The sequence below is a fragment of the Elaeis guineensis genome, chromosome 12 (assembly GCF_000442705.2).
Source record: "Elaeis guineensis isolate ETL-2024a chromosome 12, EG11, whole genome shotgun sequence".
NCBI classification, from domain to species: domain Eukaryota; kingdom Viridiplantae; phylum Streptophyta; class Magnoliopsida; order Arecales; family Arecaceae; genus Elaeis; species Elaeis guineensis.
This window is the reverse complement of record NC_026004.2, coordinates 17,684,435-17,756,523: the sequence shown is the minus strand read 5'-3', so window position 1 is coordinate 17,756,523 and position 72,089 is coordinate 17,684,435. Positions and strand designations below refer to the sequence as shown.

General features: G+C 40.4%; 2 protein-coding genes across 7 annotated transcripts; both read right to left on the bottom strand.

Moving 5' to 3' along the window:
• Positions 1-14,599: 14,599 nt before the first annotated feature.
• LOC105054979 (protein transport protein SEC16A homolog) lies at positions 14,600-31,733 on the bottom strand. Of its 2 annotated transcripts, none has more exons than XM_019854133.3 (13): positions 29,714-31,733; positions 29,242-29,565; positions 21,262-21,390; positions 21,050-21,172; positions 20,713-20,880; positions 20,218-20,343; positions 19,981-20,115; positions 16,910-17,037; positions 16,728-16,839; positions 16,331-16,642; positions 16,004-16,135; positions 15,605-15,906; positions 14,600-15,505 (listed from the first exon to the last, which is right to left on the bottom strand). In XM_019854133.3, the coding sequence occupies exons 1-13, from the start codon at positions 31,424-31,426 to the stop codon at positions 14,965-14,967; spliced, it is 4,245 nt and encodes a 1,414-aa protein (XP_019709692.1). In that variant the 5' UTR covers positions 31,427-31,733; the 3' UTR covers positions 14,600-14,964. The 2 variants fall into 2 exon arrangements, with proteins under 2 accessions (XP_019709692.1, XP_019709693.1); XM_019854134.3 differs by having other exon boundaries at positions 14,666-15,505; positions 16,004-16,123; positions 29,714-31,641.
• Positions 31,734-51,106: 19,373 nt separating this feature from the next.
• Positions 51,107-57,831, bottom strand: LOC105054978 (zinc finger protein ZAT9). Of its 5 annotated transcripts, XM_073247021.1 has the most exons (3): positions 56,409-57,831; positions 53,701-56,294; positions 51,107-51,582 (listed from the first exon to the last, which is right to left on the bottom strand). In XM_073247021.1, the coding sequence occupies exon 1, from the start codon at positions 57,542-57,544 to the stop codon at positions 56,471-56,473; it is 1,074 nt and encodes a 357-aa protein (XP_073103122.1). In that variant the 5' UTR covers positions 57,545-57,831; the 3' UTR covers positions 51,107-51,582; positions 53,701-56,294; positions 56,409-56,470. The 5 variants fall into 5 exon arrangements, with proteins under 5 accessions (XP_073103122.1, XP_073103120.1, XP_073103121.1 ...); XM_073247019.1 differs by having other exon boundaries at positions 53,701-57,831; XM_073247020.1 differs by having other exon boundaries at positions 51,107-51,572; positions 53,701-57,831.
• Between the last annotated feature and the right edge of the window lie 14,258 nt (positions 57,832-72,089).

The following is a 72,089-nucleotide window of genomic DNA, read 5'->3' as shown; positions in this document are numbered from 1 at the left end:
GCACCAACAGCTTCCATGTAATTATGTAACATTATATAATAGATATCAGGTTCCATGTAATCATGTAACATTGTATAATTGATTATTGTTATAGTTTAATTATGAAATTAATTAAAGTTTGTTATTATTGTTTCTTGTTTTAGATGGCTGATTTTGATGTTTATATTTAGATCTTTCTTGTGATGGATTAAATAATTCAGATTAACATTTTAAACAGGTCCAACAGTATTGGGTCTAAAGGCCTAACATTCGTAAATAGATTAAATAGGTTAGAAATAAACAGGTTAAATGGGTTACAAATAAACAGTTAAATGGGTCGGGTTGAGTTGGACGGGTAAATAGGTTATTTGTTTAATAAATATGTTAAATAGATCGGATTGGATAACCTGTTTATTAAATGGATCAGGTTCATATTTGAAAATCTGACATATTTAATAAACTGGTCGGATTCAGGTTTGGTGTTTTCTAACCCAACCCGCATCTGATTTGATCTGTTTATAATCCGATCTGACCCAATTACCACTCCTACTTATAACCCCATATCATACATGGGATGCAATTTTTTTTAAAAAATATTTTATTTTATTGATTTATTAATATCTATTCTGTATACATTTCAAAAATAATTAAAATAATAAAAAATATATTTTATGTATAATGTGGATTATAAGCTATTTATTAATAAGCTATTCTTGCTCTTTTTTATTTATCTTTTTTTTAAAAAAAAGTACATTCATGATGGTCGATTTATTTGCTTAGTCACCGCATATGCACAATTTTTCTCATATGAAATTAATTCAATTTTTTTAAAAAAATTATTGTTGATGTTTAATGAACGTGAAAATTAAACTGATAATATAACATGATGTTCATCATATTAATATATTAATTTTTTATAAAATATCATTTATTCATAATTTTAGCAAATTTGATAAGTTCAAAATCTTTAGTTCAATATTTAATATTTTTCGATTCTAATTTTTAATATATTAATGTTGGTTTAAAAAAAAAATAATGATATTTGATGTTAATAAGTAGCAATAAATGTAAACGCTTTATCAAAGGCATGTATATATATGCTCTCTTGACACGTGGTTGCACCCAAGTCTTCAGACATGAGGCCCAAACCCATTAAACATGCCATGTTTAAGATAAAGTAGAGGAAACTATTCATTTGACAATCTCACTTGTTTATCCTAGACTGCTATTTATACATTCCCTTAGAAGAATAAAGTTCGTACCAAACTAACCTCCAATTCTTCTAAAGTCCAGCAACTCTTATTCTGATATTCTTCTGTTCTTCGTGCGCTCGAGAATAAAGATGGTCAATTGCTTTGGCTGACAAATGCTCCCGTGCCAAGAATAAAGTCGTCGGTCGGTATTGCTTGAGTCGACAAACCTTTCTCCCAACTGGACTCTCTACTGTCGATCTGACCACACGTCGATGACGGACCAATTACGATGAGAACTCCACCGCCGCAACCGACTCCCTCCACCAAATCCTCAGTGATGCTCGGTGATGGAAAATCGGAAACCGACGAGAGGAGGGAAACCCAGGGCGGATGTAAATGAACTTAAAATCGGAGTGTAAAAGACTTATTTGCACCCAAATCCCTTTCAAACTCGATTTGCCGAGGAGGAAGATGAGTCCTAATCGGACTCATTCTTCTTCCATTGTATTTTTTTTTCGAAATAAGGATTTTGTTCGAAATAATTGTCACTACGAGAAATTTGCACTCAAATCTCTCTCAAATTCGATTTGCCGAAGAGGAAGATGAGTCCTAATCATCGTGGTGAGGCTTACAATTATTTAATCAGAAGTCTGTAAGATGGGAAATCCCGTAGGCCTATGAATGGTCTTCAACAATTAGATGGTAATTATATTGAGTTCCTTTTGAGAAAGATCCATCATTAATTAATTTTAGCTGGACCCCACTTATATGTCATGCAACCACTCTGTTTATCTATCAGTTCCACCTGAAATTAATCAATTAATTGACTGATCATTACCTTTAAAACTTCAACTTAATTCTATATTATATAAAAGGAGTTATGTATAGGGGTGGCAATCGGATCGGATCGGATATAAATCGATCGGGTCAAATATAAGTCCAGTCAAAAATTTGAAATCCGGATTCGACTTGTTTATTTAAATAGGTCAGACTTTAAAATCCAAATCCGACCTACTTAATAAACAAATTACTTAACCCAACCTATTTACAATCCATTTATAATCTATTAAAAAAAATTCAATCTGTTTATGACCCATTTAAAAAAAAAAAAATTTAAAAACATGCTTCACTGAGATCTGTACAGCTCATCGAAATTCATCCATCCATCGTGGTCCTGATCGATAGAGTAGATCATCTCGTCAACCTAACCCCTACCTCGTTGAGATCTCGACGGCTTGTAGATCCTTGCGATGTTCTGGGCCTTCGAAAGGCCGAGCTTGGCTAGCACAACCTAGAGCTCTGCCATCGAGATGAAGCCATCACCATCTACGTTGAACACTCAGAACACCTCCCTTATATCCTGCTCCTCCTCCACCCTTGCTGTCGGGCCTTCATCGCTTGGTGCGACGGCACCGAAGAGATCGTCGCTGAGGAAGTGATGGAGAACCTCCAAGTCATCGAAAGTGAGGCTGGTATTGCCAGGAGGGATATGGCGGTGATGGTGCAGTCGATATTGTCATGATTGATGCCTAGGATGAGGCAGTTAAGAGAGAGGGCGAGCTCGTCGACGATAATGGAGGTGGATGGTGTTGAGGCTAGGGCTCCGAAGATGGAAGGATGGCGACGGTTCGTGGAGGGCCAGCCGCCGACGAGGGCTCCCACCTCCTCCCTCCATTGCAGTCGGGGAGGTAGCGAGAGAGATGAGGTGAAGGGGATTTGGGGCAGGGATGGGAAGGGATCCGAGCATTTCGGAAGAGATCCAGAACGGCGATGGACCAAATCCTACCGTCTATCGATGATTTTTATGATGCCGCCGAGCTCGCGGCCTATTATTTCCTCCGTCGCTCTTCGAAGTTGAAGCACATGACCAAATTTTCTTTTGCCACGTGGCTTTTTTCTATTTTTTCCAAAGCCTCAAGTGTCAAACAGAGATTTCTCAAAAAAACCTCTATTTTAATATATATATATATATATATATATATAGAGAGAGAGAGAGAGAGAGGGAAAGAGGTTTTAATGTCAGTTTGATATGCATCACATAATCTGACGACCCTGCGTACTTAAAGTATTAAAATCAGTACAATGTTGTCTACCATATTATCAATGTAATATAAACTTGTATTCTTACAACACATTTATTATTGTATTATGTATTACCTTATAATTCTATTTATTTTTATATAATATTATTGATTTTTAAATTGTATAAACATAATGCTGTCAATGTTATTTAATTTGGCATATTTCTAATATTTATATTTATATTCATTATTATACTATTTAGTATATTATAATTATAGCTGCATTATACATGCTGATATGATATAGTAACATTAATATCATGTGGCTATTGTATTATAGTAATATAATAGTTAGCTGTTACATATCAATATAATACTACTGTAATCTATGTACTTTGGAGGTGTGCTCAACCAAGATGCACTTAATAACTACAAGCGAACTAGTGATCAAATAAGATTGCTTTTTGAAGAAGAAGGACCAGAAAAAGTTAGTACTCAATTGCCTGCATCTAAGTGATTCGCAATGAAACCTCTGCAGCTGGCTGCCTGTAGATTACTTGCAACAAACTGGCGTACAGCTAAGTGAACAAAGGGACTGCTTAACTCCTTTTTGGACTTTGTTATGTAGTGTGGAACTATTTGCTGTATGTTGTGTTCCAATAATTTACCAAAACCAAAACAAAGCTGCCTTTTTTCCTTTCTTTCCTCCTCTATAAATTCATAGGGCAGTACCCCTATATTACAACGCCATTGGGAAAACAATAGAACCATTCGTGTCACACACAGCCTTTCATAGAGGGTCAAAGAAACCAATTTCCAAGTCCCAAGCTCCTCACAAACGGGAAAAGGAGACCTTCCTTGGGGATAACCAGGAGGTTGATTGTTCTCTAAAACTATGATAAACAAGAAACATGTAGAGAGGCAAGACTTGGAAGAAGGTGAAAATTGCAAATTAGTACCCTCAGGGAGAATGGAACTATCGATTTTTAGGCGGTTGGTGATTAATTTTGAGTCCTCTAATTCCTCCATATATAGAGCTTGTCCGTTCCCAGTCCAGCACCACTAAGGTTGATGCTTGGTGATTAATTTTGAGTCCTCTAATTCCTCCATATATAGAGCTTGTCCATTCCTAGTCCAGCACCACTAAGGTTGATGCTTAAATCCAACATGACCAACTTGTAGGCCTTACAGTTGGTGGTTTCTCTAAGTCACAAGGTAATCTTGACTAGATGTTTCCAATTCCACTACTTTCATTTTGAATTCAAATTTGCATTAAGTGTGAGACACGAAATGCAAAATATATGTTCGTCTCAGTAGATTTTTTTTTTTTTTTTTTTTTTATGATGATCAATCGATTTATTCTTTTTGTTTCTAACATTCCAAAAGCTTAAGCTAATAGATAAGGTTGTATACGGACCGAGCTGCTTATGAGCAGCTCAGGCTCGGCTTGAAACTTGATTGCTCAAACTCAGTTCAGCTGAAGAGCAAGTTGAGCTCAAACATTCTCCGAAAGTCCGGCACAGGCTCGGTTCAAAAATAGTGTGAAAACTCAGCTCCTCGGTTAAAGCTCGATTCCCAGCTTATTAGCCAAGATGAGCTTGAGCAATTATCCAAAGATTGGCTCAAGCTTAAGTTGAGCTCAAGCAACTCTAGTAATATACCAACCTGAATCAAGCTGATCGACTCAGCTCAACTTGAATGTGATACTCTATTTATGTGCAGCTTGGATCAAGTATTTGGTGTAATAATTGTATCAAGATAGACTATCAACTGAAACAAAAAACTAGAGCTGACAAGGAAAAGAGTCAACAATATATATATCAGGCGTAACAAATTAACACAAAGCTTGTGCGATGTTGAGAAATTCTCGATGCATTCATGAAGAATACTTTATGTAACGCCTTTTTAATTTTCATAATCTTCATTGACTGGAATTATTCTATAATTTTCCGCCTGGCACACCAAAATTTCCCTTGCATCTTCCAGTGAATGGTGAAGAGTAAATTATATTACTGAACAATCTCATACATCAAATTAAATTATACTTCAAATATATAATAGCACATGCCCTGTATTCTCAAGTATATTTTTTTATTAGATTCAAGAGTGACATTTTTCTTGTTGGTCAAAATCTTTTCAACACTTGTAATTTCAACAAGAATGTCCCAACATGTCAAAAAAATTGAACAACAGAAATTTAACATTGCACTAAAAGGTGCAACAAAGAAGAACTAAAGAATGACGAAAAAACTAATTTATCTTACATTATATCAAGAATGAATATTGTATCAAAGTTCATGGTTATGCAATTCTTGCAATACAAGAATAATTCACTTGTATTCAATCGATTGTTTGATAAAATATTGGTAGATTTTGCAGTAAGTTGTACCTAAAATCCGATCCACGATGGAAAAAGAATTTTTTTTCTCCTTCTAATAATGCTTTTATGTTGAATTATATTGCTTCCGGAAGCAGCTGGCCGTAGAGTGCCCAAAAAATAACATAGAAACTAACGATGAAGCAGCTAACTATGGAAGGACTTTCTTTTATTTTATTTATTTTCTTTGTTATGTTTTGGTTCGTCTAATTTATTTTGGCACCTACCAGAACGACGAACAACTACGAGAATGAAAAACCAAGTACTTTGGTTTAATATTAAAATAGTAAATATTAAAATAATATATATGGTTAGATGAGAATAGATTATGGGTTTAAATTAGGAAAAACTAATAGAAAATATCTAATTGAGTTTAAACTTAAAAATAACTGTTCACTTGAGTTTCAAGTAAAAGATTCTATCCATTTAAAATATAACTTAAAAGCAACTATCCAAATGGGATGAAATGAGCCAATTGCCCTTGCAGTTACAAAGCAATACTATACTATCTATATAATAATAGTAAAACGATATAAAGATATTAAGGATGATATTTTTTGTTAATACGTAAGGTTATTTGATAATCTCCCGCAATGCCATGTATCAATTTTTTTATTTTTTATATTTTTTAAATAAAAAATAAAAATATAATAGTATGATAAAAAATAAAAAATATTTTAAATCTATATAATAATAATAAAGCAAGATATGAATATTAAATTTTTTTTAAAATAAGAAATAAAAGCACAGATAGTATCTATATAATGATATCTATCTGATAATATGAAAAATAAAAAAATAAAATTTGATATATAGCATTGGGAAAGATTATCTTATAATCTTACGTGTCAACACAGAATGCCACCCTTAATACCTATATATCGCTTCACTATCATTATATAGCAGTTCCGATTCAAGGCTTGTGCAAAGTGGGGAAATTAGAGGATTCTGTTGAGTACTATATGGAGATGTTGGATATCGGACATTTATCAAATGCAGCAACTTTCACTGGTTTAGGAGGTCATCTTTGAAAAGAAGAACTTTTGGAGATCCTTTTGATCTCATAATGGGATTAATCGGTGAGAACAATGTTTAATGTAAAATATTATCATTATTATCAATTAAATTTTTACAATACGAGGATTGAATGCTAGTTATAAAGTAATACTATAGTATTATAAAACAATACTGCACAATAATAAAAGCAATACTACAATATTATAAAGTAATACTATACTATTATAAAGTTATACGATACTATTATAAAGTAATACTACATTGTTGTAAAGTAATACTACAATAAAGGAATACTATACCATGATAACATAATACTATCTTATTGTAAGGAATACTACATTAATATAATACAATAAAGCAACACTGTATTATTATAAAGAAATATTATATTAATATAATATAATAAAACAACACTGCATTATTATAAAGGAATACTACACTAATATAATATAATAAAATAATACTATATTATTATAAGGAATACTATATTATTGTAAAGGAACAAGGCACTATGATAATGTAATACTACAGTATTTTAAAGGGTATCAGGGTATAAAGATAATTTCAGTCAAAATAGATAGTTGCTTTTAACTTATATTTGGAATAGATAAGTATTTTTACATATAACTTATTTAAGAAGCTGCTTTTAAATTGAAAATAAAATTGGAGGTTTATCTCTAATTCTTTATTTAAATTATTTTGTCAAAATAAAATAAAATTATTTGATTAAAAGCCAATTAATTCGATGTAAAATAAAGTTACCCACAAATTCACTTTTGCACGACTTATCCCACCAACCCAGGAATATCAAGGAAATAGTGGACAACCGTAATCGTTTGCCAACCGATCGGGGGAAGCTGCAAAGGGATAAATGCAGTCCCGAAAGTTACAAATATTTTGAAGACCAGCAAGTCCATGGTTACAGGTGTGCTACTCGGAATCCATGCGATCACAAGACTGATAAAAAAAATGCCATGACAGATTCCTTCTACCAAACCAAAAAGGAGAGAAAAAAAAGAGAGAAGAGGAACAAAATACTCCTCATGAATTAATGTAGTAGTTGAAGGCGATAAAAGAGGAGTGCAAAGATGAACATCCCCTGGTTGAGCACCAACTTGAAAAGATGAGCATTCCCATGGTAAAGATCTGAACCAACACCATACTCAGGGGGAAGGGTGATGCTCTCAATGCTCCACTTCAAGTTCCCATCTTTGCTCTCAGTAAAGTATGGGGTCATGCTCCACTTTAAGTTCCCCATCTTCGCTCTCAGGAAACTATATGGGGACAAAAGGAAAAACAGAGGGAAAAGATGGAGAGTACACAGGAGGGAACTGGAGAGAGTTGTCAAATACTTGAAGAAGTGTAAGAGTTTGGGACGAATGGGCTACGTATGAGAGGGATTCTCGGATGTTACGCGATTAGTTGGAGGTTTGTTACGCGTGAGAGGAAGGCAGGAGGAGTGTGTTCACTAATTAGGAAGTCTTTAGGTGAGAAGTTGTTGTGTGTGTATATGTGAGAGAGAGAGAGAGAGAGTCCATGATTGACTGCGATAGATAGATCTCTAACTTTAAGGATGAAGATATTCTGAGAGTGGCAAATCCCATAGGACCTTATCGGGCTCTTGTATCTCTAGCGAAATTCTTTGTGCGGGTGTAGAAAATCTAATGTGAAGTGCAGCGCTTATACAATTAGTCTATGTAGTCATTATTTTTCGATGCCTATTTAATATATATTATTTTATTTTTTTAATTTAAAAATTTTGAATGACGAAAATACATCTATTCTTTGAAAAAATTTATGACATTCTATATCCATATTATAACATCCTGCATGTAAAAAATTATAAATTTGATGCAGAATGTCATAATATGCCATAGAATGTCATAATTTTTTTCAAAGAGTAGGAATATTTTTGTTATTCAAAATTTTCAAACGAAAAATCAGAATTGCAAACATTAAATGCGCGTTGGAAAGTGATTGGACAAAAATATCCTCTCTATATTATGACATCCTGGATCATATTATGACATCTTGCATATAGAAAGTCATAATTTAATATAGAATATTATAATATACCACAGGATGTCATAATTTTTTGGATCATATTATGACATCCTGCGTGTAAAAAGTCATAATATGCTACTGGATGTCATAATTTTTCAAAAGAGCAGGGATATTTTCGTTATACAAAATTTTTAAATGAAAAAATGGAACTGCAGGAATTAAATACGTGTTGGAAAATGATGACTATGTGGACCAATCACATAAAATGATGTACTCTACGTCGGATTTTCTACACCACCTCCGATGCAGAAAGAATATCTTTATATCTCTATTGCCTAACTACATATGATGGAGTTTGGAGACGAATGGTCTCTCGTTGGATCTTATTCTTGACGTGCCCGGAGAACAGGCACCTGAAATGGTTCCATTCCCAAATCGATGGGGCTGGAACCTACCCATCCCACCAAAAGGGGATGGGACAAAATTCTTATTGGGACTCTTCCAAAGTGAAGATGAATGCTATAGCTCCAATTGTAGTGTTTTTGAATGAATAAGGGAGGAACGATCCACAGCATTTGATTTCTTTTAGTTATTTTTGGAATATGATATCGTAGTATAATTAATTGCAATGGATAAAAGATTTCAATCATCAATTTTTTTGTGCATATAAAATGGTTCACTTTAATTAATTATGGCCAAACAAAATGTCTTATCATTAATAGCAGTATCAATTCTATCTATTTTTTTTTTGCCAATCAGTTGTAGCCCAAGTGGAATAGGGCTTTGTTTCCATACGATGGATTCGGGTTCGAAACATGCGCGCATTGATGCCCTGTGGTGGGATCTTAAACGAATATTTTTCGGTAGAAGGAGGTCCTTATGGTCACGCCCAGAGGAAGTTGCTACGCGAGTCACTCCCCCTTCTTTTTCTATATCAAAAAAAATTCTATCTATTTTTAAAATATAATATAAAAATTTTAAAAATATAATAAATAGAATATTTTAATATTTATATTTTTATTGTATATTAAGTAATAAATTTTAATGATGACCAAGCACATTAACATCAATATTATTAATATATAATACATATTAAATAGTAAATTTTAATGATATCTAAGTACATTAATATCGATGCCATTAATATCGATGCCATTAATACCAATATCCATATGGAGAATGGAGAATTTAACACTAGCTAAACTTCCATTTTAGATAGATACTAGCATATAACCCATATGATGCGTAGGATATAATTTTTTCTCCTTTTTTCCAACTATATTTGAAATATAATATATAATAGATTTTATAATAGAATAGATAATAAAAATAAAATAACATATAATAAATATAATAGTTTAAATATTTTTTAATTAATTTTTTAATATCGATATTAGGATGTATTATCATTATAATAAATTATAAAAGTATGTATACATATTATAATGAAATAATAAGATCATAATCTAACATGTTTATAATAAGAAATTAAAAAAATATTGTATGTTTTGTCACATTTTAAATGAGCTAGAGAACTCAGAATCCTCAAGAAGGTGGGATAGTCAATGTAGAGAGTGAGTCGTTAAGCTTAACTAAATGAGATTCAGATACATACACAGACATACCACAGGCATTAGACTAGCCGAAAAGATAGAGGCTGAATAGATTATATAGAGTAGCATAAATCTAAAACTTTCACCATTGTTACACCATCATTCAAGAAATATGAAAGTGGATAGAAGTATAGCATTAGACTACGATGAAAGGGTGTCGTGCTAAGTTATAACAATGATATAGCTCTACAATCCGGTATTTTTTCCTGGGATCAACCCTCCTGCTAAACTAAACCTGAGATATTTGAGTATTCACATGCTGACCAAATTGAAGACAATAACTTTGGACAGTATTTCAAAACACCAAAGCATTACTTGGCGTTGCCTTGGGTTGTAAGAGGAGATCATTGGCAAACATTAAACGAGTTATGCAAACACCCTCAGCACATGGTTTGTAACCAAATAGAGAGCCCATTTTGAGCAAGCTGTTGCAAAGCACCTGATAATAGAGTAAAGAATAAATAAATATGAAGATAGAGGACATCCTTGTCTTGATCCAACTGTAGAAGAAAACCAAACTGAAGGCTAGCCATTAATGATGATTGAGAAATGGAGCTAATGTACACAATACATAATCCATTGAACAAATCTGTTACTGAAGCCAAAGTGTGACCATACATTATAAAGAAACCTCTAAGAAATCTTGTCATATGTCTTCTCTATGTCAGCCTTAGTGGCCATCAACGAGTTCCTTGTGGATGCTTTATGTGTAGCATAAAAAACCTCTTGCGCCAACATTATATTGTGTGAAATGTTCCCACCATGTACAAATACCCCCTATTCCCTTGACACCAGCAATGGCATAAGAGCTTTCATCCTATTCACAATGATCTCACCCCTCAACTTACATAAGGTGTTACAAAGACTAATAGGATGATAGTATTTAACTTCCTTTGGGTTGACAACTATAGCAATTAACACAAGATGAGTATGCTTCCAATCCTTAGGCATTATAGCATTCCTGAACACTTCCTGAACTGCTGCAATCACATCCTTTCTAACAGTAGATCAAAAATTTTTGAAGAAGAGAGCTTGAAATCTATCCAATCCAGGGGCCCTATTGAAGAAATTTGAGAAAGACCTTCAATAATCTCATCTTCAGAGACTGCCTGAGTCAAAACCTCATTCTGATAGTCAATGACTTTAGTTTCAAGAGGAAGATGAATATTGACTTAGCGACTTTGATTGTTCCAATGTTGTTCAAAGAAATTGAAAATGGTTTCATTTACCTCCCTTTCATCTTCAGTTAAAGAGCCATCTTGCTGAGTTACGCAATAAATTCAATTCATTCTCCTTCGAATGATCATCGACCTATGAAAAAAAAGAGGTATTTGCATCACCTTCAAGAAGCCATCTGATCCTAGATTTCTGGCGCTAGTAGGTTTTTTGCAATTTAAGAACTCTGTGATATCCGACAATTTTATGAGATAAAGTAAGCTATAGATGAACATTGGATCCTCCACTCTGGATATCCTCATTCTAGAGCCATTGGATTTGAGATTCTAGCTTATTTGATTTCTCAAAGAGATTTTCCACATATTCTTTGTTCCATCGACACAATGCCTGGCGTGTATTCCTCAGAAGTTGAACCATCCGAATACCTTGAGAAGTATTACTTGGACATCTCCAAACCCATTTCACAACCTCTTTGATAGCAATAAAAGACAACCAAAATTTATGAAATGAAGAATCTTATTGTGGTTTTGGCCCACTTTCACTCTGATTTGGAGAAACAGGAGAGAGTGATCAAATTTGATGTAATAGAGATGTATGAGCTTTGATTCTGGATGAGCAATTAGCCAATCATTCATAAATACATAGCATGATTTTTTGGTAGCTTATAGAGCAACCAAAAACCATCTACTACTGGTACGATAGAAATCCATGTGCTCCAAGTTCCATCTCTATATAAGCACTATTCCATCATACAGACCATTTGAAGGAATAGAGAACATAGTCCAATGAGCATCAATTTTCTTATGAAGTTTATTAATAGAATCTCAGAGAGTCTAGTCTCCAGAAAGTAGAAAATATTTGGTCGATGATTTCTAACTAATATATGAAAATTATTAATGAAAGACAGCTTTGCCGCCTCTCTGTAGTTCCACATTATAATATTCATCAGGCAAAAAAAGATGGCAAGGAATCATATACTTGGCCGTCATATTGCACTAGCCTCTGCATCATCACTTTTGGAGGAAGATTATTGGCCTCCACTTCCACCAATGTATCCAACTCCTCTCTTGTTTTCTTGTTAGAAACATATGACTCATCATCCATTTATAAGGTACAATTGGTATGAGGCTCAATCTTCTTTCGAAGGATAAAAGCATGAGACTATGTTGCTTTTAGATAGGAATGTATGGTCCATTGGTATGATGATGGTTATCTATATCATCACCAACTTCATGCGGGGCAAAAGACTCTATTTGCAATAATGTTAAACTAAGTTCACTTGCTTTAATAACAGGTGCTTCAATTGGAGATTTTGATTGGATTAGTCTTTGTTCTTTTGGTCTCCCAGTAATAGAACTTCCCAAGCTCCCAATGTTGTCATCTTGGATTACGATGACCTTTGGTTCGGGCCGTGGAGGGGATGGGCTCTCTTGCCTTGGATTATCGGTATAAGTGGGCCGTTTGTGTTTATCTTGTTTTAGAGCCTCTAAAGGAATGTTTAAATCCTGTGAAATAATATCCATTCCCACCATCTCAAGATTAGTAGCATTCAAAATGCCAACTTCCTCATCCATATCCCGCAACATCAGAAATTTTAAAGACGTGCCCACGTTCCCATCCCTATTGGTTATGTAACCAAATTTGCCAGCTCTCCCTCTACCATTGGATGTCCTCCAACAGCCTATCATTCCTCTGATTGCCCAGTCTGTTGATTCATAGATTTGCCCCTGGACATGATCCAATCTCCTACCAACCTCAAAGCTCTTTCTCGGCTTCATGACGGTGCCATCTATTAGAATTCTTGAAACAACCATCCATAGCCCATAGACTCTGTTCTCCTCCATCCTCAACCTCTCAGCTTCTTCTCTAATTACATGACAATACCTATCCTCAAGATGACCAACTCTACCACATAGATAACATAACACCGGAAGGTTTTCGTATTGAAAAAATTACCACCATTTCCTTCCCTTCATAATAATGTCCACCACTAGATGCTGAGGCTTTGAGAGATCGATTTATGCATAAGCTTTCACAAAACCATCCCTAATAACTTCTTTAGTGAAGTTATCAATGAACTTAAAAATACTAGCAGTTGATGCAATACAAAGAAGCATGCCCCTCTCCCACAACTCTATTGGAAGATCCGAAAATTTGATCCACCCTATAGCAAATGAGATGGACTCTTGCCCAGCACCAAAGTTAGGCCTCTATGATTCTAGAGCAAAAATTTGGCCGGCAACTATTTACGGACCATTCTTCATCATCCAATTCTTATGCTCCTCTATTTCAAAACAAATAACACAAGGGCCAACTGAGAACAGGATGACCTTGAACTTACCATTCTCAGACCATCGTAGCTTTAGTTCGAAAGGATGACTTTGAACTCACCATTCTTAGACCATCGTAGCTTTAGTTCGAAAGGATGACTTTGAACTCACCATTCTTAGACCATCGTAGCTTTAGTTCTTCAGATAAAAACTACAGAAGGAGCCCTTTACCTAATAGCTTTCCTGTCAAGGAGTTAGCCCACCGTCTTCTTGCACCATCAATCTCTTCGTCAGTAAAAACAATGGACTTTGTGAATCTCTATTGCAAATGGGTAATCTCAACCTCAAAAATTTCTCATGTCTCCCAACAATATCTTCTCCTACCTTGAAGAACATCAGCAAAGATCGATCCCATTCATCTTGAGATTGCTCCTTGTTTTATTTATGGTTGCAGTCCACAGTGCCACTACTTTTAGCTCCCCTTGGATCCAGAGGAGGAGGCTGTCCCACCATCATCGAGGAGGGGCTGAACAAACATCGACCTTGATAGAGATGAGACTGAGTAGCACTATGTAAATGATTAGATCTTATGCTCGATTTATGCCTTAATCCACCCTATATCCATCACCTCGTATTGTTTTGCTATGGGATTTCAGACTTCACACAAACCAACTTCCACAAACGCAACAGAACCAGACAGGAACCACAGCAAACTAGCAAACGCTTCTTCCAGCAATAGGTGAATTGCCAGACAGTTCATCAGATCACAATTATAGCACAAATCCATAATTTGAGCATCTCCCCAGACGATGGTGAAAGCCCGGGCATAATCAAGAATGGTTATAAAGTTGGTTAACTGGAAATATGCCAAAAGCCATCAGCATCAAATCCATGCAATTGGACAAATTAGATGAAACAGATACAAAAAATATTGCCAAATTAACAAGCCTTGTCACAAAAGGGGGCCAAAATAAATTAGCACGGGAATAAAGTATATTGAAACGAATAATAGTGCTTGGTAAATACTGTTTTGCTTTTCATGAAAAACTTCCAAGCACCAGAAGTATACAATTGCAGTTTTCATACTGCATCCCAACTATTTAGAACGCCACACTACTTTTTGCCTTTATGGTTGCGCCATGGTAAAACCATCGGCCTTGATCCTGAAACACAACAAAATTCATAAAGGTATTATATCGCCACCTATTTGTGCTGCTTCCCTTCAAGAATATGGAACTGGTAGAACTCAGCTCTCCTACTACCCACTTTTGGGAGAGCGGTAAGGTCTGCAATGATTGCAAAAAATGCCATGCATCAAAGTTCCACCTCATGAAGGTCATCCCCTAGAGATCCACCATTAAGCTGTACAGATGAGCTGCTGCTTGAACGAGTATGTGAAGTGTTGTTGGGCATGAAGAACGATGGCACAGTCTGTCCATCACCTGTGGGCTTAGTTTCAGCCACTTTAGGATTGAATGCATCCGTGTGAGATCCACTCCATGATGCTGCACGAGTCCGTGATAAGGGGCCATTGCCACTTTGGAATGTTGCCCCAGAACCCTTTTTCCCAGGAGTAATATGGTCCATGCTTGGAAATCGTTGCATGGATGGTGATGATGATGACGACGATGCCGAAGAAAATGATGCATCATTTAGAACTGATACAGACGGCTCTTCATGAATGGTGGCTTCTTGGCTGTCTTCTGCTATTGCTTCAGTTTTTGGTTCGTCAGATGTTGCAGGTGCTGTAGGGATGAAAAACTTGGCACCAGCCGCTGGCTTTAGAGATGGAGCTGAAGGTGACTGGAATGAGTTTGTCAAAGCTCCACCACCCTTATTGAACGTATCAACATATCTGACACAAAAAGAAGCAGTTGATATGTTTTGGTCCGATCATTTCTACACCAAATATAAATCTTGGAGCAACAGCAAGAGAGAGAGAGAATCTATCTACCTTGATCGAACTCCCATTCGACTACGAGCTGAGAATTGGTTTTGGGTGGGTGGAATGGGTGGGATCCCCGAACTATGTTCTGTGGGAGCTGAGGATTTCACCTCTGAACTACCACTAACAGCAAGACTTTCACTGCTTCTGAAGGCATTGTTTATGTTATAATCTGGCATACCATTCTGGACTGATGCTGCAGTTGGAGGTGGTGGTAGGGCAGCTTCCTCAGCTGGAGGCTCAGCACCTTCCTCAACCCATCTCTTAAGCTTTTGATCATAATAGAACTTGTTTTGTTCACCCAGTTTTGCCTTTGGTCATATGATTTAGCCAATGCATGACATACAGATGTATAAGTTCAAGTCATGAAACAAGCTGGGAAAAATACAAATGGATTATATCAAGTACCTGGCGGTGGGATCTTGAGACCCAACCCATAGTTTTCTGAAGAAGACTTGAGCCAATGCGCCCAAAACGTGATCCCTCTGCTACTGACACTTTGCTTTGAGGACCATCTGAGCCTGCATCCTTTGATGAGTTCTGTGTGAAGTCAGCAAAGACCATTGAATTTTCTTTTTCCAACAAAGAATTCATCATAGTATTGCTGAAGATGATTAGCAAAGAAAGCAAACAATAATTTCACAGTAATAGACCTATACAGTGCAAGTCATCAATTTACAAGAAGAAGTTGAGTTGCAAAACAACAGCTTCTTTTATCTGAGCAGAGAGGCCCACCTGCTTAGGGCTTCTACCAAAATCTGGCTCAGAAATGCTCCTGTTGTGCATACTCTTCCTACCACTATCACTTGTCCACTCACTCATGGCCTCCACCGAAGCTGATGGAATTAAAGATGACATGGCCATTGTTGATTGACTATTTGCCACTTTTGGAGCCCCAGAGTAGATTTCTTTATCATTCACACTGCCTTGTGGCATCGGCGGCAGAGGCACTGGTGGTGCACCCATCATGCGGTGAAGGGATCTATCAAGCGAGGTAATAAATTTACCTACAAGTTTTCCTGGGGCCAAGTTTGTGCTGTATCCACCCTACAGAAGTAACAAGAGAATGATCAGAAAGACAACAATATGACTGGAGAAGCTTACAATCAAATCATTCACTGCTCCAGATTACCTGCTGGTGGGTTTTCAACCGCTCCTCCAGGGATGAAAACAGCAATTTCCACATTTCCACCTCAGGAGTGCGGCCAGAATTTTTCAGCAACTTTAATGAGGCTTGACAATACCTAAATTAACCATCCAAACATAAGCTAAAGCATAAGTAATAATGAAATGGAAACAAAAACTATGACCCACCTTAATGACTCAGGAACCTTTCCCATGTCGGCCAGCATGTAGGCATAGATTAACTTGTATGGTTGAAAAGGTAGGAGGACAAACTGTGAGTTCCCAAGCACCTTTGAGTATTCATATAATTCTGTTCTCTGAACAGGTATTTTACAGGTTAAGTCAGTCTATAAATCAATGTACAACACAAAGTAATAAAAAATCTTGAATATGATGAGAATCCAAGCAAATAATGAAACATCAATACTGCTGTTGCAAATTAACAGACAAGAATCGGATAGGAATTGAAAGAAAAATAAATTAGGAGGAAATGATGGAAAAGAATTTCTAATTCTATTGGATATACTTGCACTGTCTGGCATATAAAATAAAAATGTTCAGCCTTATCCCTTCTGCATGGAGTTGATATCATGGCTTAGGGGTGTATGATCCAATAAAGTTTGAGAAAAAATTTACAACAGGTTCTTGATGTGATGTCAACCATTTAGAACTAATGTCATACTCCTAGCTCAAGAACTTGGGCAAAACATAGGCCTATCATGAAACATAGATAAGGGCAAAGACCACCTATACTGGTCACATAAGATAATGCAACTACAAAGCACCTCTCCAGAATCCATCTGGACTTAAAAGAATATAGAAGAAGAGGGAAAGGTTTAAAAAGAGGATTACATCATGGGGCCTGAATAATTAACCAAAGCAAATAAGAACACAAATTATGAAAGGCTAATTGCATATATACTCATCACAAGCACAATCCTGCACATGTACAAGTGGTTCATCATGGACACAAGATGCCTTGCTTAAGTTCCTCCCACCTTGTGCGATAGGGACCATCAATTTTCCCCATTCTCTTCCTATTACGTTGGACTGAACCCTAAAATCTATACATTTACTTGGGATACTTTACATGAAATATAGCAGGGATAATTCTTCTAATACATGCTGATACAAGGTATTAGGTATGTCTCCCACGTTGCCTTAAAATATCTGGTGAACAGCTTGAATTTTCCATGGGGTGGATTGGAACATTCTAGACATGTGGAATTTCTATACAAGCAGAAATGACAGTGGGAAATACCTTCAAAAGACTGAAAAAGGGTACTATGCCTTGGATTACAGTGGCTATTTCCGATAAGCATCAAAATCAAAAGTTCGCACAGGCACATCGATCTATCTTATATTAAATTGATCAACAATGCGAATCCATATCAAGAAACTACTGTCAAGATGAAAGATGTAGATTCCGCATGTATAACATGTAAGCGGTCCCCTGAACTAAAGAACACAATTATCCCATGGATGCCAATGACTTTAGGGTGAGCTAACACAGCCTGGTGAAAAGTAGGCTGCATTAAGGGATCTTTTGAGGCTGATATAATTTCAGATTTCAATGATAATTTATCTAAAAGGAAAACTTCAGTAAATAAATAATAAAATTAAAAAAGAAAGAAGAGCTGGGCAATAAGGAGAAGAGGGAAGCATAGGGAGACCAGGAAGGGAGAGAAAAGTAGAGAAGACAAGCACCACAAAAATGGGGATTATCTTGCTCCATGCCAATAGCATTGAACCCTATCTAAAGCAAATCCTAACAAGCAAGCAAAAATGATATCTCCAAAGTCCACCATCAGTGGCCAGCTAGAGGTTCTTACTTTATTGGTGGAGAGAAAGAGAAAGTTAAGGATGAGAGGGACTAGGAGGGGGGCATCTGACTATTTAAATATTTATGTATTATTTCGGCAATTTCACATTGAAACAATTACAAATTCTTTGTAAAATAAAATGTTCAGAGAGTAATTTTGTATCGACCATACCACTCATAGTCTAACACATGATATTAGAAATGTCCAATTCAAGATAATGAATAACCAAACCTGCAACAAAAAATTTACTCGCTCTCCATACCTCCTTTGGAATCCAACACCAAAATGCTTCTAAATGTTTGAAAGACATGGAAATTAAAATTTAGACCAGAGAAAATGCTCCCCAACATTTAAAGAAATAAAGAAAAGAAAAAAAATGGATTAAACAACCTATATATGCATCACAGTCAGCTGCATGAGTTATTTTCAGTGGAAGTTCCAGGACCAAACCCAATTTCACTGGTCCATGCTCCATGCTGAAACTTAAATTTTCGCTTTCTGTTGCAGAATTTCCAAACAAAATTGCAAACCATGACTCTTAAGGCCTGCCATGGCTGAGAAAAATGCAATGAATCTAGCATACAAGACTAGCGGGATGAACATGGGAAGCTCCGACCAAGGGAAACATGCCAATGGTGGCAATTTGCAGGACAGCTCTGCCAGGGTAGCATGGCTAGGGCTATTGTTGCTAATGGAGTAGAAGATCTGGACTCCTTCAAGATAAAGAACATTCTACGGCATTGACATAGCACCAAGCGGCCAGCTCTGAGAAGAGGAGGCCATCAATAACATTGGCGATGGTGCAGCCGATGCATGCAAGAATGCTGAAATTAGGCCAGCTTGAGGAGGACTGGAGCTTCTAGACGACAGGCAAGAAATGGTGGTCATGGCCTAAGAGATGGGAGGCGAGGAGGAGGGAGTGGCGGTGACATGAAAGGTGTTAAGGTGAAGGCAGAGCTTTTGTGACAGTGGGGTATAAGAAAATAATATGGCAATAGGAGCAACAAATGGAAGGAAAGATAGAAGATTTGCTGTTGGGTGAATAAAAACCTCAGGGTATTTCAGTATATAAATCACCAAAACTGACCAAAATTGATTTACTCTCATGGTGCAAACTTTATCGTCTCACAGAAGGAAAAAACATGGGGAAGGGAGAGGGAGCGATATTGTCGAGTTCCCCATGCAACATAACTGTAGTCCCTAAACAGAATGGTAAGCATATATCACATCTTCATATCATGTTAATACTTTACGATGCCAGTTGGATGTAAGAATTACAGGGAACAGAAGGACCATACAAAAAAAATGTAAATAAAAGAAAGCAAGCTAGAATTATTTGAGACCATAGAACTTAATATAACCCTGAGAAGCCACTAACCCTAACAAAGAAGGAGGTGCACATGCAACCAAATAAATTGAAAACATACTAGACAGGACCTGAATAGCTTCTGGACTGGCATAAGTTCGTGGACATTTCCAGTGGTCAGAACCAATAAGGCACAGTCTTGCACTGTCAGAATATGACTCGAAGTTCGCCTCTGCAACCAGGTAGCAGGTATGTGCAGCAGTTACCTATAACCAAAGAAATGTGTAAAATGTATCATATTAAGTACATTTCAGTATAATATTTTTCAAAAAAAAACTTTATTAAAGAGAAAAGGATAAACCACAAACCTCTCCTCTCTCTTTCCACAGGCAATCTCCAAGATGAATTATTACCAGTTCATCATCCTTTGTCCTATTTGCAGTTATTATGGCCAGATTCTCCTCCCAGTCATCCAACATGCCACTCGCCTGAGTCTGAATCTCATTAGAGAACATGAAATGAGCTCACAAATGCCATGCAATCATAAAGATATTAAAAAGACAAGATGCTAGATCAATCTTAGATCAAGTTTTAGCATCAACCTCCAAGAAATCAATATGTTCAGTTTGAATCTTTGAAGTAGGATTGAACAAAAGATCACCCAAGGGTTAATAATGTTATCCTATCTTACCCATGAAAAGTATTCACATAATTGAGCAGTTATTGCCCATAAAGTAACACATGTTGAAGATTCTGTAGAACAAGATATCCATGTAATTCAAAAAGCATGGATTAAGGAGCAGCAGAGACAATATAGGCTACAAGCAAAATCAGCGATTGGCTGTTCGAAGAGATAAAATCACCTCAGCAGGTTGTTGATATATATTTGCTGCAGCATACAAACTACTGGAGGAGCTTCCTGCAGAAAAAACATCTGCAGGCTGCCCAGCAATAAGAAGGCATAATGTACGTAAAGGCGATCCAGATATAAACTGATGATGTGCCATTTTCTTCACAGTATCAACATAAAACTGCAGTTCAGTAAAAAAAACAAATGAGATATAACGATTTTCAAACAAAAGAAAACAATAACTTCATTTTTTTAGTGAAGATGCATAGAGCAAGAAATTGGATAATAAAAAGCAAAACCAGCATAAGATGCAAGCAAATAGCATAAAAGGTTGAAATAGTGTCACAAACCTTCTCGCCAAGCTGTGCTGCAAGAACAAGGGCAGGGCCCCACAACTGACCTTCTTGTGCACATTGGAGGGCCTCTTTCCTTCTACCAGAAACAAGAAGGTTTTGTACCTCAACTGCAGTTGCCTAAAACAGGTAGAAAATGCAAATTGATGTCTGAAAGAGCATTTTATGAGAACACTTCAGACAATGTAGATTTAAAATTTAAGAAATACCCGGATCTGTCCCTCAGAAGGAAGATTTTGCATACAATGTATGAAGGATCCATACTCTCTCAGCCGAACGCTATTCCTTTTAGTGGATGCAAAAAGCTTAGTTACTGCCATTTCTGGACCATCAGTTTCCTGCCAAGAGGGAAATAAAATGATTGAAATAATAAACTGTTAAGAACTCAAGACGTACAAATGAAGATATATCTTGGCAATTCTCAAACGACCATAAATACATTTTTATAGAAAGTAAAAATTTCTCACTTCATATATACCTTTGTCTATAATAGGCAAAGATCATAGATCCCATAGAAACAGCTGGCCAAAAACAAGCTATTGCTTTAGATAGACCAAATGACAACTCGGCTGGATTTCCACAATTTCTTTCGACCTTTTCCTCATCAAAGACCATATATTATTATTTTTACTTCACAATGTTCACATTGATCGCCAGATCCCACCACCTAGCCCACACATGTTAAGCATCCACACCTAGTTTTAATCTCACACATTTTTGACTTGACTACTGCTTAAAAGCAATGCTCCACAACTTTGCCAAGTCATGGAGAAAATTGGTCAAGGGTTGGATGGCTCATTTCCTTTCCCTTTACATAGATTTATCCTACTTACTGCCCCATCATAAGAGCATGCAAGTTTCACGATAGAAAATAAAGACACTAATCCATCTACTCCAACTCTTCAGGAAACCAAATTTGCTCAGCATGAGCTGTAAACACAAGCTAAAGAAGTTCATGAAATCACATTTGAATATTAGGCCCAGTAATTATCCTTAGATCTCATATTTCATACATCTAAATCAAGCATAGATATCTCACAGAATCATGGATTAAGGACAATTCTGAGCAAGCCTGCTAGTTTCACTGAGCACCTTGTTCCCTAGGAGTTTTATAGATTACATATAGACTACAGAGTTTAAGCAAATTACTACTTTGTATGCTGATATTCCACCTCTCCCTTGTAGGCTGATCATAGTGAGATCACTTACACGGTTAACTCTGAACAATCATCGAATCTGCTACATGTTTTAGTATGTTGAATCTGTATCATATGTAGTATAGATATTAGTGATCTGACTGTTGTGCCTTGTATATACAGTTCAATTGATCACCATCCAAATATCCTCTATAAAACTTGCAAGAGTCTGCACCATGAAAATGGCAGCCTCCAACACTCTCCCCTAAGCTGTCATACAAATTGTTCACCAATGCTTCTAACTAGAAGCTATAATGGCAGTCTCTTAAAACCTGATATTACCATGCACAAGGAGCTCTTTTTATTCACTCCAACCCGCAACACAGATGTTCCATGACATAATATTTATAAGCACACAAGCTTGCCTTTGTTCCTTAATATGGGCAACTTTATTAAATCACATTTCCTTTTGCATCGATAGTTAGCGGTCTTAAACCTAAGAAACTGATCCTCTAAAAAGTGTACGGCATTTTGATAAGGCTGTTCTTGCTCTAAATTCTAAGTAGTTCCACCAACAATCAGTTTTTCCTGTCAAATATAAATCCGACAATGTTGCTTAAATTCAAATTTAACTGGTCTAAACATTTTCTAGCTTTTTAAAAATAAAGATCCACTTCCCGAAACTCCAAGCAAGTCAAGCTAATGAAGTCCCCGAGGGCTACTAATGCAAATTATTACAGGTCTAATCCACCATTTTCAAATAATCTCCTTTGTGATGTCTTCCATCTCAGAATTTCTGACTTTTCTATCATAATGAACCAATCCCTACTTCCTATTTAATGCATCTATTTAATAAACCATAGCACCTTTTATTACCCAAAGCAATCAGTGGCATGCTTCAACATACCACTACAATGTAAGAAATGGAAGCAAAGGTTTAAAAAGGGATAAAGGGGACAAAGTGACAATAGAAGATCTGTTTTCGGAGCATAAGGGAGCTAACTTAGGCATGGAGCAACAAGCTCTAGCATTGACCAGTGTATTTTGACTGCTTAGAAAACAAGTTCATGATCAAGGTTTTGCTTTTGTTACACAATAGGTTAAAGGGGCTTCTCGTAATAGTCTATACAGTCTTTTAAGAGTCACTTGCTATAAGGCAGGTTGTTAAGGGGCTATAAAACAGTAAGGGCCCATTCTTTGGTGGATAAGTATTATGAGAAAGTTGGTCAATTTTCTCATTAACCAACTTATCCATGTTTTCATGTTTCTCTAGATAGGTAAATTATTTTCTTATGGATAGTATTTACTCATGAAATGGGAGAAAGTCATGCTCTCATGTTTCTCTAGATAGGTAAATTATTTTCTCATGGATAGCATTTACCTATAAAATGGGAGAAAGTCTTATCCACCTAAGAAGTGGGTAAGTCATTTTCCCATCAACCGAAAAAATAATCTTTTTATTTCATTCTTAATGTATTCCTCACCTTATAATAATAATATAATTATATACAATACTATCTTATATAATATAATATTATATTATAATAATAATAAGATATAATATAATGTAATAGTATATTGTTTTAATAAATTAATATTATATATTATATTATAATTATAATTTATTTTATATAATTTATTATTTATTTATATATAATATATTATCTATATTATTGAATATATATTATATAATATTATATATTATAACATATAAAATATAATATATTATACTGTATCATTATATATAAGAATATTTATATAATAAAAGATATTATAAAAAATATGTATAAATCTCAGCAACTTATCGAGAAAACTAGTAATGCAAAAGAACATGGATAATAGATTCTCTAGTCATTTTTTAATACATAAAAGAACATAGATAAATTATTTTGCTGTCTAAGCCTTGCCTGAAAAATACTTATTCAGAAAAATATAGATTCCTGAGTAAGCTTTTTACCCTCAAAAGAATAGGCCCTAAGGTAAAGTGATAGATACCCACATGGTGTGCCTTAAAATACAATAAATAAATTAATTAGAAGTAATAAATATATTAAAATAATTGATTGAAAGGAGAGGAGCAATTTAAGAAAACAATTCTTCATTTATTTGAGACCAAATGGCATATCAAGCAGAAAACTTAGAATTTCCCCTACAAATTATACAAATGACATCAACTATCCACAAGGAAAATGCCTCAGTTATTCAAGTTAGTGCAGCAAATAGCAATACCAAATGATGAATCAAAGTACAAATTTATAAGTAAACAGCTGGTCAAAAATATGAATAGCTTGTCACTAAAGTCTTAGGACACCAAAAACAATGAAAAAGCATATGTAGTTTGCTGCCCTTTCATGTTAAATAGTATACTCCAAGCATTGATGGGGCCTAGGGGACCCACAAAGGGCATTTGGTATGAGGTGATCCATCCATGATTAAGGGTGATACGGGCAGAGGTGATGAAATCACCGTATTTGGTTGCACTATGGTGATCCTATGTGGCGGTGATTTCAAATCATCCTCACTCTTCAAATCACCCTCCACACCAGTGATGAAATACCCATCCTTGAGATCAGAAATCTAAGATCACCATCGAACAGTGATCTTGGGCTGAAATATAAGGACAAAAATATCCCTCAATTTAGCAAAAAAAAATTGATATATCAATATACTGTTAATATATTATATCGATATTGTATATCTACTATTATATTATATTGATATTATATATTAAATTATAATATATTATCAATCATGTTATTGTCATATTATATTCAATGATAAATTAGAGTAAAAATATCTTATTATACTTTATATTTATATAATAAAATATTTAATATATTACTTTTATTTGCCTCATTTTTCTAATCAAAATAAATATTCATATTAATAAATAATATATTATAAGTATAAATAAAAATATTAATTGTATAACAACAATTAATATATTTTCATAATATTAACAATTTATAAGACTAATATATATATATATATAGAATCTACTAATTATTAATATATTAATAAAGTTATTAATATTTTATTTATAATATATTATATATGATTAATAAATATATTTTTATGGAATATATTATGCATAGTTTTGATATTATATAATTAATAATCTTGGGTTCCTATGGAATACCAAACAAATTACTCGTGGATATCCAAGGATATTTAATCACTGGACCATGACCTACCAAAAGCAGTGATCTCAGATCAATAGTAATCAAATCACCACAGAATTTGGATCATTGGTGATTTTAGATCACCGTGATGATCCCATTTGGGTCAACAAGTTCACGTCAAGGTTTTGCTTCCATTACAGAATAGGTTAAAGGGGCTTCTCGTAATAGTCTATATGGTCTTTTAAAAGTCACTTGCTACAAGCAGGTTGTCAGGGGGCTGTAAAACATTAAAGCAGCATGGCAGATACCCACATGGAGTGCTTTAAAATACAATAAATTAATTATCTAGAACTCATAAATATACTAAAACAATTGATTGAAAGAAGAGAAGCAATTTCAGAAAATAGTTCTTCATTTATTTGAGACCAAATGGCATATCAAGTAGCAAAAAATTACAATTTCCCTTACAGATTATACAAATGACATTAACTATCCACAAAGAAAATGCCTCAGTTATTCAAGTTAGCGCAGCAAGTAGCAATACCAAATGATTTAGCGCAGCAAGTAGCAATACCAAATGATGAATCATAAGTACAAATTTATAAGTAAACAGCTGGTCAAAAATATGAATAACTTGTCACTCAAGTCTTAGGACACCGAAAACAATGAAAAAGCATATGTGATTTGCTGCCCTTGCATGTTAAATAATGTACTCCAAGCACTGATGGGGCCTAGGCAACCCGCAAGGTGCTGGGTTCAAGTCCCAAGTGGTGCACTTGGGGATTTGGCCTGGGTAATTAAATTTTGGATGGGTTCCCCCCCTACTTCTACCAAAAAAAAAAAAAACGGGTAGCTCAGGATTTAACTGGTGAGATTGGACCTTCCAATAGTACACTGTATCTTTGACCCTATATATATATATATATATATATATATATATATATATATATATATATATATATATATATTTGTTTTGATCCTTATGTAGCATAAGCAGCAAACAACTTTTCCTAGTTAGCCTTACTTGTCCAAGTCAACTTTATGCGACCTAACATACCAATCACTGTCAGCCCAATCCTTGTCCTTCTTTTCCCTTTTAATCTGAGTGTGGAATGAAAGATTGTCTCTCATAACTGCAGGATCTACTTTTAAGTCCTATAGGGTGTAAAAGGAAAAACAAATTACTGCACAATCAGATCTATGACTACTTTATGAATCTATATCTTTTCCTTCTTCTTTCACCTTCTCATAATTCTCTCTTTTGGTTTCTATTATCGACTTATGGCTTCGTCTTCACCTGAGGAACCTGAGAGATGTCTTCCTGCTTCTTTCACATTTAATTTCATATTTAGGCTTTGATAATGAAGATCAACACAAAGATCTACATGCAACATAAAGGACACAGAAACTAAGCAAGGGGATTGCACTTTGTTTTAAGTTCATTGTAGAAGTTTGGACCAAACCACCTGCTCAAAAAACATGAAGTTTCAGTTATTGACACTGAAATCTCATAGATAAAGTAGCTTGGTTTTATACAGTTATTGACACTCCTTTGTTCTCCTTGTTTTATCAGCACCTAAAAGGAGGTACAGGTGAAGAGTATCCTTGAATAGTTTCCAATAACAGCAATTCTCCTTTTCAACTAGGCCGAAGATATGAAATAGATGCCCTTAAATCTTGTTGCTTCTTTCTTTCACCCTCGAGATGGGATGGAGATGGAAGAACAGGTCTAGAACAATTCACAGTTGTGCCACCAGCGTTCAAACCAAGAAGGATGGATGGTAGTGGGTTCTGCTGCCTTGACCTTCAAAGATTTTCGCTACCGGGGTGCTGCTTTCTCAGGGAAGGAAGCAGTAACTATGATGCAATTGCATCAGCTATGAGCTAAAGGATAACTAAAAATAAAGAAAAGTAACTGGAAGATAAAATTATGTATTAGTCATTTGATTGCCGAAGGGCCCTTCTTCAAATTACAATTTAGTATTTATACATCTCCTTATTAATCGTCAGACAATTGCCCAGAACTGGAAGATAAAATAAAGTATTAGTCATTTCATTGCCGAAGGTCCCTTCTTCAAATTACAATTGAGTATTTATACATCTCCTTATTAATCGTCAGACAATTGCCCATCTCTTGCATTGGCACCTGTCATCTCTGGTTATCATCACCTCTCACACTTTCTTTTGATGGTTTCCATAGTCAAAACTAGTTGTATGTCCCACTTTCCACATCCTAATGCTTGGGTAACCGCCTCACATTCCGCCTCTGCTCTTCATCCTATATCTGGCCAATGACTTAGTTGCGTGAATAATATAAAACATTATCAGCCTTTAGATCAACACTTAGCCTCTTGACTAGGCTATAATCACCCATGCTCCCGCCCTCTTGGGGACTCAACTATGCCTAGAGTAGTCACTCGGCCTATCTTATGTGATGCCACATAGTAACTCAATTGGCCGACCCAGTCTATCCTCAGTCCATCCTTTAACAACTCGACCTTCCTCAAACTTGGTTAGGTGACATTGTTTAAGCCGATCTCTATCATGATGTAAGATGTCTTCAAAACACTTCCCATTAATAGCTTCCCAACTCGTCCTGTTAAATCAAATCTATGCACTCAGCCAACCATTCAATATTGAGGTTAAAGGTTATTATTACTTAGCTTCCGGCACCACCACATGACCACTATCTAATTGGCCTTTCAGCCACCACAACCAGTTAGGATGTGATATAAACAGTGCTTCATGCTTCTTATAAATAGGATAGAGGTCATTCATCCCATTTATTGATCATTTGATATAGCACGAATACAACACAAGGAGATAATACAAACAGCTTGGAACACACATTCAGAGTCAAACATACCCACACAAAAAAGCACTTATTATTCTCCTTTTTTATGTTAATTATCTTCTAATTCGCCCACATGGTTCATCACATTTTATTGATTTAAAATTCACAATTCTCTTTTAAAGTTTGAACGATCCGATATACAGATTTATCTAGTTGGTTGTTACCTTATTTTTCCCCTATATTAAAGGCACTTTGTTCAGTCTAACTGCAACCCAAGAAGGTGGACAGCTAATGCATTCCTGTTCTCCTCTTAATTAGGTTGGGAATCAAAAGGCAAAAGGTCAGAGTAGTTTATTCTTGATTAGAAGAACTACATCATGGAGAAAAAAGGCAATTTGTTGTAACATTCATGCAGTTTCTGAAAGACTTAAGGTCAGAGGCAAGACATTTTAGCCTCAGAAGGTGAGGCTTCAGCCTCAAGGTGGCTTTAGGCATAAAATTAGATATGTAATTCAGATAAACCATAGACAATGTGATAATAGCATGCAAAAGCCTTGCATGTTGCTCCATACCATCAGTTGTCTCCACTGATGTGAAGGAGAAGAAGGGCTCTAACATTGGCTTGGGATGGTCATAACTTTGTTGTTGGATGTAATAGAAACAATGAAAAGAGGAGTTTATATCTCTTGTTCAGACATGATATTTTTAAAGAATTGGCCAAGTTCCAGCACAACCTCATATTTTAGTTTAAAAAGAACTTACACAAGAATATAATCAGGAATAGAGGGCACTTTTACCCCAGAAAACATTAGAAGGTGTACATCTTGCAGACGGAAAATGAGTATTCCCGGAAAACAATGAAAATCCTTAATTTGACAGAAAATTACAAAAGGGGAATGTGTGGAAACTATCAAGAAGTTTATGAATGATCCAACATATCACCATAATTTTTTAAAAAACATACAAAGAAGAAGATCGAGAGGAAAATAGGTAAACTATGAAACATAATTATACAAGACAAATAAAAGCATAAAAATCTAAATCAGAGTTATAATTTCAAGATGCCACCATTCAACTAGAATAAGAGATACTAAAAATTTTAACATTACATTAACGTGGAAATAAGAGAATGACTACCTCTAGTGAAGGATCAGATCCAAAAGGAGATCGAAGTTTTCCATAATGTTGATACGATATTTTCAGCAATGAAAGAAGTAATCTCAGAAGTTCTTCTTTCTGGAAGTCCATGCCAAGAGATTCGCAGCTGGCAATCCTCTCATCAATCCATTTGTTTATATCTTTTGTTGCAGCATTCCCACCAACAAGCGGACCAGGGAAGGATTGTTGGCATAAAGCACGGAAATAATCAAAGGCTCCACCATTAATGGTGCTGGATGCATCAGTTCTATCCATGATAACTTCTGCTAAGTTCATAATTGAGACTGTTCCAACAGCAGTGCCCTTAATGCACAAAAAAACAAAGTTTAGTTGGAGAAAAGCTATTGAAAAAAGATCTGATAAAGTCAACTAGTAAAACTTGAGAGTTTCTAAAGCAACCCAAAAATGATTCTTATTAGCTAGATTCAAGTGAAACATGTTTAAAGCCCACCTGGCTTCCATAATCCAATTTTGTGCCAAAAGAGTTGACATCTTTCATGATTATGAGTTTCCCACCAAATCCAAAAGTGACCAATGCATGAGCAGGGCGCCCAGCCGATGATCTCCCTTCATGAGGAGAGGCAGAGAACTGAGAATAAGATGCATTAGCACCCTGAAATGGTTGCTGAGAATAGCCTATCGAGTTCTGAGTGCCATAGTAACTATTAGATAAATGTGACTGCAGGCTCTGCTCCACTTTCGGTTGATTAAACTGGTATGCCCTCTCAGCAGGAACAAAGCTCTGAGACCCGGCCATGCCATTACTTCTGCCATCATTATGATTTATAATGGGCTCAAAGGTCTTGAAACCTATTTGTTGATCTGTTTGACTTCCTGCATGTCCCATTGAGCTATAAAAGCTATTCAACTGCTGATTTCCAGGGAAACCTCCAACTTGTTTACTATTAGCAGTTGGTTCAGGCTGCCACATACTCTGTTGCACGTAGTTGCTTGTGGAGGAATTCCAATCACCTCCAAAATCTTGGCTACCCTGGCTCTCAACAGCGTATTGTTCAGATTGGCCAACTTCATCATATAAAGTTTGGTTCTGTTCTGAAAAACCAGCTGAAGAATGGACATGTTGACTCACCTCATCCTGAACTGTAGTTGATGCCATCTGTGTAGTCTGAGTATATGTCTCAAGAGTATACCACTGCTGGGTGTTTGTGTCATAATACCATCCTGGATATTGAGGATCAAATACCATATTCGGTGGATATTCTGTACTCACCTGAGAAGCTTGATTCCAGTTGGAAACACTACTCAATGTACTATCCTCTGCTATGGTCTCCAACACTGACTGAGCACTTTGCTGCAGATAAGAAACATCAGACCTCTCCGAAATAGACCCATCAACAACAGGCAGAGCCTTGTCTTCAAAGCTCACTTTGGCTTCATTCGCTGTGTTGTAGCTGCTCATTTGTCTGGTCATGCTTGCATCATAACCATCCACCTGATACCACTGCCCGGTACTCGGGTCATACTTCCAGCCTGGGTAAAGGCTCTCCCAATAATGAGCACCATTTGTCTCTGTAATCTGCTCATCACCTGAACCATAGAATTGGGTATCTTGTTGTTCAGAGGAACCAACATATGTATTTAGATTTTCTACCGTGTTTCCTATAAAACTAGTATTCAGGTCAGCATCAGATTTCAGCTTGTTAGAGGACCCATCAGCACCCACCATGGAGAAGTCCAAGTAGGGCTCGAACCCACCATTGTCAAGTTGTTGCGAGTTGACACTGAAAGCACTCCATTGCACCTCCTTCACAGTGGTTCCCTTCAATCCACCACTCTTCATTGTTGATGAACCTTGCGAACAGAATTCCATTGCAGGCTCTGCAGAACTTTCTAATTGGGCAACCTTATCATTGGAAGAATTGGAAGGCATACTCCCTTCTGCATCCAAATCATCCTTTTTGGAAGCCTCAGAAGACTCCAAGGTCCTGTTTTCTTGCCGGTCTTCCACTTCGCAGGCGAACCCAGCATCCCCCGAATCCTCCAACGAAGTACCGACGTCACCTAGGCTGAGATTAGACAAATCCCTTGCCATATCTGTAGCCTTAGAACGAGATCCATCGATCATAAATTCATCATCCACGAGCTTGTCGAAGAAATCCTCGTCCGTCTGGTCCTCCGCCTGGAACGGAGGAGGAGATGCCATCGGATCCCCAGAAGAAAACCACCACCTGAGCTAAAATTCCTTATCACCCCAAAGGTCAGAACTGAAGAAATTCCCCGAAATTAACAAACCACTGATCTACCCATCTGAAAACCCTTAAAGAGCGATTAAAACCCGTACCAAATCGAGCTAATCACCAGCCCAATCCCGGAACCTCCTCTCCTATTCCACCAAGATCCACAAAAAAACCATAACAGATCTCCAACTTCGACAGAAAAATTAAGGATTTCTTGGAGAAAAAACAATCGGGAAACCCAAAACGACAGAGATCTAGGGTTTCCTCCGATGCCTGCGAATCCGACACCAAAAGGATGGGAAAAAACGCAAACTTCCCGAAATCCAACAGGGAAAGCGATTAGATTGCGAGAAATTGAAGACTTACCGAAGATCCGGGAAGGCGCGGATAGATCAGATGAGGAGGAGGAGAAGAACACGGGGAGACGAAACCCTCGCTTTGAAACCAGCCGACATCTCACCATTCATCACAACCTCCGTTTTTTTTCCATTTTTTTCCCCTCTTTTGCTGTTCCAATTTTGGTTATATATATATCATTTATTATATATTTAATTATTCTTTCTTTATTTTTTACCTCCAGAGAATAAAACGGCAAACGAGAGTTCGACTTCTTGGAAGGACTTAAACAGAAATAAAGGAGAAGAGAAGGGGTTTCATTGAAAAGGAAAATTTAATATGGGGTGTTATTGAAATCACCAAGTGAAGAACTACTGCCTGAAATTTTAGACCAGCACATATCAACATGCCTCTATTTACTTGTAAAAATCAAGTTTCGATTTGGATATTTTTGTATCAAGTTTGCTGAACCAAACCCAATTGCTGATTGTAATCATGCTAAGAGATCGACCGGCCATGATTCAAAAGTCTTGGGTATTGGGCAGGCCAATTAAAATCTTATGTGGCATATTCTTGATCATCGAAGCATAAGAGTTGATGGACAGACAAGGCAGGGAAGCCTCGGAAAATTTCAAAGGTCCAAAATGGTTTAGATATGATCATGCCAGCTAGAATGTCAAAGTTGTTAATAGTGTTGAACAACTAACTGAATTGGACGGCGAACTAGGAAGAGCTAAGACTAAAGAAGATGAAGAAAAGGTGAGAGGATTGAAGAGAGAGATATATATCATGAATAGGTCAATGAGAAAAGCTTTACTAGTGGATTACTTTGAAATTATTAAGTTATTAGGCTTTAATATGCAACCTCGTACCATGGTATATTTTTTATAGGTGGAATCTGGGTTTGCTGGGTCAAGTTGGAGGTTAGCATAAGCCCAACCCAGCATTCGAAGAATTCTGTTTAGAGTCTAAACCAACCCAAAGTCCTAAATCCACCCAACCCAATCTCAATTTTTTGAGTTTAGATTCCAAATTAGATTTTGGTTAGATCAATTTAGCCAAGTTACCAATAGACACCAATATAGAAATATGAGTATAATGTAGATCCCAATTTCAAATAGTTAAACAAACATTTGTGATATATTTGAAAATCAAAATGCATCATTTGTGTGTGTGTACAGAGAGAGAGAGAACGCGCGCGCTTGGCTCTACTCGAGTGAATCCCTACTCAAATCCAATCAATTTTATATATATCGATGATCCAAACTATTAGATGTGACCTATTACCTCTAAATTACTTATATACTAAAAATTATGTAATTTTAAAATCTTTAACTGCATATCAAATGGTTAAAAATTAAGTAGTCTAAATAAAATTAAATTATATTTTTTTAATCACATATTTCATAGACTAGAAACTTTTTAAATCATATAATTTTTAGTATATAAGGTCATATCAATAGTTTGGATTATTGATGTGAAATCTCTATTGTTCAAGGAAGACTTAACTTATGCATACATACACATATACACACATACACACATACATATACAAATATATAAATAAGTAGATATATAAACACACACATAAATATATATATATACACGTACATACAGATTCGAAAGCAAAACTGATCACTTTTGGAGCCATCCGATCCCGCACCAATCTTGAAGTAACGAGGGTCCTTGTCAATATATTAATGGGAATTGTTAAGAAAAAAGGAAGCATTAATTAGATGCTCATATACTCTCCCTCTTTCTCTCCATTTACAGCAGTTTCAAAATAAAAAAAATACATTATTAATTGCTAGGATTCACATCTCTAATATTTCTATGATATTTTTATTTATTACCATAGACTATGTGTTTGTTCTGGAGTATTTATATTTATTAATAAAGGGTTGATATTTACTTTTTAAATATTTCTATTTATTTTTGGAGGAGAGCATGAGAAGATAGTGAACACCTTGCAGGTTTCAACTTAGAGAAATTTTTTATGCACCGTGGGTGGTGCAGAACGCACGCACTACCCACGATGATTGGCTCATACGCAGGACCGAAAGAAAAAAAAAAATTCAGGCACCACGCCCCGACTTCGCACATGAGCCAATCACCACAAGTGGTGCAGCACAAGGTTCTGCACTATCTGCGGTGCACAAAAAAATTCATTTTAATTTATCTATGGCTCATTTATGTTTACTCCCATGAGGTCTATATTTATTTTATATTACTTTATATTCATTGCATCCAAACTTTGTGTTTATCCATGGTCCATTTCTATTTATTTTTGTGATATTTCTATTTATCGATATAGACTAAATGTTTATCCAAACATTTAGTGTTGATGTTTTTATTTATTTCTATAGAATAGTGCAGGTTCCTGTTGCGGCCAATCGCCTCGTCGCCTGATCGCCGGGAAGCGTGCACCTGCAAAAGGAAGTCCACACTGACCGGAGGCGGCTCCGGCGGGGACCCTCCGACGGTCAAGTCAGAGAGGTGACTGGGCAACAGTGAAATGTAGATAGGGAGCTCTGAGAGAGGGAGAGAGAAAGAGGGGCGAGCCTGCGTTTGCGGGAGAGACGGAGCGGATCGATCCCTTGCACTGTTGCCTTCCCCGGTATATATAGTGGAGTAGGTATGGCGCCGTCATTAATGGCGCGGACAAGTGAGGAACTGTCAACTCACTGTGGGCTGTCAGAGCCGCCGTGAAAACGTCACGTCGCCGTGTAGCCGTCTAATCACCAGGGTTGACCCGGCTCTCGGCGGGACAATGCCCCTAGGTAACTGTGCCGCATGTCCGTGTCAGAGCTGACAACGTCTGGCGGCTGTACGGCGGTTGGAGGAGCCGACCGACCCAAAGTCGGTAACCAGATAAGTGGTGTCGGGCCCCTCCATTGATCGGCGAGCATCATGTAAGTCGGCCATTGAACCTTGGGGTTCGGCTGGTCGGGATGGTCACGCCCGACATACCCCCAGTCGGCGACGGGCCGTTGGACAGCTGGCGGTTAGCCGCTGATGGTTCCCGTCAGTCGGTCGCCCCGACCGATGGTCGGTCAGCCTATCGGCCAGTCGGAGTCGTCCGACGGAGGCGGTCGGGTCGTCAGCCGGTCGGGCGGTCGGGCCCTCCGGCAGTCGGGCCCTCCGGGCCGTCGGTCGGGCGGTCGGGCCCTCCGACAGTCGGTCGGCGGATTTCCCCAACAGTTGCCCCCCTCCACTCCCAAGTCGGGTGGTGGGCAGGACGATGCTTCCATTCGGGCAGCAATCCCGGACGACTGGGAGTGGATTTGTCGCACGTGTAGATCCGACCGTACTGTCGGATGATCCAATGTCAGACGCCCCATGAATGCCTAGCGATCCGGACGTCCAGTCGATGTCAGAGGTCACGTCGGCGTCAGATGTCAGACGCCACGTCTTGTCGTCGTCAGTCGTTACGTCGGTGTCAGAAGATCGGGCGTCGGACGATACGGCGTCAGTCGATCGGATATCCGGCGCCGATCGCGGAAGAGAGGGCCACTGTCAGGCGTCCCATCGGAAACGCGAACCGGCGCGGGTGATTGAATGCAGGGCCGCGCACCGCGTGCCGCGTGTCAAGGTGGTTGGCCGGCGCCCCCTCCGGCATTTAATGCGGGCGGTGCGGCCGTCCCGGGGCGGGGCGCGCCGAATCTTCCGCCAACCGGTGGGCGCCACGCGTCGCGCATCTGCAGGTCTTCGGTCGGCGCGGAAGGATCTCGGCCGTCGGTCGGCCCTATATATATAGGACCTCCCGGATCCTGACCCACATTTGCAACATTTCGCTGGGGAAACTCTGTCCGGGCGATTTTTCAGTCATCGCGGGCAGAGCTCTTCTTCGCCTGCGGAGGGTCCATTCGGTTCGTGGTCCCCCTTTTCATTCTTCCTTCCTTTCTTCTCTTTCTCCTCTTTCGGTCCCTGCATAATGACCAGGAAACCGACTCAGGGAGCTCGGTCGGGGAACCCGACCGATGACTCCCGATCGGCTCCGGAAGATGAGGTCTCCTCGCTTTCGGGGCCGAACGTCGATCAGCTTCGGGAGCACTATCGCATCCCGGAGCAGTTTCGGCTCTCCGCTCCAGGGGCCGGCGGTCGGGTCAACAACCCTCCGCCTGGCGATCTGGCGCTGTACGTTGAAGACCTTCGCGCGGGTCTTCGACTTCCGATTCCGGAGTTCGTCCGGAATCTGCTTGATTACTACGGACTCTGTCCGGCGCAACTGGCGCCGAACTCTGTTCGGTTAATCATTTCTTTCGCGCTGTTGTGTCAGCTCTTGCCGACCAACCCCCGTGTTTCACTCTTTCGGGCCTTCTTTGTGCTCCGACCCCACCCTAAAGCCCGAGGGTGGTGGCTCTTCAACCCCCGGAAGGGTCTTGCTTTCATAACTGGTCTTCCATCGTCCATTCATGGATGGAAGAACCAGTTTTTCTTTGTTTCCTCCTCTTCTTCCTGGGGCTTTCCTTCTCGTTGGGGTATACCCCGAACAGAGGCCAACGACAACAGTCGGGTGGATGTGGACGATCGGGAGGACTTCCACCGACTGAAGGACATGTCGGTACCGAAGCAGAGGGAGCTTGTTACCGAACAAGCTCTCTATGACGCCGGCTTGAGTCTGGTCCCCCGAATAGGTATCGCCCGATCCTCCGGCTTCTCCTTTTGTCCGTCTTTTGGTCGGCTTTCGGCCCAGCCATTAATTCTCTTGTCGGCATTGCAGGGACACCACCGAGGATGAGGCCGACTGATGCCGAGATTCGGCAGTTTGCCGCCGCGAGGAAGAGGCCAGCGTCGGGGGCCGGCCCTTCGCGCCCTTCCAAGAGACCAACCCCAGCCCCGTCGACCGTCGAAGCGTCGGCGACCGAAGAGTCGGAGCCGATTATAGCCCTCGCGGCTCCGACTGTCCAAGTCGGAGAGAGGCCGACCAAGGAAGTGGCCGAAGGAGTGTCGGCGGCTTCGCCGGTGCGGGTGGAGCCGGACGACGTTCGGGAAGCCGAACATCACCCAGAGGCGTCTGCTAGCGCAACGGGGGGCGCCGGGTCGAACTCCAGCATCCCATCACTGCCAGCCCGATCGGTCGGGGCAGCTGATCGGGGGAAAGCCCCGATGGAGCCCTCGGAGGAGGACAGATCGATGCCCCCCAGCGCATACTACCCCGAGGGTGCGTCGGCCTTGGCCGACCACAACCTTGCGAGGAGGTTGTGCCAGGGGATCCTCCTCCCCACCGACGTGCAGTCGTTACGATCTCGGCAGGTGACCGAGATGTTGTCGCGGTTCTACCCGACAATGGTGGAGGTAAGCTTCGCGTCACCTTTTTCCTCAGAAGAATTTTTGCTTGCCACATAATTCTGACAAAGCTTTTTTCCTTCGGCAGCTGATCTTCACCATGTCCGAACTGGAGGCCGGATACCGAAGGTTCGGCGACGTTCGGGCAGCCTTCAAAGAAAGGTCGGCGGCGGCCGAGGCCGAAAGGGCGAGGCTAGTCGACCAACTGCAGGAGTCGGCCGACCGGGAGGCCAAGTTGACGGACGAGGTCTCCCGGCTCATGGCCGAACTAAAGTCGGCCAAGAAGGAGGCCAAGCACAAAGGTCGGGCCGTGCGTCGCCTTCGGCACGAACGGGATGGGGCCGCCGCTGAACTCCAAGGGGAACGCGAGCAACTTCGGGTCAGCCTGGGGAAGCTCGCTGAAGCCGAAGAGGAGCTGTCCATCGCCCAGGTCGACGCCGAAATGGCTAAGGCCGAGGCGGAGTCGGCGAGGGAGGAGCTAGCCCGCGCCGAGGATGAGGCACGGTCGGCGAGGGAGTCGGCCGATCGTGCGGTGGAGGACTTCCGGGTCTCCGATCGGTACAAGGAGGAGATGCTCGAGTCGGGCTTCGCCTCCTACCGGGTCGGTTTCGAGGACGGTCGGGATGCCGTCCACGCCTTATACCCGGAGGTGGACGTCAGCCGCATCATCCCGCCGCTAGTCGAGGAGGAAGGAGTCGAAGGAGAAGGAACGGAAGAGATGGCCGACCAGCCGTCGGGGGGCGTCATCGTGGTGGAGGAGGCCGTCCCGGAGCAGGTGCCGACCAAAGTTCCTTTGCCGACCGAAGACCATCCCTCGGCGGCTGACCAAGCGTCGCTTATGGCCGAGACGCCGATCATCCCCGATCCTCCGTCGGTTGAAGAGATCGACCAGGACGGGTGATCGGCCCGCCGACCATCTTTACTTTTTATCTTTTTGAAAATACATGTAATCGGGCTTCGACCCGACTCTGTAATTCCTTTTCATCAATGAATGAAACTTCTTTCTTTCTCTCCTTGTTATTTGTAATGCCGGCTATAGCTGCGATGTCGAACTTTAGTCGCTAACTTAAGTAAGCCACTAACCCACATGAGTCGGTAGGACTCCGACAACTTGTATAGCCCTGAAAGTAGAATGTGTCCCGACTTTAGGTCGGCTTCGGGTAGTCGAAGTTGTCAGTCGGGTCCATCCGTTGAGTCGGGAGCCGACCGAACTTGGCGAAGGTTCGGCGGTCGGACTTCCGTAGATGCACTTAGTCGATCATCGTCCGGCGCATTGTCGGGGGTACGATAGTAAGTCGGGTCCCCATGCTCTGCGTCGGGTTCCATATCTTTTGACAGACAGTGGCAAGCCGAATGTCGTTCAGCCGGCCGTAAGTCGGTCGGCGAGTCGTGTGTGCGACTAAGGTCGCGTCGTGTGATAAACGGTGGTAAGCCGAATATCCCCCGACCGGCCGTAGCCTGGTCGGAAGTCGCGACAACAATCGCGTGGGCTTTAAGCATTTCTTTGGTCGGGCCCGATCGGTCTATCGGCCGATGGATCTGCCCGAAAGTTCGACCGTAGATGGGCTGTCGACTCCCGTAGGTGCATCGGTCCTGGTAAGGGGCCGATGGGTTGTCGAACGTCGAAGGAGTATCGACTCCCGTAGGTGCATCGGTCCTGGTAAGGGGCCGATGGGTTGTCGAACGTCGAAGGGTCAGGACTCTGAAATTTAAAACTGAATTTGTATTCCAACCACAAAATTCACTGGTAATACAGCTTCAGGTTATCGACGTTCCAAGTCCGAGGGATGGTCTTCCCCTCGAGGGTCTCCAGCCGATAGGCTCTCGGTCCGAAAGTGTCTGCGACCTTGTAGGGTCCCTCCCAATTCGGAGCCAACTTCCCCTGTTCCAAAGGCTTCGAGACTTCCATCTTTCTCAAGACCAGGTCACCGGGCCTGAAAAGCTTTGGTCTGACCTTGGCGTTGTAGTACCGGGCGACCCTTTGTCGGTATGAAGCCATTCGGACTTGAGCCTCGTCCCGCAGTTCGGGGAGGAGGTCTAGGTCGGCCCTCCGACTTTCGGAGTTGTCTGGCTCTTGGTACTGCTCGACCCTTGAAGATGGGAGGCCAATCTCGAGCGGGATCATAGCGTCTGTCCCGTAGGCCAAACTGAACGGCGACTCCCCGATCGGGATGCGGGGGGTCGTTCGGTAAGCCCACAGAACGGAGCCCAGCTCGTCGACCCAGAGACCTTTGGCTTCGTTCAGTCGGGTCTTGAGTCCATGGAGTAAGGTTCGGTTAGTCACCTCAACCTCACCGTTGGACTGCGGGTTCCCGACTGAAGTCAGTCGATGACGGATATGGAACCTGGTGCAGAAGTCTTTGAAGTCTCGGTTGTCGAATTGTCGTCCGTTGTCAGTGATGATGGTGTGCGACAATCCGAACCTGAAGATGATGGACTTTTGGATGAAGTCCTCCATCTTCCGCTCGGTGATCTGCGCCAAGGGCTCGGCCTCGACCCACTTCGTGAAGTAGTCGATGGCGACAACGATAAACTTTCTCTGACCCGATGCCGATGGGAAGGGGCCGAGAATATCGACTCTCCACTGAGCGAAGGGCCACGGAGCGACAATGGGAGCGATTTGGCTGGCCGGTTGGTGCTGAACATTGGCATACTTCTGGCATGGCTCGCACCTTCGGACCAACTCTGCCGCATCCTTCCTCATGGTCGGTCAGTAGTAGCCTTGTCGCAAGACTTTGAAGGCTAAGGACTTGCCCCCCAAGTGATTCCCACAAATTCCTTCATGAACCTCTCGGAGAGCGTAGTCGGCGTCGGCCGGTCCCAAGCACTTGAGCAGAGGGAGGGAGAACGACCTCTTGTAGAGTCGGCCGTCCATGATCACATATTGCGACGCCGACCATCGGAGTCGCTTGGCCTCCGCGGGATCTTCGGGACCGGTCCCGTCGGTGAGGTTCTGGACGATCGGGTCCATCCAACTTGGTTCGGACGTTAGCTGCTGCACTTCTTCGACCCGATCGATGCTCGGCTGCTGGAGATTTTCGACGAAGGTCCGACCCAAGGAGTCATAGGCCGACGTTGCCAATCTGGAGAGAGCATCGGCGCGGGCATTCTCCGATCTGGGGATGTGGAAGATCTCAAAATACTCGAGGCAGGCCACGAGATCCTTTACCTTCTGAAGATACTTGATCATGGTCGGATCTCGCACCTCGAAGTCGCCCTTGACCTGCCCCACGATCAGCTGAGAGTCGGAGAATGCCCGGAGGCTGTCGATGCCCAGTTCCTTCGCCATCCTCAAGCCCGCGAGGAGCGCCTCGTATTCGGCTTGATTGTTGGAGGCCATGAAGTCGAACCGGAGGGCGTATTCGGTGACCACCCCATCCAAATTCGTGAGCAGGAGCCCGGCCCCGCTTCCGTGAGCGTTGGAGGCTCCGTCGATGTGGAGTACCCAGGTGGAGATCGGGTCTGGCTCAGAGACCGTATCTCGTCCCGGGTCTTCAGCTCTCGACCCTCGGTCGGTCGTTGGGCATTCGGCGATGAAGTCGGCCAAGACCTGAGCCTTCAAGGCAGGCCTTGGTCGGTACTGAATGTCGAACTCGCTAAGCTTCATCGCCCACTTAGCGAGTCGTCCTGATGTGTCGGGTCGGTGCAGTACGGCCCTCAGGGGCTGGTTGGTGAGTACCACGATGGCGTGGGCCTGGAAGTATGGTCGAAGCCGTTGCGCGGAGACGGTCAGGGCGAAAATCATCTTTTTCATCTCCAAGTATCTGGCTTCAGCGCCGTGGAGCACTTTGCTGATGTAGTAGATGGGCTGATGAGTTCGGCACTCGTTTTCCCGAACAAGCACCGAACTGATCGCCTCGGAAGATGTGGCCAAGTAGAGATACAAGGTCTCCCCGACCTGCGGCTTTACGAGCAGCGATGGGGAAGCCAAGTACCTTTTCAGGTCTTCAAAGGCCTGTTCGCACTCATCCGACCAAGAAAAACCGTTCGCCTGACGCAAAGTCTTGAAGAACGGGAGGCACCTTTCAGCCGATCAGGAAATGAATCGGCTAAGAGCGACGATTCTTCCGTTCAGCTGTTGGACCTCCTTCTTGGTATTCGGATGACGCATGTCGAGGATGGCCTTTATTTTCTCAGGGTTGGTCTCGATCCCTCTCTGAGAAATGAGGAATCCGAGGAACTTCCCCGAGGTCACCCCGAAGGCACATTTAGTCGGGTTGAGCTTCATTCAGTGCCGTCGAAGGGTGCGGAACGTCTCCTCGAGATCCTGAACATGGTCCGGGATCTGCGTGCTCTTCACTAGCATGTCGTCCACGTACACCTCCATGTTGCGTCCGATTTGATCTTTGAAGACCTTGTTGACAAGTCGCTGGTAGGTGGCGCCGGCGTTCTTCAGTCCGAAGGGCATCACTCGATAACAGTAGAGACCCTTGGGAGTCACGAACGCGGTGTGCTCCTCGTCTTCAGGCGCCATCCGAATCTGGTTGTACCCGGTGAAGGCGTCCATGAAGCTGAGCAGTCGAAATTCGGACGTCGCATCCACCAGCTGGTCGATCTTCGGAAGTGGGAAGCTATCCTTCGGGCAGGCTCGGTTGAGGTCGGTGTAGTCGATGCAGATCCTCCACTTTTCGTTGGCTTTCTTGACCATGACAACATTGGCGAGCCAATCGGGATACGTGGATTCTCGGATGAAGCCTGCTTCGAGCAGCTTGTCCACTTCTTCGTCGATGGCCTTCTACCTTTCTGGGGCGAAGGACCTTTTCTTCTGCCTCACCGGCTTCACTGTCGGGTCGATGTTGAGTCGGTGAGTAATTGTTTCTGGAGGGATGCCCGACATATCTGCTGCCGACCAAGCGAATATGTCAGCGTTGGCCGTCAGCAGCTCCGCCAGTCGGTGACGTTCGGTGTCGGGCAATTGCGACCCGACCCAAACTTTCCTGTCGGGATCTTCTCCAATCGAGATTGCCTCGAGCTGCTCAGCGGGCAAACCCCGCTCTTCCTCCTCCCTTTGGTCCAGTTTGTCGATTGTCAGAGGATCCTTCGTCCCGTCGCTTTGAGCGGAGATTTGGAAGCATCGCCGAGCGAGCTGTTGATCTCCGCGCATCTCCCCGACTCCGTTTTTGATCGGGAATCGAACAAGGAGATGGTAAGTCAAGACGATCGCCTTGAGGGCGTTCAATCCGGGTCGCCCGAGTATGGCGTTGTAGGCCGAAGGAACTTGGACGACCGCAAAATTGAGGGAGACCGTGCTTTGTCGTGGTTCGGTACCGACCGTCACGGGCAGGGTGATTTCTCCTTCTGTCGTGACGGTGTCTCCGGCAAAGCCGATCAAGGGCACAGGGATCCTCCTAAGTCGGTCAGTTGACAGTTGCATTCGGGAGAAGGTCGAGTAAAACAAAATATTTGTCGAACTTTCATTATCAACAAAAATTCGTTTTACATCATAATTGGCTATTGTCGCCGACACAACAACAGCGTCGTCGTGGGGAGTCTGGATGTCCCGAGCGTCGTCTTCTGTGAAAGTGATTACGTCGTCCGGGCGCGGCTTTTTCGTCGGCTCCCCCTCTGTAGACGTCCCCGGTCCCAGCCGCTTGGAGATCATGTTGATGACTCCGGCCGTCGGCTGGTTAGTCGGCGCCTCTTCAGTCGGCTGGGGGCGTCGATCGGCAATCGGTCGGGTCGGCGGACCCTTCCGGAATTTGTCGAGATACCCCCGGCGGATGAGATTTTCGATCTCATCCTTCAACTGGATGCATCGCTCGGTGTCGTGGTCGTGGCTCCGATGGAACCGGCAGTACTTTCGATGGTCGAGGCCTTTTGCCTTCAAAGGTGGAGGCCGTCGCAGGTACTCTTCCCCCTCGATCTCCATCAGGATCTGCGCACGGGGAGCGGAGAGAGGAGTGTAGGAGTCATACCTGAGACGCACCGGCCTCGAGGTCTGTCGCCGGGGTGATTTTTGGATCAGTCGGGGTGGAGAAAGCCGACTATTGGTCGGGGGCCTGCTTGGTTCGGCGGGCTCCCGACCTTTTCTCCGCTTCTCCTTCGGACCCCTGGGCTCCGCCAAGCGTCGGTCGGACGCTCCTTCGTCCGCGCGCATATACTTGTATGCGCGCTCCAGTAGCTCGGCGTATGTTCGGGGGAGGGTCTTGTCCAGAGAATAAGTAAATCGGGACGACCTCAGGCCCCGCTTCATGGCTGAAACTGCCATGTCCTCGTTGAGGTCCCGGACCTCGAGTGTGGCCGCGTTGAATCGCGCCACGAAGTGTCGGAGCGTCTCGTTTTCCCCCTGCTTGAGGGAAAAAAGGCTGTCCGATGTTCGCGGCGGCTTTCGGCTAGTGCTGAAATGGGCCACGAACGAGTGCTCGAGCTGCGCAAAGGAATGGATACTGCCCGATCGAAGATCGGAGTACCAAGCCCTGGCAGCCTTGCGGAGCGTTGCGGGGAAGCCGATGCAGAAAAGAGCGTCGGTTGCCCCTTGAATCGTCATGAGAGCTTTGTAGCTCTCGAGGTGGTCGACCGGGTCGGTGGAGCCGTCGTATGGCTCCACGTGCGGCATCTTGAACCGACTGGAAATCGGCTCGTCGAGGATCAGTCGGGAGAGAGGTTGGGCGGTCTGGAAGTCGACGTCGTTCGAAGACCTCTGACCGTCCATCTGCAGTTTGGCGAGTCGGCGGTCGATTTCCTCGAACCGTCGCTCGTAGTCGTCCGCTCGTCGATGCTGGGAGACCCCAGGGGTGGAGCCTCCGAAAGATTCTGAGAGAGAGGCCGACGGTGTGCGCGGCCGCTTCTCCTTCCTTGCCCGTTCCAACGGGGAAGGAGAGGGCCGCTGGGACCGTCGGTCGTCGCGCCGTGGTCGTCCCTCCTTCTCTCCGTGGGAGCGCTGTTGGGAGCGCTCGCATGGAGGCGACAGGGGTCGGCGCGGCCGTCGGCGGCTGCTCCTGGAAGGCATAGGTCGGGCCGCCGGTTGTTGCTGGAGGCTTTTGACTGCGTCGGTCAGCACTGTCATCTGCCGTACGATAGCCGCAATCTGGGCCTCCGTGGTCACTGCAGGGCGCGGAGAGCTAGGCTCCGCCGCCGGTGGGGGCGGGGAGGCCTCTTCCCGACGGGAAGAGCGCCTCGCCGACCCGGTGACTCTCGATCGTTGAGCTCTTGTCTTTGTCATGCTGTCCCCCCTACCTGGCACGCCAATCTGTTGCGACCAATCACCTCGTCGCCCGATCGCCGGGAAGCGTGCACCTGCAAAAGGAAGTCCACACTGACCGGAGGCGGCTCCGGCGGGGACCCTCCGACGGTCAAGTCAGAGAGGTGACTGGGCAACAGTGAAATGTAGATAGGGAGCTCTGAGAGAGGGAGAGAGAAAGAGGGGCGAGCCTGCGTTTGCGGGAGAGACGGAGCGGATCGATCCCTTGCACTGTTGCCTTCCCCGGTATATATAGTGGAGTAGGTATGGCGCCGTCATTAATGGCGCGGACAAGTGAGGAACTGTCAACTCACTGTGGGCTGTCAGAGCCGCCGTGAAAACGTCACGTCGCCGTGTAGCCGTCTAATCACCAGGGTTGACCCGGCTCTCGGCGGGACAATGCCCCTAGGTAACTGTGCCGCATGTCCGTGTCAGAGCTGACAACGTCTGGCGGCTGTACGGCGGTTGGAGGAGCCGACCGACCCAAAGTCGGTAACCAGATAAGTGGTGTCGGGCCCCTCCATTGGTCGGCGAGCATCATGTAAGTCGGCCATTTAACCTTGGGGTTCGACTGGTCGGGATGGTCACGCCCGACATACCCCCAGTCGGCGACGGGCCGTTGGACAGCTGGCGGTTAGCCGCTGATGGTTCCCGTCAGTCGGTCGCCCCGACCGATGGTCGGTCGGCCTATCGGCCAGTCGGAGTCGTCCGACGGAGGCGGTCGGGTCGTCAGCCGGTCGGGCGGTCGGGCCCTCCGGCAGTCGGGCCCTCCGGGCCGTCGGTCGGGCGGTCGGGCCCTCCGGCGGTCGGGCCCTCCGGCAGTCGGTCGGCGGATTTCCCCAACAGTTTCTATTCATCTTGACTAATTTGTGTTTACTCTTAGAAATTAATGAAATAGATCCTAGCAATTAATGAAGTGGCTAATACGTAGGGGAGTGCGGAGATCATACACCCTCACCTTCCCAACCTTCCCATTACACTCCATTTCAAAAAAGAAGAAGAAGAAGAAGAAGAAAGCCCTTGCAGTGCATCCCATCCCATTAATGCTTTCTTTTTTCCTTAACACCTCCCATTGACTTTTTAACCAAGACCTCTGTTGCTTCACGATCAATGCAGGATCAAACAGTTTTGGAAGCGATCCAATTTGCTTATGATCTATTCAAATAGATCTCTACTCAGATCTACATCGAATAATAGAGGTTCCACAACGATGATCTGAGCAATTAGAGATAATATACTACTTTTAAACTTCTTAAATACTAAAAATTATGTGATTTAAAAGCTTCTAACCTTCATATCAAGTGGTTAAAAATTATGTAGTCTAAATAATATATATATATATATATATATATATATATATATATATATATATATATATATATATATATATATATATATATATATATCACTTGATACATAGATTAAAAATTTTCAAATCACAAGATTTTGGATGTAACAAATCATATCTAATGGCCTATATTATCGATGTGAAATCTCTATTATCCAATATAGACTTGACCTATATATATAGAGAGAGAGACTACACTCTATTTGAATGGATTCAAAAGCAAATCCAATCACTTTTAGAACTATTTGGTCTCGCATCAATCTTAAAGTAACAAGGGCTCCGATTAATATATCAATGAGAGCTATTAAGAGAAAAAAAGGAAACATTAATGAGCTACTTGTACCTTCTTCCTATTTCTCTCTATTATAGCAATGCTATGTTCAAAAAGCAACTTCATTAATTATTAGAATAACAATTTCAAAAATAAAGTACTTCATTAATTGTTGGGTTCACGTCTCTAATATTTTTGTAATATTTCTATTTATCACTGTAGGCTAGATGTTTATCACGAAACATATACATTTATTAATAAATTATTAATATTTATTCTTTAAGTATTTCAATTTATTTCTAGAGAGGAGCATAGGAAGATAGTGAACACCTTGCAAGTTTTTGCTTCATAAGGTATATAATTTTTTACACCATTTTATGTTTATTGCATTTATATTTGTGTTTATCCTCTATTCTTATTTATCATAAATAAGTTTAGACCTAATCAAAAGTGGGAGGTTGGATTTCTATTTATTTTTATGGTATTTCTGTTTATCAGCATAGGCTAGGTATTTATCTTGGAGGGTTTGGTGTTTGTTCTTTGGATGTTTCCATTTATTTCTGTAGAAGAGTCTAGATTTCTGTTTATTCCTGACCAGTTTGTATTTACTCTTAGAAATTAATAAAATAGATCCCAATAATTAATAAAATGGTTTGTCAGTAGAGATCATGCACGCTCACCCTCTCTGTCCATTGTACAAGTGCCGCATTTCAAAGATAAAAAGCTCTCTTGCAGCATCCCTCATCCCAATGATGCTTTTTGTATTTTTCCTTAACAGCTCTTGTTAACCTGTTAATCGAGACCCTTATTGCTTTGAGATTGGTGCAGGATTAGATGGCTTCGGAAGTGATCAAATTTGCTTCCTGATCCATTCAAATGGAATGCGCTCGTGTGTCTGTATATATACATAGACTTGACTATACTCCAGTGGGTCCCCTCAAATCTAGATCTGATTCGGTCTGCATCAAATAATGAGATTTTACATTGATGATATGAGTCATTAGATATGATATATTATTTTTAAATTATTTATATATAAAAAATTATATAATTTGAAATCCTCTGACACATATTTCAAGTTGTTCAAAATTATATATTCTAAATAAAATTAAATTATATATTTTTTATAATCACTTGATGCATAGGTTAGGAATTTTCAAATCACATAATTTTTGCTATGTAAGATCAAATCAAAAGCTTGGATCATATATATGATACTAGATTTAGCAATACTCGAGTGGATCTCCATTTAGATCTGATCAAGTTTACATCAGACAATGGACATTTTATATTGATGATTTGAGTTATTGAATATGATCTATCAAATCTAAATTATTTATATATAAAAAAAATAATTTAAAGATCCTTAGCTTATTTATAAGTAATCAAAGAGATATATATATTTTAATATTATTTATTATTCATTTTTGGACTAGTTGATGTATAAGCTAGATATCTCCATATTACATGATTTTGGTATAAAAGTGATACAAAAATAATAGATCATATCCAATAGCTCGGATTAGTGATATAAGGCATTCATGATCTAATATAGACATGACAAGATCTAAGTGGAGATCTACTTGAGTATGGCCAAGTCTAGCACTTTTTGAGTGTGTGTAGGTGTATTAGATGTGATTCATTTTTAAACATCTTACTAGTGTTTGTTTAACAATATAAAATTAGGATCTATATTATACCATCCCTATTTCATTTTCTTTTAGTTTTAGATATTATCCATATGGCATTGGAGTATTTATAGGTGACTTGGCTAAACCGATCTCATTGAATTAACCCAGTGTTGAACCTAAGCTCAAAAAATTGGGATTAGATTGTGTGGATTAAGGAGTTTGGGAGCAAACCTGATCATAGGCTAGGCTTGGGCCCAAAAAATATCGACTTTTATATAAGCCCGATCTGAAGCTTGGTTAAAAATGAATAGAGTTTAGACTTGAGGCCTAATCCAAAATTAGCTATATTTGGGAAATAATAGATCACATCCAATAATTTGAATTATCGATTTAGAATCTCTATTATCTGATATAGACCTAACCAAATGTAGATCTAAGTAGAGATCCACTTAAATAGCCAAACACACACACACACACACACACACACACACACACACACACATATATATATATATATATATATATATATATATATGTATGTATGTATGTATGTATGTATGTATGTATGTATGTATGTATGTATGTATGCATATTCGAGTGGAGATCCATTTGAGTATAGCCAATTATAGATAGCTATATTCTCATACTTCTATAGGGATTGTTTGGTTCGTAGGAAGAATTTTTTTATTAAAATATTTTTTTTGAGTAGCTGATGCTTGGATATATGATGTTTGGAAAAGTGATTTTTCAAAAGTTTAGTTGGCCATGAGAAAATGACACATATTAGAGTGGCTTTATTTGGTTGAGTATTTATTTTCTTGAAAGTTATGTGAAATACTTAGTATTCTCTTAATAAACAAAAAGACTTTCTTTATTCTATCTAAAAGCTCAGGGTACTTTTGAAAAAAATATCCCAATTCCTAACCAACGGGAATTAAACTTTCTCATATCCCATATAAATTTTTTTCTATGAAATATGAGAATCTTATTCTCATAAGAAAGCTATTTTTTTTTTTTGAAAACTTAAATCAAATATAAGGTATTATGGTGTAGAAGAAAGAGAATTATTAGTCTCACATTGGTTGGAGTCAAGAGGAAATCTAGCTTATATAGGAACAAACCATCCTCCCCACGTGAAGTATTTTTTAAGGGGTAAAACCGTGAGGCCCAAAAATGACCCATATAACTTTCAAGCCATAAGCATTTGACCTCAATATGAGGTATTTGTCAATTTTTTAATTGACCATATTTTTTCTCTTCTTTCTGTGAACCAAACAAGTTGTAGGTAGGTAATATATTTTTTCGTGGGTAGCATTTATCCATTAAATGAGAAAAAAATTTTAACTACCTAAGAGATAAAATAAGTCATTTTCCCATCAGCCCATAGAATAATATTTTTATTTAATCCTAAAATACCCCTAATCCTAATAGTATATTATATTATATTATTATTATATTATATAATAATATACAATAATATAATATAAATGCTTCAAGATAATTGTCTAGTCAATGGTGATAAATAGAAACCCATAGAAATATCAGAGATGTAGGTGTGTGTGTGTGTGGATTTAATTTAGGTTGGATTGTCCAATATCTTAGCTCGAACCCAACCTAAATTGGAGTCAAATTGGGTATTCAACCTAAATCCAACACATGCCAAAGCCTAAATCTGCTTAAGCTCATTTCATGTTTGGCTTTGGTTGGGTTTGAGTTGACCCATCCAATTTTACCCTTAATAATTTTATAAGTAACTATTAGTGTAGTTAGTTAACATCTCACCCTAAGGTCTGCCTTACCTTTCAAGAGATCCATAATTCACAGCCTACATATTGCTTTTAAAAAAGGGAAAAACTTTAATCCTAGTAGTGTGAACCATTATTGGGATAGCATGATAATTTAATAAATTATTATTAGCACTTGTTTGTCAAAATTTATAAGAAACAATTATAGAGATACCATTTAGCATTTTGGGGTTTGTACTTATATCCCGAAGCTTTTAATTTTTTCAATTAGACTCTAAAACTTAAGTTTGGGTTACAATATGGGCCAACTGTTCACTCTAATATCTTTAACGATTGTGAAATGGCTAATTTATCCTTAGATTTTAAAATTCAATTAGGGGGCAATCATGACCAAACTCCTCTTCTAATCTAGGCAATAAGATTATTGACAAAATTTTATGTCTAAACTTATCTTATGCGATAATCATATATTCATAGATCCTTATGAAGATGGACTATGAAGGTACATTGCAATCAAAACTTAAGTTTTCAGATCTAATTAAAAAAAATTAGAAGTTTTAAGGTGTAAGTGCAAATTACAAAAAAAATTAAGGGTGTCGCTATAATTTTCTAATTTATGAAATCAATTAGTAGTTGTTAGCTTATAATTTAGGAGAAACATCTCACTCTTCGAAGTCATCTTAGTTCAAAATGAGTGCCGGACATGGTGGATAATATCACGACGGTGCTATCCAGCTAATATCTAAACTTCACCTATACTTCCAACCTAACCATGATGATATAATTCTAAAATTTATTTATAGTATACTATCTTGATAAATTTTGCAACTCTATAAAATAGGGCTTATCCTAATGGTCACATCTCTCTTTAGCAATCAAAGGCTCGTGATTTGATTTTTGGGTAGCGCATTCAAAAAAAAAAAAGGAATTTGATTGATTATAGCATAGGTAGGTCTCCTTTCCTCTAAGAAAAAGATAATTGAAATAAAATAGTCTGGGCAACATTTTATCCATATGATAGGGTAACCATTCCCTTAATCTAAACAAACCCTTATGGTGTTCAAAGTGGTAGTTGGGGTGTTTAGAGGGTTCCAAACATCATACCTAAGAGAGATTAGTCATCTCGGCTGCAACGATCTTATCACTTTGGTTGCCTATATGCAACAATTTTCATCATTCAATGCTTCAACCTCAATCCATCTACCATTTCTTGAGGTTTTTCTGGAGCTCATACCTGCTCACATATGTTAATCTAATGCTGAAATGTTATTTAAATAATGAAAAAGATCTGGGCTCCACCTCATTTTCTTATTTCCATCTTATACCAGAGCTGTTTCTCTTGAAGCTTGCAACCGAGTATCAATAATTTCAAGACATGTGCTTCCTATCTGAATTTCCATTTTATATTTCAGTCTTTTGTCTTTTAAAACCAACACTAGACCTTGAACAATACTGTAGATAAAACTACAAATTAAACAATATGTGGTGTATTCTAAGAGCTGACTTGTAGCTTAATCCGAAATGTTGTGGGAAAGCCCTCACCAAGATTAAAATGCTCGAGGTCTAGAAAGAATACCTCCCCTTTTTTGCGTAGAAGAAAAGGTGAATGAGATATTTTTATTTTCATACACATAAATGAATGCAACATCCTTCACTGGCTTTTTTTCCCAATTCAAATCATAAGATATATTCATATTGACAACTGACAGTGATGGGTCAACTGAAATTTGAGTGTATGGAAAAAAGATGCCATGAAGAAAGGCAGCAGTAGCGACATAATGTTGCAAAGAAATCAAGGTCATGAAGTAGAAAATTGAAAATTAATATGCCTCACAAATGCACAGTAGAACAGAAAATCAACACCATGTCTCATAGAGTCTCCATGAACAGGTGTTACAAGTCTCCTTTTTAGAACTAGCATCCGTCTGATTTCAACTTCATAGAAAATCAACACTACAAGTTGGGGGGAAAAAAAAATCAGCAAAAGAGCACCATTTTAAAAGCCAAGTTGGCCTTGAACTGGTCATCAAACACCTACTTGGGTAGCATTAGATAGAACAGCTTTGTTGCCTCACTGGATTTGATTCATGCATCCAAGTCGAATTACAATCTAGCACCAAGACGACGACGAAGACAACAGTCGATTATTGGTGGGATTTGAAGTCGATATGCTCGCTGCTTTGGTTATTGCTTTATTGATATTAGGCTCCATATATGGCTTGCAAGGCCTAGTCTGATCCAACTCCAACTCATGGAAGCTCATCGTTGTTCTCGTGATGTCGAGCTCTTTGAATTTGGTCATCTTGTAAATTCTGCATCAGACTGAGAATTTGCATCAGACAGAGAATTTGCTCCTCTTGTAATTTCTTTCGAACCATCCATCTCTTTGATCCATCAGATCATTGTTCGATGGATTAGGTGCTTACACAGGCATGAAGAAAATACATCGACATAATCCCCTCAAAGCAAAATCTTCTAAACCCTCTAATTTCAACTAGTTCTGGAAATGCCATAAACAATTGGATTGCACTTACAAGCCTACTTGAGCTTCATGATACACTTTGATATTTCTAGTGTACAATATATTGTTTCCAATATGTTGTCTAACATACCAAGAAATAGTCAAGGGACATGGTAACATTGCGTGAAGGGGCTTCATAGCATTTGTTTTCCTATCTTCCTATCTTCTTATTCTTCTTCTTAAATAAAAAAGGATTTTTTTTTTTTTCCATTGGCTGAGTTAGGTTCATCCCATGATCCCAAGGTTGAAAATATCAAGTCAGCAAAATAAACTTGGCCTAGGTATTGGATAAGGAAAAGGATGCCTTTCAAGTCTAATCAATCTGGTCCAGAACAACAAGATCATGTTGGATATGTCGAATTTGGCAACCATATCAGAAACAGACCATTGTCTCACTGAATGGCTACTGAAAAGGAAGAGGTATCCAAAGTTTGGCATTGACTAGCTGCTATTCTAAGCTATATTATAAAATCTCAACCTCCCATGAGCACTGGGGAAAAAGAGCTTCAAACTTTTGTGCACCTGCGCCTTCAAACTTTTTCCTTGCATTCATTTGTTTTCCTGCTCTAATCCATGGTAAAGATCTTCCAATGACTTTACCACTGAGGCTTGTTTATTTCTTGTAGAATAATGCTCAGGTAGCCAGTCCATTTTAACCAACAGAGGCTCCACAAGACCACTAGAATTTTACCTTCTTATTAGAAACTAATGGTAATATCCTCTTTCTAATATTGGCAATGGAAAGTTTGCAGGTTATAAACATCTAAAGGCTATGACTTCAACAATAATGCTTGGGTTTTTATAGACATAATGATGTTTTAATAAACATCATGATGCACTTAGAATAATGGCAAGATGTGTCCATGAAAGAAAAGGACTGAATGTACCTTAATTTCTCTAGAGGAATCCGATAAAGTTCGATCTACAACAACCACTGCAAGAACTTCCTTGTGTTCTCCAAGGGCTAACTGTAGAAAGTTTGTCCAGAGGTAGTACAACTCAGGTTGCACTAAGAATCCATGAATCCATTGGTGGAAGCACAACAAGACAAGAACAAGAACCCCAACCCAAAATTAAAGCCAATCAGAGTACTTGAAAAAATTAAGATCAGAGGACCATCCCACTTCACTCACAGAGATGCATGATTAACCAATATATCAAAGTTCTTCCCCTCCGCTCCCACACCCGCCCTTAAAAAAAAAAAAAAAAAAATCAATATATCAAAGTTATGTTTGAAGGATTGGAAAGAGGTCAAGGGAAGTAAGAGGAAAATAAGATGGAGAAAGATGCTTGGACAGCACTTTGTCTCTTGGTCCTAAATTTTGCTCCATGGGTATATTGTTTATTCTAATTAGGTTGAATCTTCCAAGCGACTTGTTCTTTTAACTTGACTATTTCTCAAACTATGTCTAATATAAGGAGTAGACCAACAAACAATTACAATCATATCTAACCATTCTAATAAACTAAAATAAGGAAGAAAACGAGGAATAATTAGCTTCAAAAGCTTTCCAGTAATTGGGTGAATTGATATCTAAAAGGACCTTGCGGTGCATTCTAAGAACACAAAAGAGATGTATGATAAGCTAAATCTTGATTGCCCCGAGACAAGGCTTAACATTGCTAGTTAAGAGAAAAGCACTTTAATATCCACTTGATTTTATATCGAATGACCATGGTACAATTCTTCTCCCCCCACCCCTCATAGCATAGAACACCCAGAATAATAATAATAAGCAGTGTACTCAGAGATCCACTGATTAAAAATAATAACAGAGAAGTCACATCTTGTATACATAGATTGAACAAGAAAAGAAAGAAGAAACAGTAAACATATCTAACACTTCAAGATCTACAGTGCTGGGTCCTTTTCTTTTTCCTTTTTTCAATCAACAATGCTAGGTTCTTTGGTGTCTTACCCTAGTAACGTAGATGCATCCCCTTGAGGATGTTTTCCTTGCTACTTCCCCAAGAAAAGGGTAGGAATATGGGATAGTGTGGGAGAAGAGATATTGTGGGGATATCTGCTTTGGATTTGTTCACGGGATTTGACTCTGTTCTCAGTTCTCAGCACCCATCCCTTTTCTCATGCGCCCCTCCGACGGTTGCGCTGTTCTGGTTACACCATCTTTTCCCATATTTACAAATATACCCCCTTAAGGGCATTATCGTAATTTAGTTAACCATTTTCGACCCTCCGGGTTCCGGCTAAGGTGCGACCGCTGAATCCGTAAGGCGGAAAAAATGCAAAGGAAATTCTACGTCCATCACGCCCGACGCTCCCACTCTCACACCCTCTCGCCCACAGGTGGGGACCACGAAACGCCGTTCTGGCAGGGCCCGCAGAGACCGACGTCCACGTGACCAGATCAAGCCGTTCGGATGAGAACGGACGGCAGAGATGCGCCGGTGCTCCCGAGAGACGACTGCCTCAGCAGTATACAATTCGGTGCGCTTTTCTAGCGGTCCAATCGAGATCGGACGTACGTCGCACGAGTCCACCTGATGGGACCACCCAAGCGGACGACCGGTCGCGACCGTTGGTCCCGCGTTGAGAACGAGTCCGGTCACCGCCCTTTTTATGAAGATTCTCGGCAACCGCAGTGGCCGACATCCCAAAGGCCGTGTCAACGGGACCCAACTAAAACTATATAATAATAATAATAATAATTTTTCGGTACGGATAATAATAATCATGACATTAGCGCGAATTTTAGGTGGGGATACGCTGAAGATTACGGGATTTAGATTTTAGAAGGTTGAAATAAGAGATTAAGGATTTAATGACGAGAGGGAAATGAATGCATCATTTATTACCTATTTATCACCGGGATGAAGTTTGGAATAGATAGCAAGTCTCTGGGTGCATGTGGGAAGTTTCAAAGGCGAAAGATCAGCCCGATTACCTACCGTCCGGTGAACGGAATCCCGCAGTCAGTGGGGAAGCGTATTTATTTCCAGCCACCTCCACGTTATTTTCACTCGCAGCATCCGAAACAGACTTCTATGGTTTGGGAAACGTTTCATGGCTGTAAAATGGGTTTTAATTACCATTTATGCTTTTGACCGAATATTTAACTTACGATCGGTTGCTTTTGATGGATAATTTATTTTTTCACAACAACTCTATGCGTCTAAAGAACCAATCAGAAATGTACATAACGTACGCAACAGGGACTGAAGACTAATGAAACATGAATTGGAGTTAATGTAATAAAATTGGAGTTGGTTGACCAAAAATTTTGTACCGGCTCCTTGATTTTGTTATTGTTTTCTAATTGATCGCTGGTTTGTTCGTAAGTGTGGAAACTCAGTAATAGATCTAATTGTATGCAGAATGCGAAGTTAATTATATACAAAAATTGGAAGTAAAATAGTGACATTATGAGAGCTAAACATCAAATGAAAGTTGAAGAAATCTTGTATTGTAGGAAATATAGAGCTAGATAACAAAATGATCCTGACGTTAAGTGAAGTGAAATGAAAAATGAAAAAAAAAAAAAAAAGAAAAAGAAAAAGAAATCAACACTAGCATAGTAAAATACAAATCCAACTATATATGTCTTCTATTATAAAACGTCCACGTCGTTTCTCTCCTATTCCATTAATTCAGGTACTATGTTGGTTAGACCATGAGGAACTTAGCGACAATGGAAGGTTCAAATCCTTCCTTTCACATTTATTATTTGAATAAATTTCTTTTTTTTTTTTTGAATAAAAAGTTAGAGAAACGCATGTATCTCATGTGCAATATATTAGTTGAAACTCAAAATTAAATGCTAACTATATAAAGGTTCAATATCAAATTACATTGAATTGAAAAATGATAAATGGAAGGAAATCAGGGTTGGATAACAAAAGAAGAATCCTGAAGGCAACTAAAGTGAAATTGGAAATGCAAAACGGATTCATATCATGACGTAAATAAGAGCATAATAAAAGAAAAGAGAACAAAGTTGCTCAAAAGACTGAAAGAGAAAGAGAGAGAACAAAAAGGGAAACGGAAGAGTGTCCCTTTGAGCTAAAATTCTCAGAGGACGGGACAAGTGAGGGATGTCACCGAACTGAGCCTCTACGCTTTTAACACCACTGGAAACAGCCCTCACCAAGCAAGCAACACCCTCTCCGACTCTTCGTTAATCACACAGCAACCAGCTTTTTCCGAGAGAAGACTACTAATTAACTAATGTTCAATTTAATCACGAAAAATTCAATAAAAAGTAGTTTTCTCCGAGTTAGAAATTCCATGGATCTATGATTCTGTTCTACTGCTCGATTGACACAGTAAGCAACTGCAACTCAAAAACCAGAGCAAATTCTAAACAAAACCGATAAGAAATTATAATTGCTGTCGCAAGAACAAGTTTGAATGAAAAGTAAGCTTAGTTACAGTAAATTCAAAGAAAAAAGAGCTTTTTTCTTGATGATTTTGATGATTTGTGATTCGTTCTACCGTTCAATATCGGAGTACGCAACTGTAACCGAAGAACCAGATCGAACTCTCCAAGAAGAACTGATAAAAATTTGAAATTGATGTCAGCTGAATCGGGCTGGGTTTCTCTGCACGGCATTCGGTTGTAAAGATGTGATTTTTAGATGGATTTCGGTTTTGTGTCGATAAATTTACCTCAGATTGCTTGCCATGTAGCTCTGTTTGGATCGGAGAGGGATCGCAATGGAGAAAGGAAGTCACTTGGATTGCAGCTCTGTGGCGTCGGAGAGAGCCGAGAGCTCGCCTTCCTCCTCCAGTGGAGCTGGTTGGTTCAGATCGATGAAGCCCTCGCCGCCGAGGTTGGTGCTGCTGTTGTTGGCGGAGAGAGGAGGAGGGAGCGGAGGGGAATGGGCGGCGGCAGCGGTGGCGACGGGGGAGGATGAGGAGGCGAGATGAGATCGCTTGTGTCCGCCGAGGGCTTGGGCGGAGCCGAAGACCCGGGAGCAGAAGGGGCAGCGGTGGAGGCTCGAATTCCGATTGGCATTGAACTCCGAGGAGTCCTCTCCGCCGATCTGGATGCCACCGGCGGCGCGAACGGACCCGCTGCCGGCCACCTTCTTGTGGCTAGCCCGGTGGCCCCCCAGGGCCTGGTATGACCGGAAGAACTTCTTGCACGTGCCGCACTGGTACCTGCTCCGCCGCCCCCTCCGCCGCGATCGGGCGGCGGAGCCGATCCCCTCGTCGCCGTCTTCACCGTCGACGTTGTAGTCCTCGTCCTCCGCCGTCTCGTCCCAGCCGTCAGACTGCTGGTCGTCAGCTTGCTCCCCTGCTCTCAATCTGGCCCAGGCGTCGCGGGAGAGGAGCATCAGGCACCGGGCGACGTCCTCCTCGGGGGAAACGTCGGAGATGGAGCTAAGGGGCTCAGCGTCCGCGGTCACCGCCGCCTCCGGCAGGCGGCGGGAGCGCTTGGATCGGCGGCGGAGCGGCGGAGGAAGGGAGGACTCGGTCTCGCTCTCGCGATCCTGAACAACGGAGGAGCCGCCGCCGCCGCCGCCGTCCGCGGCGGCGAAGGAGGACGAGAATTCCGGGTCCACAAGGCGGAAGCTTTTACGTGGGTTCTCCCGGAGGCCGTAGCCGAGGCCCGCCAACGCCGCGGTCTCGTCATCAGCCGCCGCGTCCGCGGCGGAGAAGGAGGAGGAGGAGGCGGAGTGGGAGGGGAGCAGAGGCGGAGCTCTGGTGGGGCGGGGAGTCACGTGAGAGCGCATGTGACCCCCGAGGGCCCGGCCGCTGGAGAAGCGCCGGAAGCAAAGGTTGCATCTGTGCCTCTCCATGGATAAAAATTGGAGCTTTCCTTCTTTATTTTCTCTCTCTTTTGGCAATGGAGATGGTGAGAGTTTATTCTTCTTTCCCCATTTTCTCCTTTCCTTCTTTCTCTTGCTGCATCTCGGTTGTCCAGACTCTACACATACATAGAAACACAGAGAGAGAGAGAGAGAGAGAGAGAGAGAGAGAGAGTATGGGATAGTGTGGGAACTACAAGGAGTAGGTGACAAGCATCCCCCCTCTAAAAGACAGCACAGATGGGGGGAGGGGAGAGAAAGGTAGAGGGCAGATTGAGACTGAATGTTTAAAAGAAACCAAATTAGTAAAGGTATTAAAGTAATAGATTTAGGCTGGTATGCATTATTAAAGACCTGATGGCTGTTCACCCAAAAAAAAAAAACGAGGACTTTGGACAAGGAGGGGTGTACTTAAGATACTGAAATTTTCTAGGGAGTGATTTGAGAAAATTTCAAGCATATTCTATTCCTATGCATGTTATGAATATTAATTAGTATCAAAATTTTATAAAAACATAAAAAAAAAGTGATAGCATGGTGTTGTAGATATAGCTATCTTTTTGTCTTGGCATGCTGTTCTAGTGTTATAGAAGGAGAGAAGCAAATTTTATTTTTGAACTTCCATTTTTTTAATGAAAAAATAATTAATAATATAGGTTCTGGGCAAAGTTGTAAAAAAAATCTTACTAATGATGCTTTCTTCTGTCATGTTGCATTTTCACATGAATGATCAACCCTTTTCACATGAATGATCCACCCTTTCATATTCAAGCCGCTACTACTGGTACGAGGAAAGTTCAAAAAAATATTTGTCACACCGTCAAAGAAATGCTATATGAAAGAAAACTTTGTACAAGAAAAAATTGTGTTCACTTTTACTTTACTTATGCGAACCTATTTGATGTTTTAGTTAATGTATAATGTGTTAGATTTACATGTGAGAATGATCATGAGATACATTTTGATAACAATATTTTATATTTTAAAACACAATTATCTCATGGATAAATGGTCTCGAGATGATTCAACATCCTATTTTGAGGAGTATCAGATTGATTCAATCAACTATCTCTAAGTTCATATGTAGACATGTATCTCATGAGGCTAATCAAGTGGAAGACCATCTAGCAAATCTAGCTGCTTGAGAAGACTTCTATTAGATGTCTGATGTTCCTCGTCCTGAGCTCAAATGCTTCTCACTGATGCTATGAGTGCTTCCTTCCTCCATTTTTACTAACCCAGCCGCTTATCATTACCAAAAAAGAGGAAAAGAAAATATTATTAAAAAAAGCCTGAAAAGAAGAACATGGATAGCAAAGGAGGATGTCAAACCATACTACATTTTTTAAGTTTCCACTTTACACGATGACAAAAGGAGTTTGAGTACAATTTTTTTTTAAAAAAAAGAAATATGTGGTGTGACTTTCCAAGATGAATTAAAGAGTTCAGAATTTATATAAAAATTAATTAAAAACCCACATATTACTTACGATCGGATGTACGAAAGAAATTTTCTTTTAGATCTGATCAGATTGAAAAAAATTATATATAAATAATAAAATAATATTCATTCAAATTTTTAAAATTATTTTATATTTTCAATTATCTATATAAATATATTTTAATTGTAAGAATATAATAATACTATATATTAATAACATAATTTAATGTAAAGAGGTGCTCTTTCCAAATGGCACAACAAAATTTATTGAAAAAGCTGAGTTGGCAACACTCCTATATTTCTTCACAATATATATATATATATATATATATATATATATATATATATATATATATATATATATATGATGACGGTATATGGATGGTGAGGTGACTGTCTTTAGGTTTCAAATTTATCATTCCTGTTACTAATTGACAATACTATATAAATTAATTTATTAATTATTTATATTCTTTAACTTTGCATTTGTAGTTAAATTTCTCATTCAAGATAATTTACACCACGACAATGTTCGTTTTCATATTATGAAATGATAATAGCAATTGACTATGATTAAAATGTTCTCAACATTTGTCACTTATCATAAGTAGCTAAAAGAGCTTGTCACATAGAATGTGCATTGTTGATAGAAATTTTTAGATCAACTTCACATTTCTTATATTGCAAGTGTTTAAAAAAAAATTGTAAGTGATAATTGAATGAGCCTAGATGAGTTTGTGATACATTGAGCTTAACATACGTGGTCAACGATAAATGCTAATCCTGACCTAACATGTCTAATAAACAAATAAAAAAAAAAACTGAATCATTTAACATGACCTATTTTAATACACAGTAAATATAATGTATGTAACCTCTATGGTCAAAAAGGTTTGTTTGATTAATATGAATAATTAGTAACGGCATATTTGTGCTAGACAACCTGTAAATGGGATACCAAAATTCTCTAAGGCTTACAATGTCAATTATGGCCGGTTTAAACTCCGCGGCAAATTTATCAAGATAACAAAATTGGGTGCTCAAGTGGGTCAAGCATCCAAAACAAGTTCAGGTTGATTTGAATCCAATGTTAGCTTGGTTGATGCAACTACAACCAAATATTGTCACACCTAATCCATGGTCACATTATATCATTTTCAAATTTATTTGCTTGTCGAATCATCATTCCTATAATATAGTAACAAAGATCAGAAGGATAGACATGAATGTAACATGCCATAACATGATTAACATTCATGGTAGGTTTGATTCCAGTGTAGAGACCATGAAATCATTGAAGACTTAGCAATGCCCTGTATGTCATGGTACTGATAAAATGATTTTGGTTCTTGTTGTTTCATGATAATGTCCATTATTTTTGAAGGAAAATAAAGCTTGAAGGCGCTAGTGGATGGAAAAGGTAGAAAAAGTAGAAGGACAATAAGATCACTCTCAACAGTTGGCTCTTGGCCATCTTCTACAACCACAGTGATCAGACAGTAGACAGCAAAGTTTCATTGCTGTAGATTATAAGCTACTTAGATAATCTAAATAATTAATTATAACCTGAAAAAATGTAGCACCATAACATAATTTCTTATTTCTATCAGGGGTTATGTGAACAAAAGCAATTAATGAAATGGAATCTTAAGAGACGTCGGCCTTTACTGGATCCTGACCTTGTCACGATAAAAGCCGGTCGAGGCTGCCACTGATATTTTTCAACAGGAGGAACCCACCATGAATTCCTGAAAGAAAAGACTACAGTATAATAAGACAAGTGCTAGGTGGAGGAACAGTAAATCCTTAGGCAAACTAATTTTGACCATTCATGTCCTTTCCTCTTGTTGCATGCTTGTTAATCAGGACTCTTCATTTGGACAGATGTGAGTCTCGTTCCAGTTAGTTTGATCAATGGATACATGAGTTAGGGATGCAAAATATTTGTATGGTCTTGATGACGGAGTTACATTTGGTTGGAAGGAGTTGGATTTTGGAATGAAAATAGAGAGAAGTGAGATCTATTCCAATTGTTAGATTGGATGGAGTCTCATAATTTTGATTAAGATTTCATGAGAGAATGAAAATATCCCAATCTTCCAATAATCTCTACTATCCCTAGTATTCAAATTTCATTCCAACTTTGATTTTGATTTCGGTCATGAATCAAATATGTGGTCATTTTAATTTCTATTTCAATCCATTTCAATTCAGATTACGAACCAAGCGTACTCTTAATATTATCTAAATTTAAGATTGGCATGTTTTGCTAAGAGAACTTGGATACATCAATTGGCACAATTTTTGTTAGTATCTGCATTAGAGAGAGATGAGGTTAAACTTTAAAATGTGACCTTTCTATTGTATTATTGAGAAATTTGCCTTCCATTTATCATGTGAATTATTCTTAGTTGACTTTTGAGACATCAAAGATTATTGAAATAAGTCATATACTATAAGTTGACTAAGGCACTCACATTGGTGGCCGTAGGCTTCCACCCATTATTATCATAAAAAATATAAAAAGAGACTTATTTTTAAAGCATGTTACATATGCCTACTTAGCTAAATTGCCTCCAGTTGTAGACCATTACCTCGGTCTCGATTGGCTAGATCCTCGATCTCAACCAACCTCTTCGGAGATTTGGTCCTCGATTAATGAAGAGACTGCAAGGGGTTGGCTATAGCCGATATGAAGGAGTTGAACATGAGAACCCAGATCAACCGGCCTAATTCAATAAGCTCTTAATCCTAAAAAGATGAGACTCGAACCTCAGCCATGCATGAGGTAAGTGGAGGTCGGCCACGGCTGACTTGAGGAAGATCTTTCAAATAAGGAAGCAAACTCAATCAAGAAAGAATCCATTCCCCTCACGATTGTGAAAAGGCCAGATAAGAAAGAAAATCATCGAGATCGAATAATGCCCCGATGGTAATTAACGACTGGCTCAGTGTCGCAAGTGTGAAAATAACCACCACCAATGCAATCCACATGCGATATCCAAGGAGCGACCGGTTTTTCTGACATGCATGACTCTTACTCCCCCTCTATAAATAGGGGGAGAGTGGGGACCTTAGGTAAGCACTTAAAAAAGCCTCAAAGTACTCTACTCTCTTTTTTCTCCAATTTTCAACTAATTTGAGTATCGGAGGATCCCACAGAAAAATCTTTCGGTTAGGGGTATTGTGCAGGTTTCGCCCTAGCCATCTAAGTCAGCCACTCCAGCACCTCGTCTCAGTCAAATACTCATCTCATCCCATTCGAGGAGTCTTTAGCCTAGGAGATCAGCACCATTGCCGCTTATCGAAATCAGTTTTGATCTCTACAACTTGAGATTTGGTAGAAACAGATTGATGCTAAAGGAAAGATCCGAAATCTTTGTTCGAGATTAATCTTTTAAGAGGGAGAAAAGTCATGAGGCCATGAATGCATGGATGAACAATATTTGTTAGAAAGCTGTCGTACTTGAATCGGCCCAAGTACAACTACCTTCTTAACCGACTCTAGTGGTCTTTAATGAGCAGTTCAACTACCTCATCCAGCAAGTGCAAGCTCTATTCGCTATTGTACAAGGGATGCAACAAACTGCTGCATCCCAACCTATTCTGGAAGCTCCACATTAGAATCAAGCTAGATCGGCAACTCAGCACTCACCTCCTTGTAGTTTGAAGCAGGGGCATAGCCGACTTAGTTGATCAGCAGATCCCGACCAAGGATGACATAGGCATTCGCTGACCCCATGGTCGAGGAGAGATTCCACATCCCAAGCAACCTCTCTCCTTGGTATCGAGAATCCTACTCAATATGGGACGTCAAGGTGGAAAGAAGATTTCAGGATATACAGTGGTGGATCAAAGCACTGTAGGGCCAAACTCAGTAGCCAGAGGTAGAGCTTAGTTTTAACACTGATCCTCCCTCCACTAGAAAGATCATGGATGAACCACTCCCAATAGATTCAAACTACGATAGGACCTCGGATCCCATCGACTACTTCTAGAGCTTCAAGATTCTAATACTCCTTCACAGAGCGATCGATGTAATTTTTTCCCAGGCATTCCTATCGACCTTAAGGAAGGCTATCCGATATTGGTACTCAAGCTTTTAGTTCAGCTCAATTGATTCTTTTGGGCAGCTCGACTGGTCGTTCACAATCCACTTCATCAGCAGTTGCCAGCAGCACTGCAGTTCGGACTCACTCGTCAGCATTAAGCAGCAAAAAGGTGGGTCCCTTAGAGACTATATCAACTATTTTAATTCTGCAACTTTAGAAGTGTGTGATTTGGACCGATCCGTAGCCATGACCGTGCTCAAGGTTGGGTTGCTCAAGAATGACTTCCTCTTCTCGCTTGAGAAGAGGTATCCCAAAGACTATGCCAAAATATTGGTAAAGACGAAGAAGTATGCAAATGCTGAAGAAGCATGGGCTTGGTATGGAAAGAACCCCACCGATGACCCCCAGAGAAAGGAAGGAGGTGAGCAAAGGAGCAAGAAGCCCAAGCAAGAAGGCTGGTGTAGTGACAAAAAATCTCGACAATCCCATACACCTCCCAATGATCGGCCTGGATCTCGACCAGATGATGCCGATTCAGGTCTCCACCTTGGAGGTTTAATAATTACAGCCCTCTTAACACACCCCAAGCTCAAATAATAATGGAGATAGAGCATCAGAGAGACCTTCTAAGACCGAAGAAGATGATAGCTCCATCTCATGCACTGAACGCAAGAAAATATTATCAGTATCATTGGGACCATAACCATGATACGGAGGAATGCTAGCAGCTTAAAGATGAGATTGAAGTACTCATCAGGCAGGGGTGACTACAATAATATGTTAAGAAGTGGTAGAACCGAGAAGAAGCTAGGTGCGAACCACCTCGATGTGAAAGTCCCCAAAAAGATAGACCAGTGATGGGAGTGACCCACACCATCTCTAGGGGCAGATATGTAGCCCTACCCTAGAGTTGGGCCGAGCGGAGAAGTAGAAGAAGAGAAGGATCAAAGGTGAAATCACTTTCTCCAATGTGGACCTAAAAGGGAAAAGTGTCCTTATGATGATCTGGTTGTTGTCACTTTAAATATTTTGAGCTATGATATATACCATATTCTAATTGATAATGGAAGCTCTGTAGATATTTTATTTTATGATGCATTTATAAGAATGAGTTTGCCTCGTAACCAATTGAGGAGAATGGATTCTCCTCTGCTCGACTTTTCTCATAACACTATGCCTGTAGAAGAGGTGATTTCCCTACTTATGATGGTAGGACAGGCTCTGAAGCAATCAACCGTCCAGGTTAATTTCTTAGTCATAATGGTCCCATCTACCTATAATGCTATACTAGGTTGATCGGGATTAAATGTCCTCTGAGCAATAGTATCAACTTACCACTTATTGATGAAGTTCCCAACTTCTTGCAGGGTTGGAGAGGTTTGAGGAGACCAACAGTTAGCTAAAAGGTGCTACATGGCAACTTTACATGGTAAAGTGCTCACAGAGCTTTAGCCCATAGAAGAGCTTGATGTCTGAGATGAATTGATGTGGCAGAGAGGTCAACTTATAGAAGACCTCATTTGATCATGGTGGAAGAGTCCGACCCCGACCAGAGTAGTCTAGGTTGGCTCTAACCTAAGCAATGAAGACCGACAACACATCGCCTCATTCCTCCAATCCAATGTAGATCTTTGCTTGATTGGCCTCAGGTATATCGGGCATAGATCCGGAGGTCATCATCCATTGCCTGAATGTAGATCCAAAACATCACCCCATCAGGCAGAAGAAAATAAGCTTAGCACCGGAGCAATAGAAGATCACAGAAGAAGTTGACAAGCTTTTCAAGGCTGACTTCATCCAGAAGATCTATTGCCCTAAATGGTTGGCTAATATAGTGTTGGTCAAGAAGATGAATAGAAAGTGGTGCGTGTGCATCGACTACATCGATCTTAATAATGCATGCCCCAAGAATAGTTACATGCTGCCTTAAATCGATCAGTTGGTGGACACTATATTGGATCACCAACTCATCTCTTTTATGAATACCTTCTCTGGCTACAACTAAATCTGCATAGCTTCCGAGGATGAAGAAAGAATAACTTTTATTACTGACAAAGGTCTTTTCTATTATAGAATCATGCCATTTGTCCTAAAACATGTAGGATCAATTTATCAAAAGCTCATCAACAAGCTCTTCAAAGAACATATCAGATGGAATATGGAGGTATATATGGATGACATACTCATCAAAAGCAAAGCTGTTGAGCATTATATCGCCGACCTTGAAGAGACCTTCACGATATTGTGGCACTTTCGTATGAAGCTTAATCTAAACAAATGTGCCTTTGGGATTACTTGCAGTAAGTTCTTCAACATCATGGTATCACAGCGTGAGATCAAAGCCAACCATAAAAAGATTCGAGCACTTCAGGAAATGAAGCTGCCAAGGATGATAAAGGAGGTACAAGATCTCATGGGAAGAATCGTGGCTCTTAGCAGATTCCTCTCAAGGTCAGCTGAGGAGAGTTTACTTTTCTTTGGAGCTCTTAAGTGCACAAAAGACTTTCAATGGATAAAAGAATACCAAGCCATATTTGATGAACTGAAGAGATACCTTGGCTCCCCACCTCTCCTCAACAAGTCAGAACCTGATGAGGTCCTGTACTTGTACCTTGCAGTCTCTTTCCATCTCGGATCAGCATGTTATCGTGGGATACCCCGGACTGCTGACCTATTGTAGTGGCTGCCAATCTAAGAATAGAGCTGAAGTATGCAAAGCCGAGCTACTAACTTACTGCCTGCCGCATGGTCTGCCTGGCACATGAACTGCCTCCTTGACCTCGACCGACTTATTTCCTAACGTGCGCAACAGCTATCCACCCTGAGTGGATAGGCTCAAAGATAACCGTCTCCTCTGATTTTGCAGGAGCGATTAAGGGCTAAAATATCTCATCCATAATGACATGTTTAACGATCTTGCAATTTCGAGATCGCACGATCTCACAGCTGTTCAATGATATTCTATATAAATAACCAAAATCTCGAGGATCAAGATAAGTAATCTCTCTCAGAGAACTCATTGCTGCTCTCTTTATTCTCTGAATCTTACTTGATCGTCGGAGGATCCTCGTAGGAGCAAAAACCTCATACTTGAACTTTCTTTTACAGGTCACTCCAATACTTCCTACACAAGGACCAGCCGTCCGCCTTCCTACCTAGCTAAAACAAGCAGCAGCAGATAGAAAAAGGATGAAATCTTCATCATGCCATCAAAGTGAGCATCATCCCGATGCTCTAACGCCGCCGCCTCTCATCAGGCAGAGAGTCAGCCCAATAGCCAAGCACAGTAGCCGGCGATGAAGACTCCTCTGCCAATCCAGCCAGCACTGATTACGGTGGATCAATTCAACCTGCTCTTTCAGTAGGTTTAGAATTTGATGACTGCTGTTCAAGCAGTCCAGATTGTTCTTGCACCTCTTCAGATGGTGCAGCAGTCTGCTCAGATTGCCTCTGCACCTCCCTCAGCGATGCAACCAGTGGTTCTCTCGGTGGCACCATCGGTGCCTCCTGTAGTGGTGGCCCCACTGAATCCAGAGCCATGTGCGCCTCCTTAGGACCCAGAGAGGAGGCAGACTCATCAGAGCCATCCCACGGCCCAGTAGCCGGCCAAGTAGTGATCTCTTAGTTCATAATTAGGGTATGATTCAATCTCTAGTCGGCATTCTCCTCAACATTTCGAGACCTGCACTGTCTGAGATCTTACCATCGCAAGATGATTCCGAGCACTCGATGAAAGGATAGATATGAAGATCGACAATACTCTTAACAATAACTCCTCGGCATAGCCCTACGAGGGGTTCAATAGTGAGCCATCCTTCACTTTGAGGATAATGCAGGAGTCACTCCCTTGGCACTTCAAGTTTCTCCAGCTCGAGGTCTACGACAGGACCACCAACCCCATCGATCATTTGGAGACCTTCAAGATGGCAATGCTCCTTCAGAGAGTATCTGATGCTATCTTTTATCGAGCGTTCCCTCCCACTCTTAAAGGGACAGCTCGATAATGATATTCAAACTTGAAACTGGCTTCCATCCACTCCTTTGAGGAGCTATGTCGGTCTTTCATTGGTCACTTCATCAGCAGTCGGCGATAGCAGAAATGGTCCAATTACCTCCACACCGTCAAGCAGAAGGAGGGCAAGTCAATCTATGCCTATGCCAACTGTTTCAACGCGGTGACCCTGGAAGTCCGCGATCGGGACCAGTCGACCACAATGGCCGTGATGATGGATTGCTTACTGAAGAACGATTTGAAAAAATTATTGACCAAGACTTATCCTCGAGACTTTTTGGATATACTTGTCCGTACGGAGAAGTACGTTTACATGGAGGAGGCTTTTGCAGAACGTATGGCTTCATTAGGAACGGAGCAGAACCATGCATTTATAAATGGACTAATGGTTCTATAGTCATCTTTCTTGTAGTATATGTGGATGACATACTGTTAATAGAGAATGATGTTCTTGCTTTATAAAGTGCAAAGCTTTGGCTATCTTCATAATTTTTCATGAAGAATTTAGAAGAAGCATCCTATATCCTAGGGATGAAGATCTATAGGGATAAATCTAAAAGACTGATTGGATTATCCCAATCCATTATATAAATATCATGCTGAAATAATTCAATATGAAAAATTCAAAAAAAGACTATCTTTCGATAGGTCATGAAATTACTCTCTCTAAGAAGGATTGTCCGACAACTCCATCAGAAAGAAAGTGTATGAGTAGAATCATATATACTTTGATAGTAGGATCTATCATATATGCCATGATATATATGAGGTCAAATGTGGTATACTCACTAGGGATAGTGAATGGGTACCAGTGTGATCCAGATGAAAATCATTGGAAGGTTGAAAAGATAATCCTTAAGTATTTAAAAAATATTAAGGATCAATGGCTTATCTATGGAGACATTGACTTGAAACTTATAGGATATACTGATTCTAGCTTTCAGTCATATCATGATGACAGCAAGAGCATATTGGATTATATGTTTACCCTGAATGGGAGAGCGATCTGTTGAAAAGATTTCAAGCAGCACACCATAGTCGATTCAGTGTGCGAGGCAGAATACATTGCGGCATCCAATGCTGTCAAAGAAGCGATCTGATTGTGAAAGTTTATCAGCGAGCTTGGAGTGGCACTCTCTATTGATGGTTCTGTTCTGCTGTACTATGACAACACTAGAGCCATAGCTCAAGCAAAAAAATCGAAGTCTTACCAAAGAATCAAGCATATTCTGCATCGCTATCACCTTATCCGAAAGATTGTTGATTGAGGTGACATCGATCTTTAAAAGATCGACGAAAAAAAGAACTTGGCTGACCCATTTACTAAAGTCCTCGAAATCAAAGAGTTCGATGAACTCAAATAAAAGAGGGGTATTAGATACTATACCGATTGGCTTTAGTCCAAGTGAGAGTTGTTAGAAAATATGTCCTAAAGTCAATTACTTGGATGATTATGCTCTTTATAATTTGTATATGAATTACGAATGAATAAAAATTATTTTGACATTTTCATCACAAGGTGTATATTTTTCTTATTAGAACTTTTGTGTTATGATGAAATCGTTAGAACTATATGACAATCGATAAAGAAGAATTTATTAAATAGTTTCTTAAATATATTGACGATCAAATGATACGTCATTAAGGGATGATGACGTTTATCGAGTGTAGGTCATTGTATGTCATATAGGTTGGTTATCCTCATAATCAAGGAGTGTGGAGATATTAGTGTACATACAGATGAGATATAGGAGTACATCATTACTGAACAAGTGACTCACTTGTGAAGCGCTCTACTTTCAAGAGTAGCTCATGAAGCGTATGGGCATAAGTGTCTCTCAGAATGGAGGAGGATAATGAAGATACCAACTCAGTATGCCTCTGGGCTAACCTTGATTTGGTTGAAAAAATTAAGTAGGGAGCATACTGCCATGAGAATGGCTACCTATCGTTAGAAGGTAGCTAGATACTATAACACTTGAGTCAAGATCAAAGAATTCTGAGTTGGTGACCTGGTGTTACGACGAGCCGAAGTTTCACAGTCCACCGAGCAGGAGAAATTGTCATCTAACTGGAAAGGCCCTTATTAAGTAGATGAGGTAGTACGTTCTGGGATCTATTGGCTAAAGCAGCTTGACGGGACTCTACTTCCTAGGCCATAGAATTTGGCTTACCTGTCCATGTATTATTAGTGATGTTGTAACATCTTGCCATTATATACATGAAATTTGAAGTTCATTAATTTGTGTTTGCGCATGGAAGTGGCATGAGAAGCTTAAACTCCAGTCTTACGAGCTCTACAAAAATTTTTTTAAGCGGAATCGCACTTGGTGAACGAAGGCTAAGCAAACAAAATCTTCGAAGGACTAACCTAAAAGGATCCTCAGTTCACAGTAAGATCGAAACCGTGTCCAGCAAATGAAAGCTAACCAAAAAAAACCTTCGAAGGGCTAACCGAAAGGATCCTCAACCTACAAGATGAGCAGAGCAAAAATGTCACTCGCACGTCAACGAGCAGAGTAAAAATATTGCTTGCATTAACGAATAGAGCAAAAATGCCACTCACAAGATGAACAAACCAAAAATACTGCTCACATGTCAAAGAGTAGAGCAAAAATATCGCTCATATGTCAAAGAGCAGAGCAAAAATACTGTTCACATCTTTGAACAGAGCAAAAATACCGCTCACAAGATGAGCAGAGAAAATACTGCTCATATATCAAAGAGCAGAGCAAAAATATCGCTCGCATCTCTGAGTAAAATAAAAATACTGCTCATAAGATGAGCAAAGAAAAATGCCACTCACAAGATGAGCAGAGTAAAAATGTTGCTCGCATATCAAAGAACAGGACAAAAATACCGCTTACAAGATGAGCAAAGTAAAAATATCACTCACACGTTAAAGAGTAGAGTAAAAATATGGCTCACATCTTCGAGCAGAGCAAAAATATCACTCACAAGATAAGCAAAGCAAAAATATTGCTTGCATGTCAAAGAGCAAAGCAAAAATGTCGCTCATATCTTCTAGCAGAGCAAGAATGCCACTCACTGCTTGGATAATTGTCTTCGATCGATTATGACTTGGAAAGTCCTTTTGATCGGGATTGTTGTCATTGAGGCTCATCTGCTCAAGACGTTTTGGCTTTGACATTGTGATAAAGCTTGATTTTTTAAATCAGAATGGATTCATCTAAATCCCTAAGGTGGGAATTGCGTTGTATATTTTATTGGTTGGGATAATTCTAAGTTCCTTAAGTCAGGACTAGCCTCTGCATGTTAAGTAAAAAATATGCAAGCATAAATAAAGGAAATGCAAATGGTAAGATGGATAATTTCTTTCCATTCAAATATTTACAGAAAAAAAATGACGTCTGAAGCGCCACCTTACAAAAAAGAAAAGAAAAGAAAAAGAAGAGAGGAGATGAGGAGGCACAATCCTCATCTGATGAGAAAGCCCCCATCTCTTCATCACTGTTTCCAAGCTGGAGGAATTGAAGCTCTAGATACGGTATTATTTACAGCAAGCAGGTCTTACAATCTTTGAAATTGAGGATAAAGCCGGCGGCGGCAATATCGACAACCTCCTCAAACTCCTTAGAGGCCCGGGACTCCTTGGCATAGTGTATTCAAATACTGGGTGAAATCCACCTAAATTGGGGGGTACATCCACTCCCAAAAGGTGGCAGGATCGAGAGTTGGAGGGTGCCCATGAGAGGAAGATAGACCAGTGCGCCTAGTTCTTATTCTCTCCCGGGCTGCTCTCATGAAGGCCCTCCGCTCCTTTACCCTGGCCTTGATTGCTGATAAGGGTGGATGCAGAGGTAGTGCTATCATGATGAAGGAGAGAAAAAGTTTCTGTAAGGAGAGAAAGATGAAAGGTAGGGTTTAACTGGCCATCGGTTCCTATTTATAGACATCAGTGCCCATATCAACCGTCAATCAAGATCTTGGAGGAATACAGCTGTCTATCAGGCAATAAAGGGTGTGTTTTTCCACTATCAGAAAAAAATCCAAGCGATGCTTCGTGGATCAAGGCTTGACTACGTAGCATATGCTTACAAACCCTATATTCTTTTTTAGGTGTTATCCTATCGGAAGAGTCAGTAGGCGTCGTTCCCCATGACTACTCACATTGAAAAATATGAGGCAAAGACACCACCCAAATAATTGCCTCAGATCGGTAAGCACAAATAATTACCTCAGATCGATAAGCGTGAATAATTACCTTCAATCGGCATAAGTGAGCAATTGCCTTGGATAGACCTAAGTTGTAGCGACCTTTGATCGACCCTAATTCAAACCCGACTTGGCTACCATGATGTTCCTTTACTCGAAACACTCCTACTTTCCATGATTGGAGCTAAGTTCACTACAGAGCCTAATATCCTAAATCAGCCTCCATGCTGAATAAGAGTATGCAATCACAAGTGAGAGGAAGGAAGTAAAAAGAGGAACAAACTTTATTTATTCATTCTCTGCAAAATATTTATAATAAGAGTTTTTACAATGACCTTGGAAGGTCTGGGTACAAAGCAAAAAAAAAGAAAGATAAAAGTCTAAGAGGTAGTACCTAGAGCTGGGATGTCCGTCGTAGGTACGTCGATTACAGTGGATTCCTAGAGCTCATCCAAAATATTCAAATTTAGTTCTGGATACTTGACAGCAATCCTGTCTCGGACCAGCTGCTTCCCATAAGTATAGACATCAGTAAAAAACTCAATTTTCTCATCCTCGTATTCTACTGACATCTGACAATCCGCAATAGCCCTGGAGGTGGCCTCTGCTGCCTTTTTCTCTGCTGCCTCCAGCTGAGCTTCAAGCTCCTTTATTTTTTTTAGCAATCAGGATTTCTCCTTGATAGCTCCTCTTAACACCACTTCAGCATCTTCAGCTTTTCTTTTAACGGCATCGGTCCTCATGGAGGCCTCTCTGGCCTCCCTTTAAGCCTTGTCTTTCATGCCCTTGAGTGTCTCGGCATTGGCTTGGTGCTTCCTTGCCTCAGCCAAGAGTTCGAGGCAACTCTCCATGTAC

Coding starts and splice junctions, on each gene's coding strand:
- LOC105054978 (XM_073247019.1), bottom strand. CDS start 57,544: ATGGAGAGGCACAGATGCAACCTTTGCTTCCGGCGCTTCTCCAGCGGC.
- LOC105054979 (XM_019854133.3), bottom strand. CDS start 31,426: ATGGCATCTCCTCCTCCGTTCCAGGCGGAGGACCAGACGGACGAGGAT. Junction 21,173..21,261: donor CTTCTGAGGGACAGATCCGG/GTATTTCTTAAA, acceptor TACCTGTTTTAG/GCAACTGCAGTTGAGGTACA. Junction 15,506..15,604: donor CGAATGGGAGTTCGATCAAG/GTAGATAGATTC, acceptor TTTTTGTGTCAG/ATATGTTGATACGTTCAATA.